Source organism: Falco rusticolus, chromosome 6 (genome assembly GCF_015220075.1).
Source record: "Falco rusticolus isolate bFalRus1 chromosome 6, bFalRus1.pri, whole genome shotgun sequence".
NCBI lineage: Eukaryota > Metazoa > Chordata > Aves > Falconiformes > Falconidae > Falco > Falco rusticolus.
This window is the reverse complement of record NC_051192.1, coordinates 74837901-74909989: the sequence shown is the minus strand read 5'-3', so window position 1 is coordinate 74909989 and position 72089 is coordinate 74837901. Positions and strand designations below refer to the sequence as shown.

General features: G+C 38.3%; 1 protein-coding gene across 4 annotated transcripts; it reads left to right on the top strand.

Moving 5' to 3' along the window:
- Positions 1-22686: 22686 nt before the first annotated feature.
- On the top strand, positions 22687-45065 carry LGSN (lengsin, lens protein with glutamine synthetase domain). 4 transcript variants are annotated; one of them, XM_037391001.1, is made up of 5 exons: positions 22687-23809; positions 26976-27165; positions 27785-28781; positions 39130-39308; positions 41510-45065. In XM_037391001.1, exons 2-5 carry the CDS (start codon positions 27151-27153, stop codon positions 42707-42709), a joined length of 2391 nt encoding a protein of 796 aa, XP_037246898.1. In that variant the 5' UTR covers positions 22687-23809; positions 26976-27150; the 3' UTR covers positions 42710-45065. The 4 variants fall into 4 exon arrangements, with proteins under 4 accessions (XP_037246898.1, XP_037246899.1, XP_037246895.1 ...); XM_037391002.1 differs by lacking the exon at positions 26976-27165 and having other exon boundaries at positions 27841-28781; XM_037390998.1 differs by lacking the exon at positions 26976-27165.
- Positions 45066-72089: the final 27024 nt, after the last annotated feature.

The following is a 72089-nucleotide window of genomic DNA, read 5'->3' as shown; positions in this document are numbered from 1 at the left end:
AGAAGCTTTGTTTGCCATGAAAAGTTGTTTTAACAAAATTCCTCCTTCATACATATGCATAGGCTTCAGTCATGCCTGATCAAGGAGGCAGGAACATTCCTCCTGGGAGGACCCACAGCCCATGCTGGGGTGCTGCTGGTGTGCAGAGGGACCATATTCTGTTCCAGGTGCCTAAGCTGTCTTCAGGTGGAGGCTGAGGGGAGCTAAGGCATTGCCAGGTTTCAGCTGGGTCAGGATATAGGTAGGGTCAGCCTGTGCTTTCAAACCTGCTCACTGGAAAGTGTTCCACAGCTTAAACAGCCAGAAAGCACCCCTTGGTCACTTGGCCATGAATTGATGACTTGATAGGCAAATTACCTTTGCAAACCAGCAACATCATAAGACTTTCTAGCGAAGGTATGCTGGCCAGAGATAGGCTGAGAACATTAATTTACATGACAATAAAAATATTCAGAAACCGACATTTCAGTGCTCCAAAATTTTTACCTTTATGTAGAACTTGATAGGTTGTTTTGGTTTTTTTTCCCATGATTTTTTTTTTTTTATTCAGAACACATCAGTAATTTTAACTTCTATGCTTCAAAACTGTCAGGCAAAATTGTTAGGCAGGTGAATTTCAGAGGGTTTATAGTAGTAGTAGGTTTATAGCTTATAGTTTGTAGTAGGTTTATACAGAAAGGATTTTAGTTTTTCAAGCACATAGAAGCATTTTGGGGAGGAAAGAACTAATTACAAGATCCTGCTTGATACCTCTGGAACTAGACTGCAGACATAGAGTTTGGCAAGCTTTTGAGGGATTATTTGAAAAGTCCAAAAGATACTTTAAATCATGTGGAAATCCTTCTTCAAATGGAAATTGTGCCTTAGTAAAGAAAAAGGAAAGAGCATGGATGGTGAAATATTTGCTTTATATGTAAGAGGATGTACTGAAAAATGTAAAGAAAACATTGCATAATCCATTTTTTCATGTGGATTTCCAGCACCAACGGTTATTTAAAGGTTTGGGTTTTTTTTCAGGTGATTAAACTATACCTGTGTTGAGTGATAGAAAACATCATAATGAGCACATATGATATGGCCTCTACTTCTGCTTGCATCCCTGGCAGCAGTTTATCTGTATTCATAAAAAGACTGGACTTGAAAATTAAGAGCTAGGTTCAAGATCTTCCTTATGAGAAAGTGAAGATTAGAAGGACAGTAGCTTTGATTACAGTACTATGCCTCTGTAAATTAAGTGTCTGAAGTTTCATTAGGTACAAAAGTGTCAAAGACGGAGGCATTTTCATAATGTTATTTTGTTTGCCAAAAACTAAAAATACATTTTATTACCATAGAACATTAATTTCTAATGATGCTTCTTTCTTTGTGGCAGTTTTGCAATGGCTATGCCAACTTGTGAAACAAAATAAGAACAAGTATGCTAGTAAAATAAAATTTATTGGTTTGAGTTTTTTTCTTTAGTATCTTCTACAAGCAGTATCCATATTCCTGTGTCCTGTTCCCTAGATTCACTTATACGTGACATTAAGACTCCAAAGCAGGACTGCAGGAATCAACAGTAGTCTGGAAACAGCAAAGGTTAGTAAGTTTTTGTGCTGTGCTGTTTTTTCCTCATTTTTTTAAGGAACAGTTGTTACTGTTGGCACTTATCTATCCCCCATGTAAAATTATCATGAACATGTGTGTGAAAATAGTATTTTTCATGACAGTCTACTGCAATGTCGCATATAACTTTATGATGTCAATGGAAAATAATTAATTTATGCTGTAGTATTGTGGTAGATAATGACTAGTTAGTAGTAACTAACAGGTGTTTTATTGCTCTTCAAAGGTGAAAATCAGCAAATGAATGCAAAAAAGTGGTGGTGTTATGAATAATCCTCAAAAAATAAAAATCCTGTTTTCATGCAAATGTTTATTTTCATAACAATAAAAATGTGAACCATAATTAAAAAAACAACCTTGTAGCTACACCATAAAAAGAGAATGCTTTTCTCAAGAAATGTTTCCACAAAGCAACAGAGATTCTCTGAAAGTCATATTCAGTGCATAGCAGTGGATTTGATTCAGATAAGCAAAAACAATTACTAATTGTCATTTCTTGAACAGATTAGTTAGAGGTGCCCTTGTGTGCACTAGGTTGCCTGTCCCATAAACTAGTACAGCAATGAGATAGTATAGGCTATCTGCATCAAGCCACTTCTGAAAAAATTCCTGATCTTAGTGGGGTAAAGGCATTGCAGTAGCATGAAGGGCTTTTGGAAAGGAGGACTCCCATAGGAATCCACAGTAATGTCTTTTAAATGTTGATATTGCAGCTATTTATTAGCTCCAGGCACAGGATGTCTGGTGCAAGCCATAACAAAGTCTCAGGGTTGTACAGTGAAAAATCTGTTTTCCTAAATATTCATAAAAGAATTTAATACAAAAGCCTATCAGCCAAAAGATTGTACCATAATAAAACTTTATAAATCTCAAATATTTCCCATGTTCCATGGTAGCGTTGAATCTCCTTGACTGTTTAAATAGGTTCACAGGTTAATGACCTCTAAGAAACCTTTGTTTTTCATCACAATCCTGTAGTATTTGGTTTCTTTTATGTTCTCACTTTAGGCTTAGTTATAAGACTGAAGAAAGAAGTCAAAATGAAGAACATCTGCCTGAAGGCATCCAAACACACACCACAGGCAAACCCAGAAAAACAGGCTGAAGATATGAACAGTCTCGCATAGAAGTAGCCATGACAGATGAGTCACCTCCTTCAATAAATAACAAACCTGAGATCAGGACTGTATTATCTATCCATAGATTAAAACAGAATTAATAAACCCCTTCAGAACAACGCAAAAAGCTTTCAGGTCTGGACAGTGGTGTGTTGGAAAAGATGCTTTTAAATAGGCATTAAACATAAACAGCAAATAGCAAAGCTTCTTAAACTGCCAAGAAAGAAACCCATAATGTTGTGTTTTCAGTCCTTGGAGCGATTGACTGGCAGGGACAGAAACACAGTGTTCTTCAGAGGGTTCATCCTGCCCCTGGAACTTCATCGTAACTATAAACAAAGGAGCTGAAACAGGCTAAGCAAACAAAACTAGAAACAATTTCTTCTCTTAAAATTCGTATGCAAGTTAAAGCAAATTGAAGAAAGAATTTTCATTTGTTCTCTGCTCTCCTGCCATTGCCTAGTAACATTTTCAAACAGTACTGGCTACCACTTGGAAGCAGGATTAGTAGGAGGACTGACTTTCTTCCCTCAAAGAAAATGCTGGCTTTTCAGTGAAGAATTGAATGCTGAAGGTCTGAGCCAGACCTCATCAATTTTCAACCTCAAACTTTTATGTTTAAAACTTTTTTTTTTTCTTTTAATGTGGAATGCTGCTTCTGTGCCTTGTGGGAATTGCAGCTCAGGTGCTTGTATCCCATTTACTTTCATGATTTTTAGTGAAAATGCAACATCTCACATGAAAAATGATTGCATTTTAGTGTTTAGTTAAACCAATTTTCTTTTGGAAACAAACCAACCAAACATCAAAACTTTTCACATGGCAATGTGTGTTGGAGTTCAAGTTTGCGATACATGAAACATGTAGCCTCTGTTAGCCACTTGCAAAGCTGTGGTAAAAGACACTCAAAATTCACCTGACTTGGATGTTATCAGTTCATATAACCTCATACATATAAAACAAACACTGTACCAAAAATATAATTTAGGGTTAAGCTGCACAGAACCTAGGGATCACTACACCTATAGTTGCCTCCAAAACCTACCATGGGAATCCATTTCTACATTAAATGTAAGAGGCAAAAAGGGGAACAATAGGATGTGATTACATAATTAAAGACTGTATTGAAATGTAATTGCATGAAGGAACAGAATAAAAGTTGCCAGGAAATCATTTATCTGACGTTTCCTAACTTCCAGTGTCAGTCTACATTCCCCGACAGATGGTCACACACCAGCTGTGGTGCCACAGATTTATGGCTAAAATAGTAAATGACAGCAAAAGAACTTGCAACCTAAGTAATATTTTCGCCTATTGGTTTTGAAGTTGATTCCATAGTTGTTGGCTTGAAAAGGTGACTGCAAACTTTTGTTACATGACGCTGTAAGAACCTCCATCATCAGATTTGAACCTTCAGTTGTTTTTCACAGCACTAATGTCAAAGCTTGAAAGAGCTGATATTTGGACAATAGGAGTCGGTTACTCCTTGTGGGAATATCAGTCCATGTGCTAGTGCTCAGATGCCCTCGCGAAGGAGAAAGAGTAACAAACACAGTGATTCCTCTGTGAATTTTTGCTCTGTGTGGGACTTTGTGATTGAGGATGGATAGCTGTGGCCTCCTTTCAAGGCATGGGTGAAGGGATCTTACTCATCTTATCACGTTTTCCATTCCAACCCCTCACTCAGAGTTGGAAGTCCTTGACCTTGCTGTGTGGTTGTGCAAGGAAGCGTGGGGTTGGTCACATGCTGAAGGAGGGCTGTTCACTGGGTGAAGTGAGATCCGCTTCTCATTCTTAGGCACAAAAAACGCTCAAGCCTGTAGGATGTGGCTCACCTCCCTCTCATCAGAATTCAATGACAACTCCTACCTTACAATATTTGTGTATTTAGTTATTTTAGTATTGCCAAATAGCAAAGATTTGGTGGAGAAGATGGTGTAGTAAGAACTTCTCAGAGGAGATGCAATACTGTTTTGTAAGAGTTGTGGAGCCACAACCAGCCCCATGTGGCAGTATCTTGTTGAAACAATCATATGATGATTACTGCAATAGCTAAAAAAAATATAAGGAGAAAAGACCTTGAAAACTACAGTTATTTCTCCTGAATTCTTTCAAAGATGCTGCAGTGCAGCTGGGCAAAGGACTCCTCAACTCTCCATGTGGACACTGAGTCATTCTGATGTCAAATGTCCAAAGCCTGCAGGAAATTGCAGGTTTGTTGTTGCAGAGTCATAGTACATGTACCTCTTGCTAACTTCAGCTGGCATACAGGAAGGACTGACATGCATCTTTCACTTCTCTAATGTCTCCTTGTTTCTCATGGGTTGGGAGGACTGTGGTCTGCTTTGGACATATCCTGGAGAATATTACTAGGAATACCCTCAGATTATGTTTATTTCCTGGTTGCTTCCTGAGCTCCTAATTAAAATGGAATGCTAAGTGGAGAATAAATTAATATTACATAGAATGGGTCATTAATAGCCTTTTAAACTTCTCTGGTATTTCTATTAAAAGATCCTTTTCCTTGCTGCAATAATGGAAAGAGAAGAAGCAGGGTTAGAACTCTGTCTGTTATGTGTGGTGCGAGCAGCACCACTTATTATGCACCACTGAAGACAGCCTCAATTTCCATTACACAATACTGGGTTTAGTTGTTTATACCTTTCTGAAGCACTGAGTTTAAGCCAAAACTTTTCATACCCTGCCTGTGCCCCTGGCTGAATTCCGTAATATTTCAGCCAAATAATTCATCTCCTTCAGTGAATGAACCTAGAAACAAAGCGCCACTTTGGTCATGCTAATAGTTCGAGGTCTTTTCTGTAAAATTCTGCAGCACCACCCTGCTTTGAAGCAGGGATTTTAAGTTTGGTAGAGAGATGGCTCTCGTCAAAAAGAAGCCTTCCATCACGCCTGCGAAAATCCTTCCAGAGTTTTTCAAAGTCTTTGTAATAATGTCAGTTGCAATGCATACAGGTTCAGGAAAATTGCGAGAAAGCTGTGACTTCAGGCTTTTTAGATACCTCCTACAAAACTAAGGATCATTGCAAACTTCATTGTTACTTTAAGCTGTTCCTTTACCCTTAGCTGACCAGATGTGTTATGTATGCTTTCCCCAGAGAGTGAATGTTTCAATCAATGACTCTGGGTGAACTCGTAAAAGCCACTTCTAACCTATGCTGGCTTTCTGTACACAGAAGGAGAAGCAACACAGAATAGTGCTCAGCTGAGAAAAGAAAGAATTGCGGAAAAGGAGATTGGTGAGGTGGGGTCTGTGAGGAAGAAAAAGAATAAGACACAGTTGCATAATGGAGCCACGGAGCTTAAGATTTCCTGGAGGCTGACTGTGGAAAGGGTGCAACCCTATGTTTTAGGGTCAGAAATGAGCCTGGGAGAAGAGAACAGGGATGACCAGGTGAAAAGACCAGAACAAACATGCTGGAAACATAGGCTGTGACTAGGAGAATAAGGAAAGAAGTAGTGCCTTGAATTTTGGAAGGAGAGACAGATGAGGGAAAGAAAGAGGTTACAGGAGGGAAAGTAGAGCAATTCTTAAAGAAGAAATAGTAGTAAAGTTGTTGTATAATATTTTTCTCTGGAGGCTGGAACTCAAGACACTGGAGATTCTCCTTTTTCTCGGTACAAATATCTATGGAAACCTAGAGGGAAAAGTTAGGATGTTTATCTGCAGTTACAAAGACTGTTATATCTACATACACACCACAATACTGAATTAAGTCTACATAGAAAACTTTCATTCTAGCGTTATTTAACTTCTGATTTTCTAATGCTGAAAATTTTAAAACTGTTGTTCTGTATTTTTACAGTGTTTGTGTTTTCTGTGTAGCTCAATAAGATTTTCTTCTATTACCCCAACGCTGCAATAAGTATCACAGGGTCAAGAAATGCAATCAGTGTGCTTACATCCCTTGCAAGTAGTTAATTCTTCTTTTATCTTCTTGTCAAGGAGGGATTTGTATATTTTTACTGGTATATTGTTTTGGCAGGTCTTCCTTCCTCTCTTGTATGTGTACACTGTACACTCATCTTGTATAGTGAAGTTGGCAATAATTCTTAGTTTCTGTGGGATATATCTAACAAAATGACTATTTTTTGGGTTTTTGGTTTTTTTTTTTTTTTTTTATGAATAAAGATTGATGTACACTGCATGAAGTTTAATTGTACTTGTATTGTGTTATTCTGGGGCTTTACCTGGTATATGTGCATCATTCCATGTACAATATCCAACTATTACCTTATTGTGAAAAACATCAGGAAAATATATTTTTACTGATCAGTATTATTTGTATATTGGTATGTCTTAGAAGAGAGTCAAAGTGGAAGATTTAATTAGCATGGAGAATAGATAGTGAGATGAGTTTTCTACCTGAAATTCATAGTTATAAATCCAACCCACATAGGTAGAGACCAGTGATTTTTATGACTAGTAATAATGTTTTTACCTAGCTGTTAAGAAACAATTTATAAAAACTTACCTAATTTATAAAAGAAGTTGCTGCCCTGATATAAAGCATTGCTGGCACTCATTTTACCCTGTTCTTCATCTCCTAGAACAAGTAAGGAGGGAATATTTACTCTCCATAGCACCATAGCTCTCCCAACAAGTATCTGTCTGAATGTGCAGATCCTGGGGCAGTGTGGTGCAAGGAGTATTAGATTCCGGTGCTCCTCTGAGGCCAGTTGTCCCTGTTGAGCAGAAGTTTCTTCCCTCTTTCCTACATCTCAGAGAACCAGAATGGTCACACTGCAAACTCTCACCACACTAATGAGGTGCTTAAGCACCTGTTCCACTGTTTGTGTTAATCCTTTTTCTTTGCAGGTGTAGCCTGGCAGCAGCACTGTCTCATTATTACAAGGTCGAGTTCTCTTTGCTGTTTTTGTAATGGCTTTTACCTTGGACTCCTACACCCAACATCTTTATGGTTGGCTAAATCAACCTGTTGTACGGATCACTGAAAAACAATAATCTTCTGAATTGCACTGAATCAGTAGCAAGGAAGTGGGGATTTGGCACTAATCAGCTTGGAGATGTCAGCAGCATGGTAAGTGTGAACTGGCCTGATAAGGCAGTGAGGAAGGTAGGTCAGAAATTACGTCTACACAATGCCTTTATTTACCAATCTATGCCAATGTTGGTCAACTTAAGAAAACTTACAGCGGTTCAAGATTCACTAAAAGATGACCTCTGGACTATGGCACAGAAGGGTGAGTCCCTCACTGTTCTTATCAGAGTTGTAGGAAACAATCTGGCACCTGAATTCTTTCAAAAGCTCATGGCACATACCGTGGAAGCCACATCTTTCATAGCCTCCTATGTGCTACACCATCTGCCTCCTTTTCCTATATTGGATGGTCAGCATAAATGTAAACCAGTACATAAGTATGGCCAAGAACAGCTCTTGGGTCCTGAGGTTAACTGGAACTGCATGACTCATGCCCTTATGTCTGATCGCTTCTACCTTCCAAGATGGCTTTGGCACACCTAAGCCACTTATTAGGAATGATCCTTGGCCTGTGCTAATGCCCAGGCATTGCTCAGCGGAATGCCACCTGGCATATGAACATGTACGAAACAGTGTACTATGGTCAAGGAAGGGTGATGGACCATGAGTGCACGCACCATTGGAGGGCCTCTGAAACTGATTTCATGATATGCCTTCAGTCCATTCATCTGTTGTGCACATGGATGTTTCCATACCATTGTCTGGAGACCTGTCATAGTTTGAATCATCCTCACAGATTAAAAGATCAGTAATGACAATATATAAATCTATGTATATAGCCTTGACCCAGTGGTATTTCAATGGATAGGGTAGAAACGATGTGTGTATTATAAGGCATCAGAGGCAGCGCACTCCACTCTGTACAGTTTCTTTCCTATTATAGGTAATGAGTATTGAATTCAGTGGCTCAGCCTCGAGGATGTTTACTTGAAGTATGACAAATGATAAATTGCATTTGCGGAATCCACTGCTGTTACTGGACTCAAGTAAATGTGCAAAATTGCAGTAAGATGTTAATAAACATTCGCTATATTCTTTTCTGCAGTATGTGCTGCTGTACGTAGTAACTACTTTTAACTCATATCGTTGTTTTTTATAGCCATGCCACTTTTCTACAGCTGCAGATACAGTCCCAGTAACAGTATAATACAGAAAAAGACTGATTCATTCCTCCTTCTTCTAGGTATGGACAGTATTATTACCTCAGTAAGTGTCTAAGATATACACAGGTGTGTGGCAGTAAATCTGCTTTCCACTGCTACTGTGGTTTGCTCTATTGAAAACATATCCAGATCACTTATAAGTGTTATAAATGCTATATATTAGGCAGCTATGTATTTCTAGTCTCCAACTGACTTACTACATGCTGAAAATCCCGCTACATCTGCTCTGTAAAGACCCTTACAAACAGTAGGAAGGAGCACAGAAAGGCACTTTAGAGGACTTGGTAACCCTCGCTGTCTTGAAGTATTTTCAACAAGATTTTTCTGCAGTTCTTGGAAAACTCTTTAACATTGATACCAATGCAGTTTCCTTGAGAGCAACAGAAAAAGTATACTCTGTTTCTTTACAATATTTTCTAACTTTTGTTACTGTTATATGAGACAAGCTTTTTCAATAAATACACTGATCATCCTTAATTCAGCTCTGAAGTAGCCATATGAACAAGAAAACAGAGTGAGTGTGTCTTGTAATCAGTCTGATCTTACCTGGGACTGAAATACTATGATGCATTTAATGATAATTGCATGGCCATTGCATAATGTCACCCCAAGACACAGTTAAGTCTAGGTCTTTCGGGCCTTCCATACCTTATGATGCTCTTCACCTAAATCACCTACTCTGAACATTAACTTCAAATTATCATAGCTTTTTTATCTGGACATAAACTGAGTGGAAGGATATTTACCATTACTGGGCCAAATCTTAAAGCTTATGAAAAGCTCTCCCACTAGCACCAGTTGTAATAGGATTCAGAGGCTGTTTTTACTTGGTATCTACAATTGCATATTGGGTCCTCAGGAGATTAAAAAAAAAAACTTTGATATTTAACTCTCATTTAAGTCACAGGCTGTTTGGGTCACCTGTCTCTGTGAGCACTGGTAAATGGCATGAGCTTGTATTGAGGCAAAATTTGGTATCAGAGGATCATCAGCAATAAGACGCATGGATGAAAATTTCAAATAGCATCTATTTGCCTTTACAAATTTGACCCTAACTTCTTAGGCCATGAAAAAGAGGTTACTTAAACTGATTGCATGAGCTCCTAGGTTGTTAAACTGGAGATGAAGCAATGAACTAGAAAGTCACGCCTCTTCTGAGTTCCTGAAATATTTAGACAGTTCCCATCCATCTGTTCCTATTTGACTGTATTTATTTTAACAAGTTTGGCAAAACTAAGGCCTGAGCTTTCAAGTACAGCCCTTCCAAGAGTTCTCCTTGAGACCAGGAACACTAGTGTCATGAGTCTTGTGTGAATTTCTTTCTCATGAGATTTTCAACTCTGATGGCAAACTAATGGCATGGAAATAGGACTATGGCCAGCTGCAACACTGTTACCGAATTATTGAGTTACACAGTGAAATTATTTTGCAGAAATGTGTTTAAGAATATAAAAATGTTCTTTTTCTCTTCAGAGGCAGGGAACCTTGTCACATATTACCATTTGTTTTGGAGTAGCACATAGAGACACTGGATATCCATGCCTAAGTCCATGACTTGCCTGACATGTAGGTGTTTTGAGAAGAAACTGATCTTAATTGAATTTGATGTTGGTTGTCGTTGCCACTTACTTCCCTTCCTCCTTAATTCCTTTTCTGAAAGTGTTTAAAAAGTTCCGACTTCATTTTAATGTGAGGAGAGCCACATTGTGAAATAACGATGAATGTTACAAAATAGAATTGCCAATCTCAGTCAACTTTTTTTGAGAAATTCCTCCATTAATTGAAGAATGTAAGGGTCCTGGCAGATTATCATAACCCAGCTAAATAAGTTGAATCATAAGTGGGTTTTAGCTACCATTTTTCTGGGAACAGAACCTGTGTAGAGATGGAGAGTGCACTGCAGGTTTCATAATAAGCCTATTACAGAGCAAGGTTTACTACAAGTAAATCCCTTGGCATTTCTACTTTCCTGCCAGCTATTCCTCGCAGCTTTTCTTCAGAAATGGAAGTCTCTTTTACGGTGAAACTAAGTACTTCTTCTTGTCTAAGTAACGTAAGATGTTCTTATTGGTACATCTGTGTCAAGTACATACTGTATCAAGGTATTTCATACTCGATTTCAGGATTAGTGTTTTACAGGTTTTGACGTAAACCATAAACCTGTGAGGATGGTGCCACCTAATGCAAATAGAGAACATGACAACCGGTTTCTGTTCCATGTTACATGACCAGTCGGGATTGAAAGGTTAGAAATTTAGTATTCTTTTATCCCTTCTGTCTAATTATTTGGAAGGCTGTTCTGCCAGAGATTTCCATGGAATGACTGAAAATGTTTAATTCCTACAAGATCCACTTCTATTCTGGTCTTATTTCATCAATATGTTTTGAACTATTTCAAGTTTTTAAAACTTATAAAATACATAAAGTGTTTTACTAAAAATCTCTTAGGTTTAGCTGCTCCTGGCTTCAGTTGGATTCATCTGTCACCTGAGAACATTTCCAAACACTACTGGAGGAGGAGACAGCAAAATTTAGTAGATACTCTGCCTGCTGAGAAGAAACAAGGGGCAGTGATTCAGAGAAAGCCTGACAGAGTAGCAGCTCTCTCATATCCTCCTGAACTATGTTTTTTCACTTGCACTGCTGCAGACTTAGTCATGATCATGCCCAATTACTGGTGTAAACCTTTGTGCTTAGTGCCACTGTCATTGACAACGGTGGAGCCGACTCAGATTTTGAGAGTGTGTATTGTGGTCTGCAGCAATTTACCTCTTCTGCATTGCTGTAACTTCAGGTATTAAGTCTCAGCTCTGGCTGAACATGGTCAGAAATGTATTTAAAGAATTTTTTCTCTAAGAGGAAAATGGATTTTAAAGTTGCATAAAGGTACCTATGATAAAAGATAAACTACCTATGTTGAAGAAAGACATTATGGAGACGTACTTTCAGATGCTCTATGTCTTAGGCCATTTTTTGATAATCAGTATGGAAACTGTGGATCTAATATAAGCCAAGCTGTATGATACAGTGCTTTGCAAGACACAGTCAGTGCCCTTGTCTTCTAACTTGTGTAAATGGGATACGTACCTTTTCCCATGTAATCGATTACATTACTCAGTGAGGCTGAGTGTCTATATAACTTAGGGTGTTTTTTGGAACCTGTTTCTAAAATTCTCGTGAGAATTCATGATTAAAAACATCCCAAGCATAGTTATGAATAAATAAAGTGTAAACATTGTGACTGTGGATGCACATTTTAATGAACTAGACAGTTACATCTTCTTTTCATTGATCCTCTTGCTCTTTTCCTAGGCTCATGTGTGGTGACTGTAGAGAGCTGAATAATGTTTTAGTCACCAACTTTAATTAAAGCTATCAAAACCATGCAGTTAATTCCCTGAGCTCAACCTGGAAAATATAAAGGTTGCTGTTTATCCCTGTATCTAAGAGCATAAGCACTTGTAACTAGCTTAGGAGCAACAATTGCTTCATGGGGTAAAAATCCCCTATATATGAGTAGAATTACATGAATTGTTCAACATTACTCTCATATTCTTTGGATGTTTTGAGACCCTCTTTATAGAAACATGAAGGTGGATGAAAAATCACAATGTTCAGATGACCGGGGACAGGCCATAAAGAGGACAATGAATTTTTCCCATCTTTCTGCTAGGCAGAATGTGAAAAGGCTCTTGAAGACTGAATGGGTATGGAAAACAAAAAGCTGTAGAGGGTGGTGGCAAGAGGTAACAAGAATCAAATCATGATGCACTGGTCATGGTCCATGCTGACAGCCTGTGGTTGATGACAGCCATCTAACCTTCTTCCAGCAGGGGTTCATGGCCTCCTGAATTAGCGTGGTTCTGCAATGAATTATGAAGACTTCATGCAGATTGAAAGATCAGTAGTTACAGCAGCTCAGCCAGTGACACCGCTGTGCTGATGAGACAAGCAAGATCTGTTACATCTGCCAGAAATTTGCATGGTAAATTGGTACAGAAAATCCCAGCTGCCACAGAAAATGGTGCTGGTGCTTCTGTTGTGCAGTTTCTGTCATGCAGCTTCTTCCAGTTCACCCCAGAGAGTGTGTCATAGCTAGACAGCATTACAGGGACAGCTGTAAAACTAGACTAATGGCACTAATGTTGTCTAAACTCCCAAATTACCAAACTCTGATTTAGTTAAACAAGAATGTGCACAAAGTTTAGGTCAAGCTGACCTACTCTCTCAAGTTGTTAAATGACTCACCCTCCCGAGTACTCACCCTCCCGAGTACTCACCCTCCTGAGTCCTCAAAACTGATGAATGGAAGGACTTCTAATCAAGGGAGTCAGTCTTGGGAAGCAAAGAACAGATAATGCTAAGAACACTGTTACGGAAATTATGCAGAAAGAAGTCTCCAAGTGAGAAAGTTCTGGCCGCAAGAGGAGACAAGCTGTTCAGGTGTTACAATCCTCAGAAAATTAGTTGAAAGTAGGACGAAGGTAATTGTAGTAATGGGAGATCATGACCTCTAACTCAAATAACCCCCACCCTGAAAGAGGGCAAACCCCTGCTTCGGGAGCATGCGGAGTTGGTAAAAAAATTGTGCTACCTGAGGATGCATATTAATTTGCATTAGAAGCAAGAAACTTGTAACCATTTCTGTGTGTGAATGAAAATTAATATGTAATGTACTATGAATATGCAAGTGCTGTACTGTATATAAGGTGTACCTTCGATTAGCCTGGGGTGCCTGTTGGGAAGAAAGATCCCCCCGGGCACCCAGCGCTGCAATAAACCGGTGTCGGCTTTCTGAACTATCATTTGGTTTGGAGAGTTTTCCTGGCTACTGTTTTTGGTAACACTAATGCTCGTATGACATATTTTGCAGGATTAGAAATTCAAGAATTACCTGGATTTAATTTAATCCATATTAATTGCTAATTTTAGTCTGCAGGGCCAGGTGCAGCCATAAGGTTCAGAGGAGGAGTGCCCTGCACCTTGCTTGCTGGTCTCCCTCTCCAGACCTTGCCACAGGTTACATGCCTCAGTGTGGGGTAGGTGGGAAGAGGTGCGCGCAGGGACACGCTGAAGGCAGCCTTGCCATGTGGTGCCTTGCTGGAAAAGGCACGGGAAGCCAGGGACAGAATTTTACAGCTGCTGCACAGCTCGGTGGCTGTTCACCCGCTGCAGCATCTGTCTTGTGGCAGTGTGTGGCTGCCAAGGGGACTGAGCATATATTGCCACCATGGTGGCAAAGGGGGAAGATGTACTGGGCAGAGCTAAGGGCACAGGAATTATTGTTCTAGCTATGGTCTTAATTTAGTTCCAATTTAATATTCTTCATCGCCTGTCTAAAATCCTTAACATTATTCTGTAACCTTTTTTTTTTTTTAAATTCTATTACAGTGACAACTGTATGCGGGAGCAAGTAAAGTACCATATGCTTTGCAAGTAAAAGCTGGCCTGTGAGGAAAGACTTTTGGCACAAAGCTCTATCTAATATATGAAGAACAGACTGGAAGACAAATTCTATTTTTGGCAAAGAATGAAAGCAAAAAATAAATCAACAGATAAACAGAACCATTTCCATTCACTTAATAAGACAGAGGAAGCAATGGAAAGGATGAAAAAATATTTGATTCCTCTTATTAGGAATGATACAAACTCACAAGGGCTTGGCTGTTTGTGTAAGAGTATCACTTTGACTCATAGAGTGACACTCTTTGTGTTCTAATCAGTGGTTCTTTATAATCTGAAAAGTAATTTTAAACTTTCAATACGGAAAATGAATCAAATTTGTTATTGAGATTAAAATAAATAAAAAGGTCAATGCTTTTTCTTTGTATATTGATATATAAAAGACCAAGACCTGGGAAAGGTGTAATAAGGTCTGGCAATTCACTTTAATGCTAAAATCATGGAGAGCATATATTAAAGCATCATTTGAAGCACAAATAGTGCTACAGTTTCAAATAATCAACCTTTTTGAAAACTGTATATAGTAGTATAAAACAATTGCTTATTACCTTTTGATAAGTTTTCTTATACAGGCCATTGATATAAAAGTTAATTTCATTAACTTCTAACACATCTTAGGCCAAGTTTTTAGTCCTGTCCTTGTCTGTGAGTACCATTTGTGCCTACCTTTTGGCACCTGCAAACAGGAGTGAGCAGTGCTTCACTGTGGCGTGTCTAGCTATCTAACAGGAGTACAAATCACTGTGCAACAAACGGGGGATATCGGATAAATGCAGTCACACATAGTAAAGGTATTCTCCTAAGAAATTGGGAAGAGAAAACCATATGAATAAAATCTTAAAAGAGGACCTAGCAGAAAGATAGCTATTAATATGCAGTAATTGAGTAAGGATCAGTGCAAATCCAAGCTCTAATAATTTTTCTAATTTTATATTTTATTTGGTGGCAATATGAGTTTAACTAGCTGAAGTATTTCGCAAATCTTTATATTGAATATTTTTTTTATGTCAGCTGTGAAGAAGTGGTGAAGAAAAAGACACTTTGTGGAAGGCAAGCTACAATGTTCAATAATGATGGCAAGGTGCAGGATTAGAGGTAAAACCAGAAATAGATCCGGTTGGTGAAGGAACACATTAGATTAGATTTTCCTGAAGGGATTTTGATGTTCCAATTTCTCCTTTGGCTTTGTGATGCCAGCCTTTAGGTATTAGTACAGAATTTTATAGGTTTATGGTGGTGAGGGAGAGACTTAGTGAATATCTCCTTTTCCTGGCCATGTAATTGCCAGTCTTAGAACTGGGAGCTCAAGAGTCTTAGTTTGCAGAAGCTTGTGGGACAGGTTGGTGTGAAAATCGTCTTAGCTTGTCTATCCATACAGTACTGTGTAGTGTAAATGTTAGTTGGCACTAGCCAGCTGGCACCACTTCGAAAATCTCCATGTGTTTTAAGATTACTTCAAAGCTTTTAAAGGCCTTTTATTTTGAAGGTTTCTGAAACTGGAGGAAACTTTTCAATTTGAACTGTTTTCTCTGTTAACTTTTAGTTATTTATTTTAGCTGCCTTTAAGGAGAGGACTACTTTTGATCCAGTCAGGGTGGATATGTGTATTTTGGCATGACTAACAGGATTAGAAATGGGAGTGGCCACATCCCATAAAATTTAGATGATAAAACATGTGATAAAATTATTCTGAGAAATTATCCATGCCTATGAGCAGATGACAGGATGTAATCCTTCCTTCCTCCAACCTGACAAGCATCAGGCATCATCCAAAACCTATTCTGGATGCAAAATCTGTATCCTCTAAAGTTTCTTTTGAACAATTTAGGCATTTCAGGGGACCCACAGAAATTAGCAGCTGAAGGTAACCTATACTAGTGGGGAGAAAAGAAAGTTTCCTGGTGGATGCTCTGAGGGTGATTCTTTGCTGCTTAAAACATTGTTGACTCAGAATATATAGAAATTTCTCCTTCTGGAAAACCAATTTGAATGGGAGGAGAGTACAAGCAGTGATAATTTTAACCTCTTTTTTTTTTTTTTTTTTAAATACATGACAAAACCCTTGACATTAGTTGCTGGAATCAGGAGTGGTTCTAAACCATGTGGTGGTGATGGTGGTGTGTGTGAAGGCTGCTGGCAGCCCGCCAGCAGAGAGCTCCCCTGAACTATCAGTTATTTGCTGCAGTAGCTGTTGTCAGAGGAGCTGTATCTCTTTTTTAGCTGCTCAAGAGCTGCCAATGGGATAATGAGCAGTTCCCACTTAATTCATCATACAAAGTGCATACAAAGTACCGGTAGTTCAAGTACAAAGTGATCAGTTTTGTCATATTTGGTCTGTGTTATGTTTCCAAAGTGTCTAGGTTTTTAGATTGGTATTTGATAGACCACGGTTGCAGCCCAGCATATTTAAATTAAATAATCACATAAACTCATGATATCAGTTCTGTATTCTAAAAGAAAGGGATCATTTTGTGTAAATCTCTGCTTCTTTTCCAGAGAACAGCCTTATGGGCTGTTCTTCTGAAGCTCCCTTTCCAGGATGCTGCAAAGAATATATAGCTATTAAAATATTAGACCACATGATACACACCCTTGAGGAGCTGGGTTCACTAATAAGATGTTAAATATGAATTTGTAGTCGCCAAATTGATTTGAAGAATCAGTCAGCAATATGCAGGTGAGCGGAGGTTATCTTTATTCAGCAGCGCTGGGTGCATGAGGGATCGCTCCACCAGTCATGCACACCGAGGGGACTTTTCAGTCCCCCCTTTATACAAGTTACTCATGTCTATCCATTAGTTTTCCAGGAAATCGTTTACATATTCATTATAATTCTGAGAATTCATTTATATATCTCGTGCCTGCGCAATGTCCTTGAGGAGTTATCTCTGTGTAGACTTTATTCCTTAGCAGCCATGTTTAAAGTCTCATCTTCACCACGTTGCATGTACAACAGGAATCTAAGACCAAACGTCCCTTTTAAAGATAACCAACCAAGGACTTAGCAGTCTGTGCATCCGTCATGTTGCAATAAGGGTCCTTGGACATTTCCTGACTTTAACTAAACATAGGTGCGTCATCCTTTAGATCAGTGGTACAGCATTCACTATTCAGTATAAGCTGGAAAAAACATTCTTAACACAGAGTTATGCTAAAGTTAATATTGAAACCATTTCAAGGCTTCTTAGCAAGGAGGATTAACTATATTTTTCTACATCTACCTGAAGTGATTAAAGACTGGACAAGATGCATCTCTAAATCAAATGAAAAAGGAGGAATGGAGGGAAGATGGGACAAGCAGCAGAAAGGGGAAGAACCTGAGAGGCAGGTCTGTTCCACCCCATCCATATGTCAGGCACCAAAGTAAATGGTATGGAAGTGGTACAAGATGTTTCTCCCAGCTGTGTCCCTGATGAAGCAGCAGTCATTACTGCATACTCTTTGACCCCTTCTTTGGTGGCCAATGCAGGTGCTACACTGTGTTTCCAGGGATTTGGATTTCATCACTTATAATGCCTCTCATGGATAATTCGATGATAAATGTAAAACAAGCATGGTGTCTTTCATTTTATGTTCCCTTCTTTCTGTTGGATACTAACAGAATACATGTCCCTCTTAGGATGCCTTTCTCCAGAGTTTTTTTGGGGAAAATACTGTAAAGAGGTTTGTTTTTATGAAGCAATACTCGCATATCTATGTGAAAGCAGATTTTTGCAAAAGCCTAGTGACAGAAAATCTCTTTCTGAATGCATGTAGAAAAGGCAGTTTATTTACACAAACCTGGGTGTTCCTTATGCAGATACAGTAGATTTGGCCTGATTTATCTTATTTGCCAAAGGTGGGGTGATGATGAGTATTGCTGAACAAATGGTGCTCTTTGCAGTAGTCCGGATATTGCGGTAGATGTGAAATGGGCTTCCATCAGTTTCTGGATCAGATTGTCAACTTCTCTGATCAGCACAGTTCTACTGAAAACAGCAGCTTCTCACAGGCACATATTGGCAGGGAACCCTCTTCCTTTCCTATTTCACTCATTCCAGAAAAGAAAACGAAACAAACAACACTGTGTTTATGAGGATCTAAGAGGCACTTGAGATGGAAATAGTTGATCCTTCCAGGGCTGATAAGAAAGATTATTCATTACTAATGGTGTTTGCAAGACTGGTGCCTCAAAACTACACTTTTTAAGACACAAGTTGTTCTTTCTTTGTGTTCTGTTCTGAGTAGAACAGAACACAGAGTATGGTAGAGATGTCTTGTACTTGCAAAAATGCAACAAAGTTAATAAAAAATATGTATAAATGAATCAGATGTACAATCATAGAATAATTTAGTATGGATAGCATCTGTTTTTATCCACCACTTAAATCAGGGCCAACTCTGAAGTTGCATCAGGTTATTCAGGGACTTGTACAGTCAAGTTCTGAATACCTCCAAGGAAGGAGATCCAACAGCCTCTCTGAGCAACCTGTTCCAGTGTTTGGCCACTCTTGTGAAGAATATTTTTCTTACTCTTATTAATGAGATTTCTAACCTGAAGTGTCCTTTCCAAACTATGAGCTGGGGTTGTTCATGCTTGCACGCAAAATGCAAAAATCACAGCGTAGACTCACAAGCAACTCTGCCATGGCAAGTTATAGGTTTATGACACCTGTATGTTTGCCTAAAAGAGGGATCTGTGCAATTGTGCTAACTGTTGTGTGATTACAGTCTAAGGGCAATTTTTTGGAAAAAGTATTCTGCAAGCAAAATGCTGCCTTCCACCATATCTGTCTTGCAGAAGCCCAGTCTTATGTAGTATACCAAGTGTTGTTTTTTTTAATGTCTGCTTGACAAAATGTCAAGTCTTATAAGTAAGCCTATTTCTTGACTACCAATAAAATTTCAGTTATTGCCTGCTCTGCTCTGTGATAAGTGGGGCAGTTCAGAACAGGGGTAGTTACAGAAACTGAGCAGACAGTCACAGTTAGGAGCTGTAGCCATTCAGTGCCCCCAAGACAAGGAAGGATTTTCAGGATTACAGTCTGGGACTTCAGCACCTGTATTTATGCATTTCACTGGCAATGCCTAAGGTTTTTGTGGACTGTAGCTCCTAATCCATAGTCATTATTTTGATGGGATAATTTTAACAAACTAGATTATTATTTTTTTTAAGTATAAAAAAATGCCAAATGTGAGTTTTTACAAGGTTAAATGCCAATTTTAGCATCATGCTTACTTGTGTTTATTGAGTGATCGGTTGTCTGGAAGGACTGGTGCAAGCATATGTGATATGTTCATCCTGTAATGTTGTGTCAGCTAAAGGAACTTGAATGAATGGAATGTGTTGACAGTCAAACACAGTCCTTTCAATTCATGATAAACCTGATAAATAGAAAAGCACAAGAAATACAAGCTTGACTACCTAATCTTTGAATTCGTTTTAGAGGTCTAATGCAAAGAAGACCCCTCCCCCAATACTAATGCAACCAGATCCATCAGTATTAATTAACAACACGTAAGCACCTAGAATAACAGGCTAGTACTGCGTGTTGCTCTTGCAGCTCGCTGTGCCTTTCAAAGCCCTGTCCATGTGCCTCAATAACATACTGTTATAATGCCCAATATAGGTTTTACCTCTAAGGAGCCTAACAATAGCTTCTGTTCCAGAACAGAAATGGCTTGTTACAGGACAAAAGCCTTTTGTGAGGAGAAAAGTTGAGCAAAACAGTTTTATACTCAGTTGTCTTTGTTTCCAGGCAGGCAGGCAGCTAATAATGTGTGTTTGTCAGTTTACTACTTTAACGCTGTTCCAGAAAGCAGTGCGCTTGGCCATGACATGTTTGGGTTGCTCTTTATGGTTCGTCATCTGTGTGGCCTTCTGGGAAAAGAACTTTACAGCAATTCTGTTTTAAGTAACCTTTGTTGTATCTGTGCCTATAAATACAGGATGTCTTTCTACTAGATTTTTGCTAGGCCATTTCTAATGGTGACCTGAACTAGAATGAAGTGGACATGAGCAAAGAGGAAGATCTTACTCAGCAGGTAAGAGGCGGCCTGTGGATGATTTCTGAGCAGATACACTGATATAAAATACTTTTGCATCCACTTCAAGATTTCAAGTGAGTGAACACTTCATTGTGGATCATGTGCATGTATGTTAGGCATGGTCTAATTCTGAAGCAAATGAAGGTCCAAGAAAAGCTTCTTGTTTTAGCTAAAAAAAATCCCATTTGCTTTAGGAAGCAACTCTAACACATTTAAACTTCCTGTTTCTTTCATTTATAACATTATCAAAAGTAATAGAAATAAAGGTCTAAAATCTGATCCCATTAATATTTGTGGGAAAACAGATTAGCTTTGGCTTCATTAAGGTAGATGAAAGCACTATAATTTGTGGACCAGAGTCTGACCTGGATTAGAAAGTGGCACACTTGAATCAGCTACCAATCTAAGTGGAGCTACTCAGTTTCTATATGAGTGCATTTTAAAACAAATTCTGGTTCTGAATTTGTAATAGATATTTTCAACAAAGTAAAAAAAAAAAAAAAGAAAAAAAGAAAAAGTACCAGTTGTTTTGAGTAGTGTCCAGAAGATCTTATTGTGAAAACATTAAATAATAATTTTTCATTAAAATTTTTGAGAAAGATGTAATGTGGCTTTTAAGTAACAGTGCGGGCAGACTTGCTGAAGCTACTAGACATTCTTATCAAGGTGAACAAATGGATACTTTATATGCCAGAGGTGCACCTACTCTGAGTCACTGACTGCCCCCTAGACCATCTTTGTATATGAAATGAGTCATAGAAATTAGAGATAAAATTATTGTAGATCATGAAGTTCATTCTCTCACAAATGTCTTCCTGAGGATTAGTCAACTGTTAAATGGATCCTGCTTTTAGCTCTCATTTACATTGCTGCAAATTGGAGGTGACACCAGCAGTGTACTTTTGTGGTCCCAAATCACTGTGAGAGCAGGATCAGCCTCTTCATTTTGAGACTCTATTTTACTTTAGGGATTTTTTTTTTCATGGTGCAGGTGGCATAGTCCAAGGGAAAGCATTTACAAATAACCTTGCCACAAAGACAACTCTGTTGCTTTGAGGCAGCAAGGGAACCAATGATCTTGAGAAGCTCATCTAGTAATTGCATATATAGTATGAAGGCTCTGGATGGGAGTAGCAGATAAAGGCAGATGTCAGATGTGAAAAAAAGTGGCACAATATTGTGAGCTAAACTCATTCCATGAAGGACGTTAATAATCTTGAGTATATTTGAAAGTTTCGAAGCTGAAGGAGACTTTGCTTCCACTCCTAATATTACCGCACATCTTCCTGTGACCTATGGCAAGTTTGTGCTTCAGCTTCTCTAACTGTAAAATAGTCACACGTACCTAATATTTACGCCACTTGCAGGTCCTTCCCTAGGAGGTTTTTGCAGCAGTATATTACTCTCAAAGAGCCACTTCATCAAACAAGGTCACTGAGGGAGAAATTAGTCACAGCAATATCTTGACAATGTGCTGTGATCTTCGTGTCTCTACCTTACAAGCCACCAGTGTCTGTAACACACATTTTTTAGCACTGTGCACAAGAGCCAAAACCTCCCTCAGTGCCTGGAGCTACTCCCTGGAAATGTCTGTGTTGTCCTGCGTATGACTCCATGGCCAGATTCGCTCCTGGTACAAATCTGTGTGGCTCCAGTGACTGCAATGAAGCTGCATTAATTCCCAGCAGTAGATAATTTGTTCCTGTGCCCTCTCTCTGCTCCTTCGCTGCCTGGTTACTTGGGGAGCAGGTGGGTAATGCTTTCCATCTATCAGGGGCAGGGGCAGGGAAAGCACTTGGACATGGGTATACTTGCTTTATGGTTACTGTTGTGTGAAGTCTTAAGAAGCATCTCCTGTTGATTTACTTCTAGTTTTTGAAATTCATTACTACACAAAAAGATTAATTAAACTTGACTGTACCAACCTGGGGCTGTAAAGGGTAACCTGGTAACCGCCAGAGTGGGCCAGAAGAGTTCTTCTGCACTTACTGTTTCGTAGCAATTGAAATACTTTTAAAACTGTGTTGATTTTTAAATAGAACTGGAAAGAAGTCTGAACAATGTGAATAATGTCACATGTCAACATCACTTGAACAATATTCTTAGCGTTTTTTTAGATTGGAAACCTTTTATTTCAGTTTTTAAACATTGTTTTACATGATAGAAAAAAAATTCAAACCTAAGTGAAGGAGTTTAACTCTTCATAAATAAAAAATTCAGCCAATCAAACCTTATGTAATTTTGACTTTTCTGTTTCACAAGTTTTTCTAATTCTTAGTTATACAGGATTTTGACATTTTGATGTTCTTTGCAAAATTAATCTTTTGTTCTTGAAAATTCTTTAGCAACAACTCAGAAGATCATCACAATTTGATTTCTTAACCATAACTTAAAATAGTGGCTAAAATAGGTTAATGATCTGAAACAAAAGAGAAAATGAGAATGTGACTGAGACCCCAGTACTGAAATTTGCTAAGTGTTTGCATCACTTTTTTGGGTAGCCAGTAATAGGAACGTTGGGGTTTCTTGTTGATTAGATATACAAAAGCTCCTGCTACAGTTGCATCTTGCCTCTTTCACCTTCCTCTCTGATAGAAATCCTTCTGCAGCTATTCATCTACGGTTACTCAGAGCATCTTTTAAACTAACTCCCTCTCTTCCTTTTTTCCCCTTTCAAGTGCTATACTGTGCATTTCTTTTTCTCATTTCCCTGTTTCTTTTTATCAATGTGTTTTTGAGAGAGGTTTATAAACCCATTAGTGTTTGCAGTCTTGCCTGAGGTCATGACACAAACAAAAAGTATGAGAAAAATAGAAGGTTCCCTCCTCAGCCTCTGAGTTTGCCTCGTAGAACATTACAGATATATTTTCACTTATAAAATCCTTCTAAGGCAAAAGTTCAAGAACCGCCTTGGATTTTCACCTGTGTTTCACACACCAGGAACCTCAGTGCTTATTATTCCTCCCAAAGGCAACACTTTGCATTTCCAAATGCTCTCAGCTTGCAGATTGGCATATTTACAGATGAACTGCCTTTTGGCAGTGCTGTATTTCATGGTATAGCTAATGTTCCACTTCAGAGCTTATATGAAGCCTAAAAGTAAACACAAACTGATGAAGAAAAATTGCTTTAGATGCATATACATTTTCTGTGTTACCACAAGATAGAAAATGTCTATGAGCTGTAGAAGCCTGATGGGATGCCAGAAGTGGCAGGTAATTGGGTTAAGTGGAGCAAGCAGTTTCATCTGCACAGTGCTGAAATACTCGCTTGCTGATACTGTCCTCTGTTCTCTCCTCTTCCTACATGCACGGTGCCCTAATATGTTGCTGTAATGCACGAGTGGAGCCCTTACGCTCTTGTGGATTGTCACAGACATCCAGACTCTTGTGCACCTGAAGTGATGCGGCGGGTAACTAGTGAATACAAGCAAAGCTGTTATTTGTATGAGTTGAGATTATCCATAATGGGAAACGAAGTTTGATCCACTCCTACTCTTCCTGCCTATTGTAGGACTGGTGCTGGTCCACCCCTACTGAAACCTTACCAGGCACAGACCCCCAGTGCAGGGGGGGCTGGTGTACCAGCACAAGTTGCAGCACTGGGGCAAGAAGTCCTGATGGAAATCAGAACTTGGGGGAGTACCAATACCTATCAGCGACAATTAACATCAGATACATCTTTAGAAAGAAAAATCTGAATCTCAGATTTGTGACATAATGTGGCCCACAGTGCTTAGATTTTGAAGCTAATCCTTCTGGCAGAAACATTTGGATCAACACCCAAATGTTCACTTACTAAGAAAGAGAAGCAAATTTCAGAACTTTCAAGACCTCTGACTTAGACTGCCAGTAACTGTATTTGAAAACAAGCAAAGAAAAAATGATGCTGAAACAGATGTTGGCCAGAAGAACTTTCTAGTAGTTTCAGTATCTCCTGTTACTGTTGCCACACAACACCAAAAATATAGGAACATTCAGCAATGAAATAAAATATTATCAGAACTTTTGCCATATTAGTGCCGTGCCTGTTTTGCTTTCCTTTCAGCACAGCAGGACACAGAGTTCCATGAAATTAAGTCATGATCTGTGCCCAGCTCACTTGCACTGGAACTCTTTCAAGCTGCTGTTTTACTTAATCATGCCTGTCTTCTGTAGAAAAAAAACTTACTAAAAATAAGAAGTTAAACAGATGATTTGTAAGTCCTATTTCCTGGATGCTTTCCCCTCTGCCCAGGTACTGGGCCCTTCCTGATGGTAGACACTACGTAAACAACTAGACAAGTAAAGCTGTGTCATAACTCGTGCATATAACTGCTTGAATATGAAGGGATGCTGTATTTGTACCTTGCAACAAATCTGTTAAGTCCGTTTAATTCACTGCAAAAAATACTGTGAACGATTTATAAATGAAAGTCCATAAATATCTGAGTTTATTTAGAAAAAAGACTCACTCTTCTGCACAAAATCACAGTGCGCCTCATGCTAAGGACCTTGAGTAATGCATAGGTTGACCTCTGTATAAATGTAACAGTTTCATTTATCTGAAGGTATAAACAACCAATGTGTGTGTTTGTGAGCAATGGGTGCAGTATTTCTTTCAGGTCGATGATCAAAATGCATAGTCTCAATTTCTTCATGGAAAATAAATCCTTTGTAGATGACTATAGACACACTAGTTATTAGAGTTCTAATGCAAATTAATGTTTCCATTAATAAATTTACAAGTGATGAATCCTTACCCTGCTCATGTCTATTCAAAGGAATTTGTTTTGGTAAGCATTATAATGTGGAGATGGTACCTTGTGTTCATGAAATCATTTAGAATGGTTAATTACATGAATAGGCAGTTTTCTGATGTATTGCTTTTGATACATGAACTGCTCTTTGACTTCAGTATACAGGTGTTATAAAAAAGGATGTGCTCACCTTTCCTTCAGTTATTTTACTGAATAGTTTTCAGAGATATACAATAGGGACAATGGGCAAAAACTGGGTCAAACATTAAAATTTTCAATAGTTATTTTTGAACACAGAGAGTAGGAATACGTTATAAAGCAGAAATGCAAATGGTGTTATGATTATGTTACCAGTTTCAAGTTTTTGAAAGGGAGCAAAAGAACTCTGAAAACTTCATAAAACAGAAATCAGGATATTTTAATGAAGGCAACCCCTGCCACAAAAGATATTTAAGAAAATATTTTTCATAAATTCATTAAACAATACATTTTTTAATGACTATGGCTTTTGTAGCTGGAACTCTTCTCTCCTTTCTCTCAAAAAATTAATTTTATACGTCTAGAAATTAAATGTATTGCCATTTTTATTTAAAAATTATTTGGGTTTTTTCCATTTGGCAGACACTGGTTCCTCTACCCCTACTGTTTCTCCCACAGCTTCATTCATTTTCTTGTATTACTAATGGAGGTGTTAAAATTCTCCATTTAATTGTCCATTATAAGCAGGTTTTGTTTCCTTCATTATTCAGGGAAGTTCCTCCATTACATTTATATTCCAGAATGATGTAGGAATCAGGTCTATTCTGCATGGGGGAGTATCAGCAATACACCCAGAATTATTTTATGGGGTATTATAGGGTGTGTTATGGTAATAAACCAAAGCCTTTAGATGAAGAAACAGGTTCATTAAAAACTGAGTGCTAAAACTGGGGTAAGCAAGGATTTCTGTTGTAAATGAGCCAGTCAGACTGTGTTTGACTGCAAGTGGGCATCACAAGCATGTCACTGTCAAGATACGTGCACGGGAGTTACAGGCACAGAGTGGATTATTCTGCCTATAGAGCTGGTGGCCAGCTGCCTTCCACACTGACAGCAATGCCCCAGCGGGCTCCCAAAGTAGCTGTAAATACAACATGTCACAGAAATTTAGAGCAAGAGGGAGAGAGGAAAGAAATACTTCTGTGCTAGGAGAAAATTTTTGGACTAAATAATGATAGAAAATAACATAATGAGAAAACAGGGAAAACAGTGAGGAATAATATAGAATAAGGGAGGTGTTAATGACCTTAAAGGAAGTCACACAACCGTTCCTTTCCATATGCACATGAGACGCTTCTGCCTTTTCTTCTACGTGCTTTTGTCTGTCAGCAGGAACCTCTTTTGCCTTATCTAGACAGGCATTCACTTTGCTTTTGTGCAGATCCCTACTTCTTCTGGAAGTTCAGAAATTGGAGGGAGTACAGATTATTGCTTTGTGGAAAAGGTAAAGAATGGTCTCATGCAGAGGATATCTTTTGATTTCCCAGTCTTTTTACAGGTGTTAATTCCAGCCCAACCCAAGAAAATCAAGGACTGCTGGTTAAGTTAGAAAGTCTTAAATATGTGCTTGAGAAGATAATCATAAGCAATGTAACAGTCTGTGATTGGCTACGGAGTGATTTATATTTTGGTTAAACCATATGGTGGGGCCTGTTTTAAGACATTGTGAGATGGAGAATTCAATGCCTACCTTGATAATTTGTGAAATAATTAATCACACACAACATTAAAATCTCTGCTTTTTTTTTAAATTTGCATGTATTTGATTTTGATTTTCTGTCCTTTTCCCTGTCACCATCAGATTAATCACACTTGTGGTAGGTTCAGGATACTCAGGAGGGACGATGATCCAGACACTTCTTGACATTCTTTGGGACCATGGAAGCAGATTAATTTTTGTAGCTTCTTTTTACACCTTCTCCATGTTTTCATCTGTTTAAAAATCTGCTCCCAGCACTACAATATAAATCACACCAATGCCATATATAAAGGTAAACATCATCTTCTGGTTCTTTCCTGTTTACACATTCAAATATGGGGTTTTTTTGGTCCTTTTGACCACTGCCCTGGAAGTTCAGTTATTTGGCCACATTAGATCCACAAATTCCTTTAAAAGCTGTTTATTTTCAGGTTTCAGTCCCCATACTTACTAAGAGTTACCAGTGTTCTGTGTTTCAGGGCAGTTAGTTTCTTTTATATATACAAATGTTTTTAATATGAGCAAGAATATACTTAAATGTAGCCATTAAAATAATTTTTTTCATATTTAAAGGGCATGTGCTTGACAAATGATGTCACACAGTGTACGTCTTATATTTTTATCTACTAAATCTAAGATATTATGAAGAAATATCTACTAAATACTAAATATATTATGAAGGCATATTCACCAATTTTGTTCTAAAACATAAGAAAAAGAATCCTGTGAGAGCTTTTTAAATCAAAATACTGACCCCCAATTTGAGGATCAGTAAGTGTCCACAGAGACCTCCATCAGCAAGAAGTAATGGAAGTGCTACAAGGTAAAAACAGCTGGTGGTTGTACTCCATTGCCATGTTCTGTTTCATTCATGCATGTTATTTGGTTGTATATTTTATTGCTGGTTACAGAACACATCTGAAAGTGACAATGATGAAGTTGATGGCAACAATATATGTGGTTTCAGAAAGAAAAAGGGAGTCAAAGGTCCTACAAAGTACATTCCTCCTTTAGAAAATGAGAAGATGGAGCTGTCCCACACCTCAAAAATCCCAGATCCTTGTCCACTTCAAGGAACCACCAGTTCCTCAGAACCACCATCAGACCAGTCTCTTCAAAACCCAACTGGTTTCCCTCCAGTACAAAAGGACAGAAGAGGTCTTGACGGTTCCCACACTGGCAGTGACATGGAAGAAGACATGTCTGCAGAAACACGAGAAGTCCAGGAATATGCTGACACTGGGAAAAGAAAAGCAGGAAAAATACACAAGGAAATAAATACACCAGCTAAAACAGAGCAGCCCACAGGCGTGCAACCTGTGAGGAGCACAGGGAAAGCTGGGTGTGCGGAGGCAGTGCGCAGGGGAGAGGGCAGCAAGAAGGCAGAGAGTAAGCAAGAAGAACAGGGTGCGATGCAAGAAAAAGATGTCAAGTTTCATGTGGCCAAGATGGGTGCCCTGGGCAGTACTGTGACCGCACAAGGGAGCGGTACTGCAGAGTCCTTCACGGGGGCCCCTGACATTTCTAAACGAAGTCTGCAAGAGCTGAAAAATCTGCTGAGTGAAGGTCCTCTGCCTGCTTATGGGCCCCATTACAGTGGCAAGACAGGTGGCACTTTTTCTCAGAAAAATCTGAAGCCCCGGGAGAAAACAGCTGACAAGCAGGGCCGGCCCTTTGAGGCTTTTAGTCCCCATTTTGGAGAGGAGAATCAAAAATACCACAGCTTCCACAAGGAGGGAGTGGGGCAGCAGAACAAACCTCTCTTGGTCCTCAGCTCTGCCGGGTCGGATCAGCAGCAACCAGCGGGAAGTGATGTGGATCAACTGATTCTGGGACTACCAGCAGCTTCTACACGTGCAGAAAACACAGCTCCTGATATTCCGTTCGAGCCCTCTGCAGGCCATGCCGGTAAGGATATTTAAACATCACCTGATGTCCTGTTAAAAAAAATATTTCTGTTGTTTTGTGGGGTTTTGTTAAGCTGCAAACTTTAGTCAGAGCTAGCACATGAGAGAATTGATACCTGCATTTTCTGTGTGATTGGGATGGATCAGATGTTGTACTTTACATCTATGCGACCTTTTTTTTTTTTAAAAATAAGGCATTTATGAATCCCAGCTGCCTGCCCAAAACTGCCACACACAAGTGGTCATGTCTTTTTCACTGAAACTGAAATATTTTGTCATTTAAAGTGAGCACAGGCAACAGTTCCCAAAAGTCAGGTAGACACTGCAAAGCTCTGATGGCATCTGGGCTCCTTAAAATTTCCTTTTTGTTAACATTTCCAGCAGCGGAAATTGCTGCCTTGTAGGGATGATGTTTTCAATTATCTGTCCTATGAGATGACTGGAATGTACAACCATCTCATATAAACTGTAGGGGAAGAAAAGCAAATGAGGCAGAGAACTTCCATTTACCTTCATGCTGTTCAGTAAGTCCATTTTGGAAGTGTTTACAGAGCCAATTAATTGCTACTAATAGGCTGAGATTTCTTTGAAACTGTAAAAGCTATACTTCTGGGCTAGCTGGATCAGCAAACTGAAAGCTACTATTAGCTATGATAATGTAATGGGCTTTAGCAGTTTGTTGTTTTGTGCCTATTCCAGGAAAATCAACAATTTGCTGGTGGAATAGTTATCAGATTAATAGATTTCCAGGAACATCAGGCTAAGATCATACTATCAGCTTTTCAGGATCTACATTTTACCCTTACATCAGACCCTCTGTATCTCACTGGTACAAGATATATGAATCTCTTGATAAAATACCTTGTCCATCATTAACTATGTAATAAAATATAATAATAGCAATTAAATTTTTACAACAGTATTAAGTTATCCTGCTTTTTTAAATGTCTCCTTTCAGGTGGGTAGAAATATTGCTTTGCATACTCTGGAAACAGACAATTTGAATATATCAGGTGTTGTTAGCTACAGCAGGATTTCTTAGTATGGTGTTACCCGATTTGAACAAGTCCAAACAAGAAAATCCATGAACATTATCTGTGCTAACTCATGGCACTGCATGAGAAATATAAAGCTTTGAAAAGATACTTCATGCTCAAACGACTCTCTATTCATGTCTATCAGAATAAAGAGGTTAGAGGATTATTTCTTAGCCTAAATTTGATGCTGTTCCCTGTCCAGATTACATTGGTTTTCCACATTGCTTAAAGGCTGGTGAAATGCATTGACAAATTTAGATTACTACTGTTTTCTTTTTGTCTGCAAACCCAGCAAATGTATTTTAAAATACAGGAATAATTATTCTTTGTCATAATACCATTTACACGGTACAGGGAACTGATAAGATTAATTGCAGATCCCACAGGGAGGTTTCAAACCACTTTTAGTCACTTAAAGTGAAGTGCCTAATCCAAGTTTATAACCTGTTCGGTAGGAAAAGGTAGACATTTTGGCTCTGAAGAGATATTAGGCGTTGATGAAAATTGACCTCTGAAAGTGGGCATTTCTTTCCACTCAGTAGGGACGAATTCCCATGATGATTAGTTTAGGTTATTTGCCTAACTCTGACATGCCTAAAGCTACCTTGGGTTAGTCCTACTCTGCATCACTGGCAGTAACGAGACCGTAAGAGAACTGTGGATGAGAACTGTGAAGGAAGGTGGGGGAAAGCTGTTTTAGCTCATCAGAAACATATCAAAACCCAAAAGTTTAGGAATCTCATGAGGTTTGGATTCTATTTTGTGCTGACCAAACAAATTGTAAGGCTCAGTCTGTGTTACTACACAAGTAAAGGGAATGCACAGAAATATTTCTACTTATTTAGAAATACATGTGTTTGAAATTTAATTTTTTGAATACCTTCAGTAACTTAAGAGCAGAAAGTTTTAAATGAAATTCTGCACTCTTTAGTGAGCTGTTGAATAAACAGTATTTCCTTGCTGCCAGTGACAATTAAGGCTGATAAGATAAAAGCATAAATATTTAATTTTTATAACTAAAATATTATCTTAAATATTTTAAATATTTAAATATTAAATATTTACTTACCAAAGTGCCTGAAGTCTTGGATCTAAACATATTTCAATACTGAGTAGATCTGAAATGCAGCCTCTTGTAGTTCACAGGTTTTCAAATATTTGAACTTTCTCAAATCAGAAATCTTGTTCCAAAATGTTTGGGAAAATTACAAGAGGTTGTATTTCAGATCTACTCTGTGTTGAGATATGGCCAAAGCAGGAAGGCACCTTATTGTTCTAAAAGTACACAGTTAGGGGATAATCTCTAGAGGTCAGCAGCAGAAAGGCTAAACATACAGCTGAACTTTAATGATTCAGTGTAATGCAGAGGACTGAAATCCAGTCATGGTAGTTATGTGGTTAACATCTCTCTAAAATAATAACTCCATATATTTTTTCCAAAATTCTGATTGGAAATTGTGGAAATATTACTGTATGTGCATTCTGTCCATTGCTTGTCAGCTCTTTTGTAAAAGAAGTGCTTGGACATGGGGAAAAAAAAAAAAGAAAAGAGGCAGACATGCAAGATACTTGGTTCAGTATGAAAAGTATTACTTGGATAGTGCCAGTGAAACTGGAGCTGAACCTAAAGCTCTTTTAATCTAATTCATCCCCATGGAAAGATATAAACTGAAACATGTAGTTAATTAGGCAAATCTACTGACTGCACTAACATGAATTTAGGAATTTTATTTGCATAACTATATGTGATAATGATGTGCACTTCTGCAAATTGGTATGTAGTCGTTAATAATCTGGTGTTTCTTAAACTGTTCAGCACTTGCATTCTTGGGAGACCAAGAGGGATTATTCCAAACAGTAAAGATTCAGATGAAATTTCAGATAAAAATTCAGATGAAATAGCATTAGTAGTGTAGTGTAGTATAGTGTAGCGGCAAAGAAATAGAAATGTTCTTCTGGAGCTGTAAGTGGACAATCAGGAGACATAAGTGGACACTTCATATTCACTGCCTCTGCAGTCATTCCTGTGGAATAACCACATCTTACACTGGCGATTACTTAGGACTATGTTTTTCACTTGCTACTCTTCTCTGCTTTTATTTTATGTAATCTGTGCTGTTCTTGCACCTTTCCTAAAGTGAAAAAAACTGAAGCCATATTATTCCTTTGTATTCCTTCCTCATCTCCTATCTGTAGTTCAAGAATTTTTTTCTAATATTTCTTTTTCAACATTTTGAACTCAACTTGAACATATCAGGGCTGAAGCTCAGCTACTTTCTAAACCTTCTTGATTACCCTTATGTTCTGTTGCAAAACCCATCATATTTTCTGCCTATTTCTTTCCTTTTCCCTCTGAACTGAGCTGTATACAACTTACTACTTTTTTTTTACCTCACAAGCTGTAAGAGCAGCTATTTTTCTTTAAAGCAAATCAAAACTCTTGAGTCCTTTATCTTCCATACCAACAGCTGAAATCTTCCTGCTCTGTGACTCTGTATGATTTTCCATTTTTCCCTTCAATCTATACAAAATAAAAATGCTAAGACAACACTTCCATCCTATCTTTCTGGTCTATTTTGTCCCCTTTTGGGTGAGATCCAACTTATCTGTTTCTGGTTCCTGTATTCACACAGTAATTCTTCCTACCCATTGGAGACGCATACTTTCTTTCTATTAATAGTGAAAGGTTGCCAGAATAATTAGTTTAGACATATGTAAGTGAAATGCATTCCGTTTGATGTCTCTGCCAGCTGCTTCACTTTCTACAGCATATTCAAGAAGAGTTTAGTCTTTACCTTCAATACTGTGCAAAATCTTCCTTTCCCTAGATAACCTTGCTTCCCATTTAATGAGGCACTCTCACTCATTCTCACTTGAACTTTTTTTAATTAGATGAAACATTTCAGACCAGAAGGGGCTACCTAGCTTGCAATAGTGTATACCTCTGTTCATGCAACTATGCTCGGTGATTCCTTCCTTAAATCCAGATTTTCTGTTTGCGTTTGAAGGTAGGCATGCCACATATGATCCATCATATTTAGGATTACTAGTTAGATAGTTCCAGTGGGTATTACTCACCTTAATTTTTTTTCAGACACCTGCATATTTTGATTTCAAATCCTCTTGCCTAGGTGGAATATTTTCTAACCTTCCTACAAAATTATGGTAATTTTCTCATTCAATAAAGAAAAGCCATTTTTATAAAACACCGTGGAAGATTGAAAAATATGGATGATTTATTTTATCTTTCATCTATTGAGAAATAAAGTCTTATTTTCTATTTGATTCTTAATGATGTAGCTCCTCTGAGAAGCTGTGTCATGTTGTTGTCATACAGTTTGGAAAGAATAATTCATGGATAATTGAAGCTGTTCATTGGTCTCTGAATTAGATATAAAAGTTAACAAAAAAGCGCTGAACTTCTCCATGACCATATCAGTAAAAAAGCCTTCTTCACAGTTAAGATCAAGAAAGCAGACTATCAAGAGACAAAGAAATGGATGGAAAAAAGTTTGAAAGTATCAGTATCGAACAGATCAGGAAAATATTTTTACTGTCTCCTATGCTTTGATAAGTTTCTGGTATGCTTACATATTTATTCCCATAAGGGGTTAGTGGTCTTGTAGAGAGGCAAAAATATGAGGTAGGAAATAACTTTTTATTTACTTTACTGCAGAAATCAAATACTTTACTGACCTATCAGTAATAATTTTTGGCAAAACTGTTTTTGGGTGAAACAGAAATGTAAATTATATAATGTTTTCAAATGAAAATGCCTCTGATCACTATTCATATCAATAGTACTATTCAAATGTAACCCAGTACTTATGTCCATGTTCATGTTAAAAAACAGATGGGAATAGAAAAGAGAGGTTTCTAATATTACCACTAAAAATTATATCTGGCATAGGAAAAGCTGTCATAGAAGGGCTGAGAAATAGAGGCTCTTAATGTTTGCAGAGAAATGGGAGAGCACTAATTAACATGCTGTACAAACAAAGTAGACTGGCTGTTCTTAAATACACAAATAAAAGTCCTGTAAGGAAGAGCAGATGTATTTAAATTAGCACTGACAGGAATTTCCATAGGACTCAGAAGAGTGTAGGTGTTGATTACCCTGTAGGACTCACTGCTAATGGATATCAGCAGCACCATGTATTCGTTTTCATAAAGGGAGTCAATATTCATATAGATCATCAGAGCCCTCATGTGGTGGGTTGACCTTGGCTGGGTGCCAGGTGCCCACCAAACCGCTCTGTCACCGCCCTCCTCAGCAGAACAGGGTTGGAAGAAAATAAGATGGAAAAAACCCCCTTGTGGGTCAAGGTAAAGGCAGTTTAATGAAACAACAGCAAAATTTGTGCATGTGGAAGTGAAGGAAAAACAAAAGACGTTATTCTCTGCTTCCCATCAGCAGGTGATGTTCGGCCACTTCCCAGGAAGCAGGGCTTCAGTGCATGTAGCAGTTGCTCTGGAAAACAAATGTTGTAAATAACAAATGCCCCCCTCCCTGCTCCTTTCTCTTAGCTTTTATTACTGAGTAGGCGTCGTATGGTATGGAATATCCCGTTGGTCACTTTGGGCCAGCTGTCCTGTCTATGTCCCCTCCCAAGATCTTGCCAACCCCCAGCCTAGTGGTGAGAGGGGGGAGGCTGGAGAGGCAGAGACAGCCTTGGTGCTGTGCGAGCACAGCGCTGTGGGGGCTGCTATGGGGCTCAGCCAGACCCAATACACCTCAGTATTAGATTTCCAAGGATGAAGAAGAAATTAAGACAACTTTGGATATTAACCCTTCTAGTCCTAGCAACAAGACCACCTTTTCAGTAAAGAACTGCAAAACCCATCGTTCTCTTTAGACAGATTCTTTTGCAGGGAACACCTCGCCTTTCCTGTTAATAGCCAGTGCCCAAGAGAGCTCTAGAGTGACGAAATGATGCCTTGACTGGCATACCAATTGCTATGCTCGCAAGGGTTTTTATTTCCCTACCACACTGAGACAGTACCAGGTGCCACAGCGTGCCTCAGAGCAGAGGGATGTGTGGTCCGGTGTGGGACAGGCGTGCCCAGACTTCATCTCACGGGACAGGAGGGTGAGCAGCAGCGGCGTGGCTGCAGCAGGGTCGTGTCAGGAGGGAGCATGGCTGGTACAGCTGGTGCTGCTGGAGAGGCAGTGGGAGGAAGATGCTGGGGAAGAACTGATGGAAACATGTCTCTTTTTCCAGGGCATGATTTGTACCTGGAGTCTACCTGCTGGTGTCTGTTGTTACTGCCTTATGTTACATTGGTGGTCATGTTTCTCGGTGAAGAGTTTCAATATTGCTACATTTTTCAGGTCAGCCTGTTCGTGTTATTGTCAACTCCCTGGAAACAGGTAGCACGTTCTTTTCATTTCATCAGTTTGACACAGCCACCTCTTATAGAGCTGAGAAATTGTTTGCTTTAGATGCGGTGTGATCTAATAAGGGACCATGGGAAAGGATTTCTTTGAACAAGCAGATAAAGACAGATTGATCTGGGACATGCACTTTCTTCTATTGTTGCACTTTTCTATTGCTGAGAAGATAAAGCTGATGTTAACCATTTGTTGTAGCCTTATGTAAGCTGCCTTCAGCAATTTGAATGATTTCAATATTAATAACCCAAGAGTGGTGCCACTCTTCTGCTAGAAATAATAATAAACCCTATAAAATTTGTAGATTTTTTGGTAATATATTTAGTTCTGTGTTATTAATAATTTTTAAATATGTAAAATAATTTCTTTAAATTTGCAGATAATTTATACTGCTTACAGAAGAAAAATGAGTAATACTAATTGTTTCTCAGTGGTAACTTAAATGGGAAATACACATCGAACCATAGAAACACAAACATAATGTGCTTTTCTGTTTACTACTGATTTGATATAGATATCTAAGGATCTGTATGTACCATTCTGCTTTAAGAAAGATGGCCAGTCTGGATTTATATTTGATTTTAAACTGAAAATCTGAAACAAAATCTGAGAAAGTTGTGAAACTTACGTTCATGTTTCCACAAGTAGATTTTCTGAAATGAAAATAACAATGCCAGTATTTCTAGAGGCCCAGAGAGCTAGGGAAACAGTTACACTCATGAACACAGTCCTCCCTCATAAGCATGTAAGAACTTTAGACTGTGTATCTAAGTCAGCTAGACCTGTCTAATACTTACTTATTAGCTACCTTATCTCTAGTAACTAATGCTCTGGATAATGACCGTAAGGACTGGGAAAGGACAGAGTACTCAGTTCCTTAGTATACCTTTCCAAACTTTAGCCATCACTGGTTTCACAGACTTAGTTTGCCCATGATTTATGTAGCGGCTATCAAGAAAATACATTTTGGGACTTGTGCTGGAGAAAAGTAAGTACTGTCAGTAGTTATTTCACTAAAGATTATTTAAGAAGCAGATCCCTTTTTATATTTCCAAAATCAGAGGTATTAAGTTATGATATTTCTTATCTACCATACAATTTACAGAAATTTATTTCAATGGGAAAGATAAGCTGCAAATGATTTAAAAGATGAACTTCCTCTAAAAAGTGTGTGAAAGCTGCAGGAGTGTTTTTATTGATCCTAACAGATTTTGGATAAAGGCTATGGTAAATGAATAAGTATCTGTCTTTTGACTAGTGGGCTGTCTAGACTGGTATATAACCTAATTTTACACTAATACTAGATCAATATATAAATTTTATTCTCATCATTTAAAAGTATCTGTCATTAATCATAACAAGTCCAAGTGGAGAAGACAAATTCTTGCTTCTTCAATTTCATTTGTGCTTGCTTAGTGTTCTTCAAAAACATTACTTTAGAGGAATATTCTGTTACTTGATGTTATTTCAAATAATCTAGTCCTGTATTAATGCATTTATACAAATATCTTTAGCTTGAAGATAATAGATATATACAAAATTCGGAAAACTACCTACCACTGGTAGATTTTTAAATTAAGTGTATTTGTAGCTGTACTTTTTAAATAAATCCATGCATCATTAATATGAATGCATATCACATTTGTGTTTTTCTAAGATATTGATTTTATATCACTTATGTCTCTTAGGAATACCAATCTAAAGAATTACTTAGGTCAGAGTCGAAGTTGTTGTTTTCATGTATTATATGTTTTTATCTGGAAAATATTTGTTCAGTAGATGCAAATTTAACAGGTAACATTTTGGGGAGTTATAAGAAATACTTGCAAAATGTACATCAAAAGTACAATGTTCTGATGTCAAGGGTTGCCAGTCAAACTTTACTTTGAGTAATATGAAGACATAAAAATCTCTGTGTGATAGGTAGACAGGAAACATCTACCGTCTTTGCACAGGACATTAAACACGTGTAGAATAAGAGGTGGACCACTGCTTTTACAAAGGCAAAAAGGCTTTTTACTTTTTTACTCAAGCTTCTGTCCCTGGAGTTGAAGAAAATGCTACTCACTGTAATCTGTAGGAAGTTTTTCAGAATAATTTAAAATTCTATTAATCTAATATATAGCCACAGTTTATTATCTGTTAATAAACTTCTAATTGATGGTCAAGTTCATAAAGAGGTCGTATCTGCTAAATGGAAGTAAACATTTGCGTTGTAAAACAACGTTATGGGATGACTGAAGTGGTATTCGAATAGCTGTTACTGGGATGACATACACAAGACAAGGCCAGTTTACATATCTCCCCTGCTTGCTATTGTGTTTTGGCAGCATCTCTAGCAGAGTGAGTGTCACACAAAATATTTAAACAGGACTTCCTCATGTAATGTATATCTTGTCAAGGACATAGTGCCCTAATGTTCATAGAAGACACTGGAAAAAAGCTGTTTCCATAAGCAGCTTACAGCTGAAGCAGACCAAGGGGAAATATGTCATGAGAAGAAGTGGATGTGACAAAATTATTCTTTTCTTGCTTCTACCTTTTTGATTTTTGCTGTATTTTCCTATAGACTCTTACATTTACTTAAAATTTTGTCCTGTGCTTTCACCTGTCATTCCTCAGGGAACACTGTTGTTACTTAACCTCTTCTACTTTACTGACCTAAAGCACCCTTGTCACCTCCTTGCCATCTGAAGCTGGAAGATGCAAAGGTTTTGAGGAATCTGTGACTGTGGATAGATTTGCTGTCTTCTCAGGGAATAACCAGACAGCCTTGTGCTGGGTGAGCTGGAAAGCCTCCTTACAGCCTCGCAGCTGGCGGTCCTACTAGCCCCAAAGGAGAGGTCAAAAAGATGTGTGTGTGCCTGCTGGCTACTGCTAAAGGAGGTCTGCTCTAGTTTGGGTAGTTTGGTTCTGGAGAGATTGGGAGTGCTCCCACCACCCTTTGCTGTGCCTCAGCATGAAGCTTTTAACTTCCACTTGAAGGGTGGTGGTGAATGGTTGCTGTTGGTGATCTTCCATTGTAGATCTGAATGTTCTGCAAAATTTCATCTGATCATATTCTCAGGAAGAACGGAGGAATTTCCTCCTAGAAATGCAGAAAGAAATATTTTTTCACATTTTTTCCGTATCTTAATATAAAATTTTACCCTTGGTCTATTTAGTTTATTGTGCTAAATGGAAATTAATCTCTTATGTAGTCTAACTTGAATAATAACAATACATAGTAAAAAGAAAAGCAAGCTGAAAGATAGGGAGGTTTGTGAGATGAAGTCACTATGCCCAGCTCTTTGCTCCATGCCAGAAGTTATACTCAGATGTTACTGCTTTCATGCCAAGAAGTTTATACAGTCCCACAGCTGCTGTAATACAGTTAAGAAGACAACACTTTAACAGAAAATGAATAAATGTATAAACTTCTCTTAAAAGTCTGCTGCCTGTGGTGGAGGAGACTGCAGTCCTCCTCAGGAGGTCTTGAGAAAGGTTTAGTAGAAGATAAATGCCCTTTTTGTCGTGTTTCTGTATCCATGCACTTTTCAAAGGCATTGAAGAAATATATCATCTGAATTCTATCAGCTTTCAGTGGGAAATAGGTATCCAGCTGCCATTTGTCCTCCTAAAAGCACCCAATGAAGCAGCTGAGGTATCCCTCAGAAATTCCTGACTTTACTACATGATTCCCCTGTGTTCTCTTGAAAAAAAGTTTATCAATCATTCAAAAATCCAAGGGATTTTGTACAGGTCCTCAGGGGGAAAAAAAGTGTGTTTATTTACAAAAATGTTTCATGATCCATATCTTTTCCTTATTTTTGTTTTTACACTCCATGTCACAGTTTCCCACTATTGCACTTTTTAGGAGAACAGCCTGTATTCCAGCACTCATTATTTTGTTTGACGTGAGCATTCCTCTTCACTTATAGCATCCAGCAGAGAGTCTGATGTAAACAGCCTCGGAGGTCCAACTCTCCTTCACCTGTTCTCTCATATTGAATTTATTAAGCAGCAGATGGCCAGGGACAACGTACAGTTTGTCAGATTTGAATCGATAGACCTCCATGGTGTGTCAAGATCAAAGAATGTTCCTTCTCGCTTTTTTCACGTAAGTTTTCTGGTTTCTAGCTGTACCTTTATGTTTTCATGGCCCTGTCCTTAACCTATATTTTTTCCATAGTGCAGGGAGAAACCCAAACTTAGAACAAATTATCTGTTCCCTCCACTTGTTCCCAAGGGATCTGGACTTTTTTTCATTACTGCTATCAGCTATTTCTCTGTTCCCTCAAACAGTAACCTAGTTAAATAAGGCCAGTAATTTCAGTTTTTTGTACTTCTAATAATCTCTTCCCTCAGAATTATCTTTTCAGATTTAATCTATTATAAGGATTTTGTTCTACTGAACATCAGTAAATTGCAAAAAGAAAAGAATAAACACTGAAAGAAAGAAAATGACTGAATGAAAATCACTTTAGTTATGAGAAATTTTATAGTCATCAATCACAATAGAAAATACCGTTGGGTTTCATGATGACTGAATAGTAATATTTGCCATATTAATGATTCAGGAAATAAGAATCAAATTAGGAAGCAGTCCTCACCATGTGTATCCTTGATGAATCAGCCTTTCCAGTATATTGCTTGTGTGATACTTCATGTGCGTAACTACAACATACTTTCACTTCACATATCACTACGAATATTTTTAAGCTTTACTGAGTGATCACAAAAAAAAATGTTGAGCACTTTTGTTTCAAATTCCTTTTGAAGTCTAAGCTGTATTTTGTTATTTCTCTTTTAGATGTTGCTAAACTGCAACTCTGTCATCTAGATAAAATTTTCTCTCTCTGTTGTCATTTGGATTTTATCACAATGGACTTTCAGTAATTTAGGTTTTTGTGAGGGGCTGTAGGTTAATTGTAACTTCACTTTCAGCTGCTATATCAAATTGCAAATGTCTAGATTAACTTGTTCAAAGACAGCTTTTGTGTTTACCTTACCATCTAAACAAATTGGAACTTTGCATGGCAGTCTATATTTCTGGACACTAAAAAGATGTGTATGCATGTACACACACACACGTATGCATACAGAGCAACTGAGAGTAATTTCCTTTTTTTTGGGGGGGGGGAGCATAAGGGTTTGGGGGAGGGAGAGGTAGTACTATAGGGTAATCATCTTCAACACCTTTTCAGTATCAAAGGGACATCTTAGACATCTTGGAGCAGTATTCACCATATTGTGCGGTTTTGGTTATGTGTCACACAAGCAGAATCACTACCACTAAACTACCACCTACTTAAGAGAAGGTGGACTTGATTTATGTATTTATTTTACGAGAAGCTACCATATGCAATTTGAGGTATTTCAACAATTTTCCATCTGGATAGGCGAAATTTTGTTTTTTTCTACTCTGAGCTTGCCCCTTCCTAGGTTTGTTCTGTCTCCCCTGCTCACTCCGATGGTGATCCTTTCCCTTAGAAGAATAAAGGTAAGATGTAAACATAAGCCAAATTTCACTTGGTAGAACTTGGCATAATTGCAGTTTTCATCAGCTAAAGGTTTGAATATATGGTAAGTTGTAAAGGTGCCTGTTTGAAGGTAGACGGTCCTCCCCTGGGGTTCTACCTACATTTCATTTGTGTAAGCTGAACCTCTGTCTTCAAATGGGGAAGGACAACTATGGGTTTATCCTGTTTACTATACAGGGGAGCACCGGAACATTAGAATAATTTCTCATGTGGAAGTGCTTCCCTGCCATTTTACCCCCAGAGTTATTAAGTCCAGAAAGTGAGACTTTTCAGTTAAACTGTGCATCTGAAAAGCAGTGAGGTATGTGTTAATGGCATTTAAAGAGAAGACACAACCTGAATTCATATTGCCATGAGTCTTGTGTGGCCACTTGGATATATGTTAAGGAAATACTCAGAGGATATGGAAGCCTAGTAGAGTATAGATATGTTTGACTAGCAACTTTTGTACCTAACTGGTGATGTCCATAATTGTATAAAGACCATGCAAGAATAAGTGTTGAACATTTGCTTATTTTTTTATGGCAACTTAAAAATCGGTCATTTGGGATACTTGATGCCAGGGTTTTCATACCAATCTTGTAGAAGGTTGTTCTGCTTCATAACGACACAGAACTGGCTGTTGCTCTCCACTTCGGTGATCACTGCATTTTAGTGTTCTTTCAGGAAAAATACTATGATTCTTACTAAGAATCTGAGTTTTATATATTTTACATACATAAAAATACCATTCAGTTCTTTTCTCATTTGGTAATCTGTGATTCTGCTCTGTGTTTAGGAGAAAGCAATTCACGGTGTTGCCATGCCCAGAAGTTATCTTGAGCTGACATTGAATCCTAAAGATAATGAATTAGATTACATAAATGCAACCAATTTTAATTGTGACATAATCCTGAACCCTGATTTATCAACGTTTCGAATATTACCCTGGACTGAGCAGACGGCAAGAGTGATATGTGATTCCTTCACCGTGCTGGGCAACCCGCTAATGACCTCGCCGAGGCACATTGCCAAGAAACAGCTGAGCCAGCTTCAGGACAATGGTTTTTCTCTGCACTCTGCCTTCACTTATGAATTTTGTATTTATGGCATTACTGAGGTTGTAAATTCGAAGACAATATCCTTTCCTGCAGCCACGATACTAAATAACCATGACCAGACTTTCATTCAGGAGCTCATTGAAGGAATGTATTATGCTGGTGCCAACATTGAAAGCTTTTCTTCTTCCAGTGGGCCTGGGCAAATGGAGATCACTTTTCATCCAGCATTTGGCATAGATGCTGCTGACAGTGCCTTCACATTTAGAACAGGCATTAAAGAGGTAGCTAAGAAGTATAACTATGTGGCTAGCTTTTTCTCAGAATCAGGTTTCTACAATTCAGGGGCTCTTTCACATAGCCTGTGGGATTTGAATGGCCAGAAGAATTTGTTTTCTGCTGGTTATGGAGTTGGGGAGCTCTCAGATATTGGAAAAAATTGGTTATCGGGTCTCTTGGCACACACAGCAGCTATCAGCTGCTTGATGGCTCCTACCACCAGCTGCCGTAAGCCTTATTCTAAATACAGTAAAGAATCAAAAGAGACTGTAAATGCAAAATGGGCATATAATGATAACAGCTGTGCCTTTAATGTCAAATGCCATGGTGGAAAAGGCACTCAGATCGAGAATAAATTAAGTTCTGCTACAGCAAATCCCTACCTGGTGCTTGCTGCCACTATTGCTGCGGGTCTAGATGGAGTGAAGAGAGGTCTTAGGTATGATGATATGCTCCAAGAAGAAAATCACACTGCTGACCTGAAACATTCCTCAGTCCCTCTGAAACTGGAAGATGCTCTTGTTGCACTTGAGAAAGATTCATGCATTAAGGAAGCATTAGGCGAAACTTTTATCCGATACTTTGTTGCCATGAAACATTATGAGTTAGAAACTGAAGAAATGGATAGTGAAAGGAATAAATGCCTGGGTTATTTTATTTAGAAGGAGCACTCTTCTGTAGTGATGCCGTGTAAATGCATACAGTGAATGGCTAAGAATCTTGAAATTAGTAAATATATTTTAAAATGTTTTTAATGCTTTGGGAATTTCCCTCTCTCCTTTGTATAGTACATGGTGACTTGACTGCATTTTATTGTCCATGTACATTCAGGACAGTGCAAAGCTGATACTCATAAAATAACTTCAACAGGCTTTTAAAAAACATTTTTTTTTTTCAATTTAAGTGAACAGACTTGCTGGTGAAAAGAAGGAAAGAGGTGAAACGAGCATCTGTACATCTGTAATGGGACTGTGCAAAGTGCAGAGAAGTAGGAATAATGGGGGTAGGGCAACGGGACAGGAGAACTGGTGAAGGAGGAAAATTTCTTGTTCAGCATGGTTATGGGATTTCTCCCAGACTATCCAGTAGCTGAAGGGTGGCTAAACCAGAAGAATCTGATAAACCAGGCTAGAATGATGAACACTGCAGAAAGAGGGGCAAAGGATTGTGGCTGTAGAACCTGAGGTCCAGGAGAGGGATTATAAAATAATCCATACATCAGGAATTCTGCTGCTGAATGAGGTTTGCAAGAATTATGGTGAATAACGATACTACAAGAAATCAAATGGTGGCTTTAAGAGGGAATTGTTCATAGAAAGCCAGGAGTATAAGGCCACTGTGCAATAAAAAAGGAGCTGGTATTATGTCTGTTTTGATAATTAATGGGTTAGTGCAGAGTTGTACTGCAAATGAGGAAAAAAAGGGCAAAGAAGCCAGAGAACTAAGAGCTCCAACTGAACTTTATTGGGAAACCTAATGTTATCAAGGATGAGGAAGATGACAGTGAAGAGAGGAACAGAAACATAAAACCAAAAAGAACAAGTGAAGATGTGAATTCAGAGACTGGCAAACAGTGGCTAAAGCAGAGGAAGAGAAGACTCATCATAAAATTAGAAATGGCAGCTGGTGTAAAGAAAAATAAAGGTTTTGGAATGGCAAGAGGTGGGTTTTAGATGTGTTCTCTGTTTTCATTACTGTTGCCACTGTCATCCTTTGCTATTAAAGATAACCCTCGTTTCATACCCCACCTCCCCATGAATTGTGATTTCTGATGTTCTTTATCTTGTCACAATATTTTGATCTATGTGTAGGAAAGTGTGAGTGAAAGTGTTTAGTCATCATTGCAGTAAAAATAAGATTCAGCCAATGCCTCTGTCAACTTGCAGAACTAGGAGGTGTGAACAGAAATGTGCTAGTTGCCTACTGATGGATCTTCCACTCTTCCCCTATGGAGTATTGTACTTGAAATGTATTTGCCTGGTACACAAACACTTTCTGTGGAATTCCAAAGAAGAACTCACTTTATACTCAGGTAGCAAGAGGGAATAAATAATCTAAGAAAATATGATAAATGCATTCCCTTGTTTCAGTCTGTGCTTGGTGGGTGGATTTGCTTCCCTCCTTTACTCATCTGACCCATTTTTTTTTGGGTGCCTCACCTCATGAGACTGTTTTTCTTTGTTCCAGGCTGATTTACATTGGTCAGTTCTAGCCTTGCATTTAAGCTGAACTTCCCATTCTGAAAATATGCCTCTCTTTTGCTGCCCTACAACTTTTTCAGGGGCTCTGGGAATCTGTGTGTCTTCTGACCTGTCTCCTGTCTTCTTCTGGTTGTTTCCCACTCTCATCCTCACAAGCTCCTGGCAGAAGACACCCATAAAAATTCTTTCCTTGCTCAGACAGCTTACTTATTATACTCATTATTTAGTCCCAACAGTCACATGGGTTAAGAGCTATTCCTTGGTTCTTCATCTGGCAAGGATGTACTAAAGCACAACACTGCATGTATGACGTGTGTTAATGTGGTTGATAGGATTTTTTTATGGTAGTAAATACTTTGGCTAAGTAAAGCTATACCAGAAAAGGCTATGGAACATGTCTTAAGCTTCTGCGGTCATAATGATTTTAATTTCAAAGTTTATCTAGAAGTTGATCTCAAAATAGAAACACATTCCCACACCAGAGTTTCCAAAATCCAGTTTTAGATCTGTATCTGCTTTTCACAAATTATTCTTTAAAAATAAAGCATATTCAACAAAACATGAGTGAACTCAGTCTTCTCAATGAAATACCTTATAAAATTGAGTTACATGGCTCTTTCAGTTCTTTTGGGACTTGGATAAGCCTACCCTGTCATAACACTGACCACATTTTGAAGTTGAAAACAGAGAAGATATTTAAGTTCACTTTCTACATTGTACTTCTGGACCTGATTATAAGGATGGCAAAATGAATGAAAGAATCAGATAACAAAATGTATTTTTCTCTTAATTTTGTATATGTTAGTAGGATGCCATGCTACTTACTTATGACAATTTTCAAACAATTATTTTTGTGTGGGTTTATAAGGCACTTTGTGGTTTGTCTTGGATTTATATTTATCTGTCACTCTGTACAGTCACTTTTAAACAGAAAATATATAATGGACTTCCGTAACTGAGTTTAATGAACATGAAGTTCATTATTTATACTGTATGTATTATCCATATTGCTTTTGTATCACAGCATTGAAGAAATAACAACAGATCTAACCCTTGTGTTGTATATGTCCAACTATCTGATTAAATTCAGTTAAAAAAAACATTATTTAGAAATAAAAAATGTCTGGAGCTGTTGTTCTACAGGTTATCTTATAGCAAGGTAAGATAAATCTACATGTATTTTTAACTGGTCCTCAATGACATAGGTTCTGAAAAGGCAGTGACTAGACTATATGATTAAATAAAAAAATGTCATGTTTCTGGCAAATCAATGCCCCCATCAATGCCCCATTCCTCCCCCCCCCCACCCCCCCCACCCCCTTCTTTTTTTAATAGAAGTTTCACAAATGCAGCTTGAAGCTAGTGTGTCCTAAATTTTGGTCGATATTTTGTGCGATACTGGTTCAATACTGGTTCCTAAATATGTTCTATATAATAAAAAATAAAATAACTCCAATTCTGTGGCAAAATCTAAAAAATATATCATAGTAAGCAGTTACGAACTTTTGAAGTCGAGTGCATCCCCAAACAAATTTTCTTGCATATTCTTCAGAAATGCAATGAGAAAAGAAAACTACTTCACACTGCTCAGTTGAATTTAATTCCTATTGAGTGCCATATGGCTGACATTTCATCTTGACGTGTTGTCTGAAAATACTCTTCACTGTTCTACAGGTCCAAGATCAAAGTCTTGAGCATGACTAGTTTTGATAAGCTAACTTAACTTGTGCAGTGTTATAAATTAAAAAAAAAAAGATAAAAGAAAAAAGGCATTTGAATCTGTAGTTTTACATTAGCTCCTGCTGACTTTCTAGGATGCTGTGTGTCAGATGTTAGAAACCTTATATAAGAATTTTTCTGATATTAATAAAGCATCTTTTAATCCTTTCAGCTTTAAGCAGACTATAAATTTATATCTTTGTTGAGAAGATAGTACTACTTTTGACATTGTGCTATGATGTGATTGCTTTTTCTACATGTTTGTCCTTGCTGGGCCTTGGTTCCACAACATACAGAAGAATTACAAGGAACATCGCTATAAATCCAATCCTAACTTACAAGAGGTGGCTTTTGCAATGCCAGCATGGTAAAGGCATTATGGTAGTTTGCAATTTTGATTGCAGATATGCAGATAAATAAAGTTGCTAGGCCTAGCTAAGCTTTTTGATCAATACCATTAATAATCATTAAATAAACATTCCCTCAAAATAGTGAAAGGATTTTATTCTTTTTTTAACAGGGAAAAGTTAGAAAACATTTTTGTAATTAACAACTAGGGTATATAGACTTTTATGGAAGGCTATTCCATATTGCATAAGCTGTATAACCTATGTAGCATTTGCATCATTACTGTAAGTCAGCAAATCTTTTCACTGAAAAGGAAACTTAGTCTTGTTTACAATGTGCAGTGGGAGTTTTTCCACAGAAAGTGTATCCCAGAGAAGGAGATGGTAAATTTAGGTGATATTTTTCAAAGTTATTTATTAATTAAAACATTTGATCCAAAACTAGTAGCAAATAAAGATAACGCAGTGTATAATTTCAGTGGAGCAGCAAATTAGTTAAATTTTATAGAATAATCTGAAAAGAGAAATAGATAATTATAAAAGATTTTCCTGTCAAAAATGGAATTAGGTATAGAATAGGATTTGACAGGGATCTGTCCTGGAGTCCAGTGTTCATTGTTTTCCCTGATCATCTGGCTAATGAAACAGAACAGGCTTACTGTTTTCTAAAATACCAAACTTGTGATATTTTCTCCACTAATGTCAAAGGACAAGGTAAAAAGAAAAAGTGATTTCAACACATTGGAAAATATTCTGGAGAAAAAAAAAAGTGTACTTGAATAAGGGTAAGTGCAAGATACTAATTAAGACGGGGGTGTGAATTGCCCAAGTATGGTTTGTTGAGAGAGAAGCCTGGGCAGTCATTTCACTGGCTCAGCAATTTCCAAGCAGCAGCAGATCAGGAAATATAAACAAGGGTAGAGCTTGCAAGAACCAGAAACTGATCCTTTTGCTCAATTAAACTCTTCTCAGAATTTTATTATAAAGTGGCACACTTTAAACACATGTAGATTAATTAGAGAAAATCCAGTGAGAACAAAAGCAGATGGTTCTAAGTCCAGGTAGGACCTATTTACTAGGAAGAACAGAATGACTTTGTTTAGCTTAGAAAGAGGAGACAATGTATAGGTGTTAATCATGGTTTTCAGGTATGTAAAAGATGTAGCTAAGTAGCAGAGTATTATCTTTCCTTCCTGTCCATTCCTGTTAGAACAGAGTATTAGATTTATATCAAAGAATATTTAGACTAGACAGTCTGGAAAACTTCATAGTGTTAAGAAGAATGAAACTGGTACCAGGTAGGTATCTGTGGAAAGCGGCAGGGTATTAATAAGGGACACACTGAAGTGTAATTTATGATGTACTAAGGTAGTACACCATTAGATACATAATGTTTGCTGATACAATAAGCTGGCCCATTTTTCTTGTTTGCTGGGATCACGTTGCTGTGTGACTGTGGAACAGACAGACTGTGCTCGTTGAGTTTATAGGAAAGAAAAATACTTAATCTATTTTAGAAGATCAAAAAATAGTTAAATCACATTTTTTTTTAGTGGGGAATTCTGTTAATAATGTGTGTATGCAGGGAGTAAGGTAGACCAGAAGATATGTACTAGCAAAGCAGTCGGAACATCTGGCTTACCTACAATTAGACACACCATGTAATGAAATAATAGGAACACAGTGAAAAGACAGTGCAACACTATACTGCCATTGCTCAGGTAAATTTTATGTTGCGCAACGAACAATGAAAATATCTCACACCCCTTTTTACACATCATATCTGGTTATATTTTGTGATACAGTGTCAGAAAATAGCACAACATCTACGGAACCCTCGATACAGTAACTTATTTTGAATTTGGAAATGCCATGCTTCTAACTAGGCTTCAGATTTTGTGATATATGAAAAGAGAATTTGATTTATTGACTAACATTTCTCCAGCATGTCAAGCTGCCGACACTGTGCACACGGGGAATGTTCAGGCTTCCTTCTCTCAGGCTCCAGCCAGAGGGCAGCAGTGGACTGCGCAACTTTCCTCGGGGCTCTCAAGCTCTCATTTTGAGCTGAAAAATGCTGCATTAAAATATATCTGTATTTTATATATATATATATATTATATTTTTTTAAAAAAAGTAGTATGGCAGCTGAAAGCTAATGCATACCTGTCACTTGTTTAATTAAGCTTGGTTAATTGTTGAATTTACATAGCCTTTTCAGTAAAGGATGTGCTATCAGACTCAAAATATGATTTTATTTCTTCATAACACTGTATAAATGATCTAGTAAAAGGTGTATGACTATATTCATGTGGGTGGGTATGTGTATCATCTTTATGTATTCTTTAACAGCATTGCAACAGAAGTACAAATTTAATGGCAGTATTCAGTATTTGTAGCTTAACGAAGGCCCTTGCTGGAAGTTTGTTCATACTTGCATCTTATTAAAATACTTTGGGAAGTCTACTTGCTTACAAGGACTGCCATTTTATGTATACTGATTCCCTTCATTTCCAAACAATTTTTTCCTGTCTGTTAGAGGAAAATAATGAATACATAGCGAATGAATGCACCCTAGACATGCCTATTCCAGCCACATTTCTATTTCTGAACAGAAACCTAACTCTACCTAGACTCTAAATTATTGGAATTTAGCTACACATTCTGAATATCAGTCAGTACGTGGCATAGGCATTTTTAAGTGATTCTGACTCCATACGTGTATACACGGCTTTGCTCTGCAAGTTTGCTTCTACAACTCACGTTTTCCACATTTTAAATCTCTTTGCTAAGTTACAGTATTGAAGCCTTAACAATACTTCTTCTCCAACACTTTCTTTGCAACATCTTCATGATTTTTTTTTAGTTGAAGAACTCAACTATGTTGAAAATTCTTCAAGTGCTTGGAATAAAAACTGATCCTGTTAAGGTTGTTGCAGAGCATTAACTTAGCTGCTCTGAAACTCTGCTGTTTTAAAGCATTTTAATACACCTGTGGAAAACAGACAAACGTGGTGCCAGGGTATGGCAGGAAGGAAGTAAAGAAGAGAGGAGCTATTTACAAGCAATTCCACTAAACATGTATATTAGTCTTGAGCAGAGGGAGAAAGAGGCGATAGGGCTGAGCAGGTGAGAGTCCTTTCTGCAAGCTCTTATTCATCACCTGAGAAAAAACCCAGAAAAACAGTGGTCAGGAGACCAGCCTCTGGATGAAGAATGAGTGAGTCTGTAACTACAGAGCAATTTTCTTTGATTGAACATATGCAACAACAGTAGTTCAACTTAATCTGTATTTTAACAATGCTTTTGATTTCTTTGCTGACACTAAGCTCCTGTCGTAACAACATCCACAAATTAGTGCTTTCTGCTGTCTCGACTGGTTATGATATTCCACCCTGGTAAATGTGATGTCCTTGGTTTTTCATTCCTTTTGGTTTGTTTGACTTGTAAGGCTACAGTATACCTGAGGTGAAACCCGCCACCACCACTTGCCACCACAGACCTGCAGTTAATACACGACATTGTTTTTTAACGTACACACTCTGCATCGTCTTTCTGTAGAATACTAAGTTACATTCAAAGCTATTTGGCACAGACTCACCCTACTGAATTTTAGGCACTTAACTGGTGTACCTTATTTAGGATCTTAGCTCCCATAGGGCCCCTGCCTGCTCAGTGGCAAGAGATAGGTGTCTCCAAAGGGCAAATAAAATATTATATCCTTTTCTGTGCGGTATTGTTTAAGTTCTGTTCTTCATAGCAGCCCATTTGGTGCTGTGTTTTGGATTTGTGACTAAACCGGTGTTGGTAACACACCTATGTTTTTCTTACACAGCATCAGGGGATTTATCTGTTTCTAACCCTACCTCACCAGCAAGTGAGTTGGGCTGGACAAGAAGCTGGGAGAGGACAGAGCTGGGACAGCTGACCCTAAGTGACCAAAGGGATATCATGTACAATATGACGCTGTGCTCAGCAATAAATCTGAGAGGTAGTCTTTCTCAAGTAGCCACTGCTGGGAGACTGGCTGCACATTGATCTGCTTGTGTGAGGCAGTGAGAAATTGCCTTTACATTACTTGGGGCTTTTTTCCTCTTTCCTTCGCTTGTTAAACTGTCTTTATCTTGACTCACAAGTTTTTCTCATGTTTGCTCTTCCAGTTCTCTCCCTCATCTGATGGAAGGGTGGGTGAGCGAGCAACCGCGTGGGTGCTCAGTTGCTGGCCACAGCCAACCCACCACAAACAGCTATTGGAATACTTGTGCCCTTGGCCCAAGACAACCGCAGGGGAAAGACAGTGCATTAACTAAAAATCTTGGAATTTTTGGAGAGGACATAATGATGTGTAGTGTTAGTAATACTACAATTCTTGTGGGAAATGTGGAAAAGCCTGAAGGCCTTGAAAACTGGGAGATACGAGGCGCACACAGTATACTGTCTATGCCTGGGCATTAGATGTCTTAGAGAAAATGATCTTTTCTGTATGACACCTTATTAGTGGCCAGATTAGCAGCAAATGTGTTTTAATCAAAATTCTGTGTTCCGGAGCCTGCTTTTTGTATTTAGATATTTCATTGGTTGCAGGTATTCTTTACCACATAGCAGCATCCATGGGTTGTTAAAGTTCAGCCTATTCTCCAGCAGGACTCAGTGAGCACATCATTAGAGGGTCACAGCAGAGCTGCACAGTGAAATCTTCTGTGCCCCATAGTAAATCAGCGTTTCATGCTGAAGTTACAGTTACAGCTGCATGACACTGGAAGTGAGTAAGAAGAGTCTCACAATGAAGCTACCCTATAAGAATCTGTATATTGTACAGCAAATCAATATAAATTTACAACAGAATTACATGCTAAGCTTCTCTGTATTATGCGATAAATCATGGAGATCCACAATAGAGTTCACCATTAAGCTCCCATGTAATGTATGATAAAGCACTAAGATACAGCAAGGCCCATCAAGCACCTTGCTTTATTTGGGCTATTATCATTACTGCTGTAATGGTATGGGGGAAAATAGCAAATCACTTTGCCTTTGAGGATGTACATGGGATGTGGCCACTTTTTGCTGATTCAAATTTGTGCCACCTTTGGGATGCTTACAATGCTGCTTGGAAACGTGGCTGTGCAACACACAGATATATTAACAGAAGAATTTTAAACATTGAAGGACAGTGAGATGTTCTCTTTAGTGTAGGTATTCTGCACGATGCTCCATCACTCCTGACTTGCTGACCTCACTTGATGGTAAGGATGAACTAATCCTGGGGCTCTGTAGGTTGCCTTAGCAGCATATGCATTCATTAAGTAAAAAGCTGAAAGTTTCAGTTCTCTTTTGGGAATGCTTTGTCATTCAGTGAAATCTTTAGGAGACACTGCCAAAACTGTATTTGCAAGAAACTCTGTGAACACATCAGTTTAAAATTTACTTTAGTTTTGTTCTGATGAGAAGCTTCAGATCATAGTCACTAACATTTTCTTTTCCTAATATTTTCACTGAAAGCTTAAGAGAGTGCTCTTAAGGATATATGCTTACAGAAGTGTTTGCACTATAAGTCCGGTGTGCTGGGTGTTGGAAGGGGAAACGGAAAATTTGTGCAGATGAACAGGCATCCATAAAAACAGCAGAATGAGAAAGAAAAGCTGATGTTGATCATAGGAAAGCAAAAGAAAACAAAGAGAGATCTTATGGCTGCTTCAGGCAAATGAGTTCATCCTTTACCCAACTGAATACCTGGCATGTGGCCAACCAGTAAAGAAATGGGTGGGAAGGATGATATCTAGAGCCAGTTTCCAAGTGGAAGTTAGTTTGGAGACAGTTTACAAAGCTTTGGGAAGTTCAGTATCTTGATGGAGCTTCCCTACTCAGAGCATGTTTTTGACCTTGAAGTACACATGACCAGTACTGTCAAATAATGTCACTGCATTGAAACACAAATACTAGTTATAGAAGCCACACAGAGACCAACGGTTACTCAGTTTATTAATTGGCTTCTCTGGTGTTCCCTTAAATGTAAATGATGAATTAATCTGTCATTTTAAAAAGGGTCTGACTCTAAACCTTGGAAAAGACATTGCATGCTATAGGACCAGTGTGATCCACCAAACTCAAGGAAGAACCAATAAAGACAGGCATTACAATGGCTTCTGGCAGACAGCAGTTATCCATCTACTCAGCTGAATCCTGCTGGATCCGAGAAGCCCAAAGCTTCTTGCTCTGTCCCATGAGTGTTGCCTTGCGGCTGAAATGCTACTTTCATCCCCTTAACTCTCTGCTTGACCCTTGGAATGGTAGGGTAGCCTGTCATTTGGATCAGGGCCCAGTCTAAGTCACTTGTAGTATCAACTGTGATGCCAAAATGGCACAGAGTAACTGCTCAGAGATTAATTTTGTCCTTAAACAGCAAACATATTTATTTTGTGCAACATTGGGGAGACTAGCCGGTTCACTCCGGACAAACTAGCTCCAAAGTTTTCAGTGAAAAGTCAGGTAATTTATACAGTTTTCATGAGAGGTTACAACATCTTTACATACATATTCACTTAATTTTGACATCTAATAATCATATTCATAATAGGCAGTGTTTAGGTGGCGTGAGGTGGAGTCTTCTAGAATCATCTTCTGGGGAGACTTTTGGGTAGTCACTCAATCTTCAGCCTCACCTTTGAGGGCTGCTCAATCTTCTTCCTTGCTTGAATTTGTTTCCAGAGCTTGCAAAACCTTCTGACTCATGGCCTTCTCATCTCCTTCAAACGCCCACCTTATCTTCATTTATGACTGCTAGATTGCTCAGAGTACAATCCTCCTGTCTCTTACTTTAGTACCGTCAGCGGAACAGAACAGGCCATGTCATCTCTGTTATATCTCAACATAAACAGAGCATTACCCAGAGTATGGTACCAAACCCATCCTGACTAATCCTTTAAGACCTTGCTCTGTTTCAACCGATCTAACTGATCAAAGTGATTTCTTTCTTATGTAGGAGGAAAAGGGATTAATGTATTTTTAAAAACTAGAAACCATACAGGTAATTTCTTGGAACCTATGGGTAGCCACCGCTATGTCAAACATTTTGGATGCCAGCAACATCTCTGTGTTGGCATTGTTCTTGTTGCACCACTCAAGCCAAATGCTTAGTGCTGATTTCAGAAGCAGCTGTGTGGAATGGTCAGAAAAATGCTAATATCATTTTGAATCGTTTTCATTAAGCCTTGAGAATCCACAAAGTGTCAGCAGCTTGTTTTTGTGGATCTGGATTGCTCTCTCAGAGGGAAGTATATGGCTGAAAAGTCTGCACTACCCATTTGCTGCATTAATGAACAGAACTGTATGTTACCACCACCTTCTCCTGACAGCATGGGAAGAGGTCTTTCCATTGATCCTGTCAGAAGAAACCATGCAGCTCATATGGCTTGTACAAGATAAGTTATCCATTTATGTACTGTGTTGTGCATCTTTAAAAGCAGCAGCATGCAAAGCAAAAACTGTTTGGTTTTGTTGAAACTTGCTGGATTATCACACGGTACCTGTCTTACATTTTACCTGCTGTTTGAAGCCACAAATCTTGGGAAAAGACAGAGGTCATCTATTGTTCTTCTGTGATAGAAGAGGATGCTGTGTCTCTCTGGGTGCACATGAGTGCTCTTAGGATCGTGAAGTTGTAGAAATTACATTGAGAGAGGCATTGAAACATTGACTTGTTTATCCCAGGACTGCCGCTGGCAAACTCATGGCAGAAGTTTAGTTAACCTGTATCTAAAAACTCCTGGGAGCAAATATAATCCCAAAGGAAAACTTTTCTAAGATTTTCTGTCCTTCCACATGTCCTCAGTGTGGCACTTCCTGAGGTTGATTAGTCACAAAATTAGTTTGCGTGAGTACCAGCACCTGTATGTTATGTGACAAAAGCTCATCTGTATAACCACAAAGGAACACAGAGAAGCAATGGCACATGGAGCAGAGTCCAAATAATACCCTGTAATGGGTTCTCCCAGGACCATCCCAGAAGCCATCAGCTGATCACAAGCCCATCTTCACAATCCCAGAGGAGCACAGAGTCCCTAGGCAGGTGGGAACCCAAATTAATGACTGAGAGGAAGGGACGTTGTCCAGACTCCTTCCAGGGCTGTCCCAGGAGTCTATATGTGATCTATATGTGTGCTCTGCATGCATGTGCCTCCTGGTTATATGTGCTCAGCCTTGCTACTGTTGGATCTACAGCATGGAGCTGTGGTAGCCTTACCTCTCAGGCTGCTGGATTCATCACAATATAGTTTCCCCATACATCATACACATAATTTATTTTAAAAATTAGGTTAGACAGATTCTCCTTACAGAGCCACACACAGGATATATGCCCATAGACTGAGAACAAAATAAATAGAAGGAAGGTCCATATAGCTTGCTTCTGTCACAACATATCTTATTTTAAGGAAAAGAAATACTTTGATAATAACATTTAATAAATCTGACTAGGAAAGTCTAAACAACACACATCCAAGCTGACAGTCAAATTTGTTCACCAGCTTAATTTTGTCTCATTAAGTAGATGACTATCCCAGCAGTTCTGTGCAACCTGACAAAACATGAAGATGCTTGTCCAGCAAATATCAGAGTACTGCATACAATGTCTGCAGCAACAAAATTTTCCCCAAAGCTCCCATAAGAATAATTTCTTAGGTGTGAGATCTAATGGAATGATGATGCAGTTTGGTATTTTGGTATTTTTACTGGTATCATTTCAGAGATTAAAGGAGAAGACTCACACATCTGATGGCGTTCACATTTGTATCCATCTTAGTTTATCTGGTGGCTACAAGTGCGCCTCCAAGAGTCTCGAAAACAGGAAAGGTTTTTATTGTAAAGATTCTTGAGTAATAGAAGAAATTAGTCTGAGATTTAACTTCACAGTGCCTCTTGCTGACTTGTAAAACTTAAAGTACTACTAATAACTGTATAGCTTTTTTTTTTTTTTTTTTTTAGTAAGGTCAAATTGTTCAAGTGAGCCTGTTTGGAACAGAATCATAAGAATATTTTTTTCCTACAGCAATGTTACAAGTGGAAATGGGAACATGAAGAAATGGATTATTAAGCAGCACAGTATCAAGTCTAAAAAAATCATAAAATGTAATTGCCACCTACTAAGACAGAAAAGAATTTCAAGATTGCTTTCTTTCTCATTGATTTCCTACTGTTTTGTTGGGTCTTCGTCTTGGAAAGTAGAAAAATGAAAACAGTATTTTCTTAGTCTTCTGTCTGTGGATCACTGTGTCTTAAGCATGCATTTTTTTCTCCCATGCAAGAATATTACTTTTTATTATTTATGTATTCTCTTACACCAACCAAAATCAGAGACACTAATTATCATATTTAGCATTAATTATACAGTTAAAAGTTATGTAAAGTTAAGAGGTTTTAAAATATCCTTTTGTCATAATACTTCCTTGTAGTTTCTTCTTTTAAGAGCTGTTGTGCCAACTGAGTGACCATTAACTGCGTTTTTTGTTATATTTTTTATGTTTGGATGAGTTACTGTGTAGCCATTCCTTTCTAAAGCATGCAGGCAGAGATATCATAAGAGTTCTGTGTGACACAAAAGCTGTTTTCTTTTTTAAAAAATGTTTCCTTCACCTGTTATAGTGTAGACACCAACTGTGTATTTAATTCTAAAAGCAATTTGAATATTCACTATGATTAAGAATTGAAATGTGGAGACTTCAGAAAAAAAAAAAAAAGTACTATTCTTGCAGAAAGCAAATCTCACCTCCAGTGACATATACAGAATCTTCTTTATTTTGGTGTAATGACCCCAGATAATCACAGCATTTAGTTTCTTGATATTTTTTAAGCTGTTTAGGCTATTGCCTTTCAGGATTTTACATTTTTAAAGATGTAAGTGGAAAAAAAACCCCACCCTTCTGTTTTTCAAAATCAATACATCATTTTGCTGAGTAAATAGTAACATTGAAAGCAATTATTAGCTTTAAGATTTACGCTAGCTCATCTGATGCTTTAAACATGATTCCTGACATAGCAGGCTATGACCCAGCTTTTTGCATATCAGACCTTATACTGTAAAAATCCTCTCTGATCTGTGCAAGGGTACTCTTTTCTTTCAGACCTTTTCATTTCAAAATCCTCTCCTGAATGCCTTAATTTTACATAATGCTACCCAGCAGTAGGAACCTTCCTTAATATTTGGAGGCTTTCCCCTTGTTTTCTTATCAGTTTACATCAGTTTACACCCACCTACTTGAGTAGAGCTGCTCTGTACCTACACCACGGTGATAACAGAATTTAATTCAACAATTCAGCCCTTACTGTCATCTGCTTGGATGGTCTGCTTAGTTTTTTCCTTCTACAGCAAACTGAAGATACACAATCAGATCTTCAGATGAATCTACTGCAAGGATGCTCTCAGGAAGGATGAACTTTGGCACACTTCACCCTTTGTGGTCCACTCTTATCTTTTACGCTGTTGCACCATTGAGGGGTAGCTCTGGTCTCCAGAAACAGCACTGAACAAACACTGGCTGTAGCCTTACAAAGTGTTACTGACAGAGTAATGTCAGAGGTGTGATGAGGAGTCATTTTTTGTCCTTACTGACAGAGTAGATTACATTTTACCCATTAAAAGTTAAGTGAATATGAGTCATAACTCATACATATTTTTGTGTTTACAAGAACTAACAGGACAAGAGTCCTTGTTCTATGATCACCAAGAATGGGAAAAGGTTAAAAAATGCTTTGGTGGCTTTCTGGCAGGGAATGCCCAGGTTTCCATCGCACAGAAACTGAGATGAAGCAGAGTGAGAGGAAGTTAACATACATCAACATACATCCCAGTAAAGGATAACAGAGGATGTGGCCTAGAAACTGGTGGCTGGAAGTTCTCTTGTAATTACCAGTTTAGACATAGCCCTGAAGACCATGTCTGGGGCACATCGCTAGCTGTTCCTTCACTAGCATAACCATCTCTCTTAGAGAGAGGATGGAATTGCATATGCTAGTTTTTCCCGTATAGATTGCAAGTCAGAACTGTGCCAATACGTCACCTTCCACGTGTATACCGAGCCTTAAAAAGAGAGCCTCTTTCCTTCCCCCCCTTCTCTCTGCTGAACTGTTCCCTGTTCAGTGCAAGAGGTCCATTCCCTGCCATGTGCTGGCTCCCCTCTTTCAGCACATTGTAGAGACTGGGACCCCTTGCCCGATATCCCTATGGCAGGCTGGTTTTGCTGATTCATTGTTACTGCCCTCTTTGGCGTGGCCTGGGATCCCATAGTGAACTGCATCTTCCCCACCTGTGGTCTGACTAGGTGAGGGAGAAAGGGTTCATATCTTCTGCTATACCTTAGATATATGGCCACTGTCTGAAGTCGACATATTGCCTCACTGACTGCAGCACTCCTGAGCACGTAACTTATTTCACCTGTTTGCCTAGGCACTTTATACTGCTCTGCATGAGTCATTATTTGTATTGCCAGACTGCCTACAGCAGTAGTCTGCAAACCAGGAATTACAACGGGAAGCAGAGTGATAGTAGGAGATATAAGAGAGTGTTATAAAAAATGCAGTTGTTTTTTACTGTATTTGCAGGTGCGTGTCTGGAGGCCAGCAAGAGGAGAAGCTGCAAGCATAAACAATTTGGGAATGAAGGCCATGGTCTCCAGTAATGACTAAATCCTAATAGGCAACGTACAATAGAGAGCACACTTGGAGGCAGGAATATATGGCTTACAGTCTGTGTAGCTATTTATATAATTTAAAAAGATGGGGGTGAAATGGTATCCCTTCACCATTTTAATGAATAATCATATAAAGGTCTGAGAAATAAATGTCAAAACCAGAAGCATTTCACTTGTCTGGGAGTTGCCTTGTGTGGGTTTTCACAACGGTGAAGATAAAATTTGTCTATACAGACACACCATAGTTTGAGCCTCCATTCAAGAGGCTGATGCATTGCAAACTGTTGAGTAGCAGTGCTTCCATAAATCAAATGTCTAATCATTACCCATGCATTAGGCACAGCGACTTCATGTTGTCAACAAAAGCATTCAGGATTTGTAGAGGCTTTTATGCTCTTTTTTTTTTTTTTTTCCCTAATCAAGAAGAAATAATCTGACAGGTTCATTCCTTATTTTCAAAGGGTCTTCAAGGTGTAGCCACAACTATGCTAGTTTCAATTCAATTAAGTGGCAGTTTATGCAGAATGAATTATTGTTATCTGATCATATTTAGAGTTTTCAAATTATCTGTAAAACCTCACCAAAGGACAAAAAAATCTTAGAAATTTTGAAGTTTTTTGTCAAAGCAGGTTTCTAACATTTCCAGCTTTACACTCCTTCCCCATGTTGTGGAGTTTTGGCTATGACATCATTGAATTGCACAACCATGATAATATTTCTATTTTCATTCCAGCTTTAATATTAACTTGTTGCTTATATAATCTCAAGTGTATGGATAGGTCTATATTCTTAGGCTTAGGAAACAAGATAAATCACCAAGATCTAAACACACGTAGAATATTAACAGTGCAGATCAATATTAGTACTATTTATTAACAATATTACCATATGTTTGAATTGATACGATGCTGATGCGTCGCCGTCTTGCACCATACAGAACAGAGATGTTCCCATAGCCAGCATAATAGCATCTTCATTGTAGTCATTTTTTTTTCCGAGCATCCCTTCCCAAGATAGTGCTGTGTTCTCGCCAGACTTCCTCTAACATTCGCTGCAGCTTCAGGCAAAAGCAATAATTAATGATAAGACTTGAGTGGTGTACAGCTAAGTACTAAACCAGACTGCCTCTCCTCATCCCTGCCAGTTGCTTGCTCTCTGATCTTCAGCCATACCTCAAACTGATTGTAAGTAAAATTACATATTATGAAAACTATGATGTGTATGTCTACTGTTTCAAAATAGATTAATTTAATTAAAATCTCTGATTCCATGGGATTCGCAAGATCTTTGGTCTAAACAAAGGTCTGCTAAAGCTAATTAAGGACACTAAGGTAAAATTTGCTCTGCAGGAATCATTCTGTGTTTTAGAAAACCTTTCAAAGTGTCTATACTTTGAAACATGATGGAAAATAATGATAAAAAATACTGATTTAAGGTTTGGTCCATGCTAGAATGTTTTCATGATATAGTGATATATGATTGCAGGTGTTAGTGTTGTGGCTATAAGAGTATGAAGTCTGGGAGGAAAAGGAGTATCTTTGTTAAATAAACTTTTATACTAAAAATACTGATGCATTTTTGAAGATAAAACTTACCTATTTTTTGTAAGTTATGTCAGTTCGTCTAAAGAAATCACCATATCACCTCAAAACCCCCACAATACTTAGCAGTGCAGTTTTCTATAATATTTGTGGTTGTAAATCTTAACGTAAACACAAATATATCAAGGAAGAAAATATTTTTGCTAGAGCGTTTTGTTTGTTGGAGTGAAGTCGGATGCATTACACTGACAAAAGGTGTATCTAATTTAGAAACATCTCTTCTTATAGCTGTACAATAAATCTTTTTCTAATACCACCCAAGCCTATGATCTTTCATTTCCCCTCACTTCTCCTTTCCTTTCCCGAGACTGTCCTGGTTTATTTAGATTTGAGTGGTTCTCATTGCAGTTACACTTCCCAGAATTTTACAGCACCAGTCCTTTGCCGAAATCGCAATACATCAAGAAGTTGATGGTTTCTGAAACAAACTTTTTCTAGATTGAAAACCTTTCCGTGGGAATGTTAAAGGAAGTTAGTTAAAATGTTTCAGCAGATCAATGCTGTGGCAGTGCACGAAGTTTCAACTATAGAGGGATTTACAGATCAAAAGAAAAAGCCAAACATTGTGCAGAGTTAAACAAGAGTCCTCAGAAGAGAAAGACTTATTTCCCACTCCAGTAAACAAGTTGGCAGCTACGTTCAGTACAAGTATAAATTTCTTGCAGGCCTTCAAAAACAGCTCATGTGGCAAACATCTCATTAGTTCATCTGGGAGACCCCAAATATGCATAAACTTGTGCGATGCATGACAATAACAAAGAAACAGTGCAACAACTTCAGCCATACTCTAGCTCCCATGTCCTTTAGTCTGACAAGTATCTTGTTAAGAAATGAGTGAGTATAATTGCTCAGGGGGGTACAGAGACATCCCATGTGAAATCTTATGGGACTTTTCTTGCTTTTGTGAGGGGATGTGACAATTAGTTTCAACTGCTTTCTAAAATTTAATGAGAAAGGTGATTTTTTTCCCTTGGGGCATTAAGGATTCCCCTACTTTCACCAAAGTCTCTCCCTCTCACTCCATGTCAGGCCTTTGGCCACCCCTTGAGCCCACAGTGAAGGCTGCACCGTGCTGCTGGACCTCACTGGGCTCTGGGCTTGGGGACCCATATACAGGTCTTCGTCCTTGCACAAGGTTTTATAGGAGTAGGTGGAAGCCTGGTCTGGATATACAGCCAAGTTTCAAGAGGGAACACTTAGCAGCTAGTAGACATGTCTAATCATTTTCCTCTCCTATTGTCTTTTATTTTGTCTGTGTAGGTATAATAGATCAAAATGATGAACAAGGATGCCATACTAAATTGCCTTAAGAGAAAAATTTTCTTACTTGTTATATTGAAATTATTGGCAAAGTCATGATATTTATGCAAGACACTGTCTGGGGGAGACAAGCAGTATCTTTGTAAACAGAAGATTCATGACCATATACTAGTAATGCAAGAAAAGATGTGGAAAAAAGAGGAAACTCATACTTTTGGAGTGAAGATTTAATTTGGTCTGAAACATAAAGAAGTCTGGTTTACCTCCAATGAAGAGCTTATGTGACTAAAAATAGTGTCATGGTTTTGTCTTGTGATATCAGTTGCTTAATAAAAGACTATTTCTCTCTACAGACCCACGTCACTATTATTTGTTAAGCCCTGTCTTTTGCTCCGGGCTAGAAGAGGAAACCAGAAGTATTCTAAAATAATACAGCCAATTGTGCTATTGCTTGAATCCATTTATAGACAGTATAACTGTATTCAAAGTGAAAAGAGAAGGTCTTTATATTACACTCAAATATGCAAGAAAAAGCACTAAGCAGCTCTTACATGGAAAACAGTATGCTCCTTTCCATCCACTAGATAGAGCTAGGGGACTTTAGGTATTGGTGCAAAGTTCTTGGCATAGCACGTGTTTTTTTTGCCAGGAGACCTGGTGCTCTTCTGTACTAGTCTGGAAATGTAAACAAACCCGTTTCCAGAACTGGGTAGGTTTCTGTGTTTGAAAGCTCATTTTATATCATACGTTGAATCTCATGTTGAGGTAAAATAAAAAATAGTATTTTCCTTCCTCTACCCTTTTTAATTTGTGTATCTGTAGGTTATGGCCTTGAATCCTCTTATTATGCATTTATTATTGTGCGTTAGCTTTCTTCATATTAATAGGGGTATTCCAGCTTCAGATCTTACATCAGGCAAACCTTTTTGCCTTACCTGACAAAATGACTAGGAAAACCGGCAATTTAACCATTGAAAAACATAGCTTTTGAAATGTAGTTTCTCATTATGAGAGTTTATTGCCTTGAAAGCAACCTAATATTTTATAAAAAAGTGAAACTCAACATCATGTTCTGAGATTTTGTATTTTTGTAAAATATGGATTTCGGACCTTATAACACTGTTGGTTTTTGGTTTTTTTTTTCCCCTTGTCAATTTTCTTAAGGAAGAACACTGTAAGATTGAATTGGGATCAAACTAATAAAATCCCATAGATATGAATTCAAAAAGTATAGCTTTTCTAATGATGCAACTGAGCTAGGGAAATGGATTTTTATTGATTTTTTTTTATAATGTCTTATGAAGTTCTTAAAAAAATACCATTTGCCATTACATTTTATTGAATTAAATAGAATGCTTCAAACAGCTCTATTTTGAAATTGTGATTGTGCCTTATATTTGGCAGTGTTTTCCCTAAAGTTCCTACACTTGCAAGGGAAAAGGCTGGTATGATATAGTTGTGATGAAGCAATCCACCCCACCCCCCCCCACCCCCCCACCCCCCCCCGAGGCAGGGCTGGGCCTGCAGGAGGCAGATGGAGGTGAGGCTCTGCCTGCAGCCAGCTGGCCTGAGCTTTGGCTTTTACCTACAAAGCTTGCAACAAGGCCATGAGAGCAACTAGGGACGGGCAGAACAAAGTGTAGACGTTTGAGGGAAAATGGTCACTGGAATGTTTGGGAAAACTGAATATTTCTGTTTAACTATATTTTTTTCTTTCTTTTCCCCTCCTTCGAATTTATTGTTTGTGTTTTATAGAAGAACTACATTCAGGTGCCTGAGTGGAGGAGGATGGAAAGGGTAGGCATGAGAAGGCAGGAGGGCTAAACCCTTTTTCTGTGGGTAAGAAGAGAGGGAAAAAAGGAATAGATGAGAAACTTTCCCCCCTGAGAACAGTACTGAGTGATTAAGCAATCAAAGTCCACTCTGCAGAACTGTATCATCCGACATTTCAGATTTTTTCTGTTCCCTGACTTCTGAACTGGTTAGCTCTGGTTTTCTTGCTTGCTCTAGGGATGATGCTTCTGTAAACAAGCTTGACAGGCTTTAAAGCAAGAGTTGCAGCACACAGAGTGTAAAATATTGAGGAAGACAAAAGCAGATTCTAAATTAGGATAGATTTCCATCTCTTTCCATTCTCTGAAGTGAAGACTGGGAATGAACATTTTGTGTTTCCCATGGTAAGTTCTGCACATTGTACACTATTTCTGATGATCATAAAAGGAAAGTTATATGCAGCTGGGTCTCTTGCTGATAAAAGGAGAGAGCTTATTTCTCTTGTTCCATGGTAAGACAGATGTTTTCAAAATGTATTCAAGTACAGTCAGACTCCTTGCATGTGATAAGCTGGGAGATAGAGCAAAGATTAGAGGACATAGCCACTCAAGTTTGAATTCTCAGGTGAGAGCCTCATATTCAAATATTTGCAAGAACCACACTAAGGAGTTGTCAGAAAAGTTGTCTCTAATATGGTTCTGGTCCTGGTGATATCACATTATGCTTTCAATCCAGGACAGCATGTACCACGTTATCAGTGACTTTATACACCTAGGAACACCAAGGCAGGAATGGAACTTATTGCAGTTCATGTTAGTGTCATACAAATGCTTTTTTCCCATTTCTCCAGAGTGTCTGCCAATGCAAAATTCCCTTTACAATTTTCTTAGCAAAATCCTTTGCTTGAAAGAACCACATGTACAAACATGCATGCACACAAACATCAACTTCTGACATATAAAAAGCATAGTATTCAGCATAGTGCTAAGTATTTCAGTCACTAACCTTTAGATTGGGCAGGCAGAACAGTGACTCAGGGTTTCTGCCTAAGGAAGTTTACATCAGGTCTTCTCTGTCCTGCTAGAGGCCCATCTTTCTCATATGAGTTGAGCAATTGTTTCCTGTGTTGATTTACTGATGTAACGTACCCTTCTAGGAGCCAATGTGTATTTATCTGTGTTTTGGTTCTGAATGATATTTCATGAATGTCCAAACTGCAGACTGAATTGCTACTGTCAAGATTAGAGACATTCATTCCCCTGCTTGGAGGCTGAGATGGAGATGCTACTTTCAGTGAATGAGTTCAGTATTTATTTGTATCGTTTCCATCCAGCTTTTTCACAGACTTAGCCCAGAACTTGATGCTACCAATCCTAGCAAGCCTCAGTGAGCCTACTCTTTCTGCCAGTCCTAATTTCTCCACGTCTGGCCAAACTTAAAAGACTGATCATTAGTTTTGAACGAGAAAAGTGGTGCTTATGCCCTATCAGGCTTACCATTGCACAGACCGACGCGAAATCTGACTTTTATTTTCTTTCACAAAAGTTCAAATATGCCTTCAGACATTTTCCCATGTTTTTCCAATTCTTTAATTTGTGGATCAGTATAAAGCCCCTGTTTATTAAACTGTGTAACTCAGAAGACATTCTTGTGCATCTGTGGAAGAAAGCAGCAGTGAAAAGAATGTTAGTTCAACATAGAGCGTATTTCATTTTGCAAAGCTGTTTTCTCCAGCTGAGGAATGTTTTTTTCATCCCTTTGTCTCTTCAGTTCTACTTTCCTTTAGATCTAAATTAATTTTGAATTCTGTTAAAAAAATTGCGAACAGTATGGGAATTAATAGCTCCCAGAATTCAGCTGGAACTCTTTTGAGTAGTATCTTTTCTCCATTGAAATAATTATGCTGGGAATCAGCTTCAGTGGAGCTGAGGCATGTGGCTGGACTATGCCAGTCCTTCCTGTATGAAGTGGACATCAGTCATATCATCTTACCTAAGATGTACATGGTGTGGGTGTCTGCCTCTAACAGTCATCCTGGTTTGTAGTCCTTGATTTTGATGAATCTGACCTGTTACAGACTTCAGTACCCTAGTGTACTTATTTTCTTTCCATTCACTATAAAGTCTGGGGCTCAAATTCAGACATTAGTATTACAGGCATCTTCATTGGGACAGATTAATCCTGCTCAACTAATCTACCTGTATATTTCATGTGGATGCGATAAGAATAAGGCCATTACACTCATTTGTTAAAAGCAATATGTAAAAACTCTTCCAGTAGTATTTCAGCTCCGTGAAACTCTATTTAGCACTTGTTCATGACTGAATTATCCAGTACACATGTAAGATACCATAACTTCTCTTATAAAGTCAAATATATTCAGACTGGAGATCTGATATTTGGATCAATAATGACAATCCAAATAAGAAGTGTGTTTCTTTTTAAATTATACATGTCCTGTTAAATTATACTCTTCTGCGCATTGCTGGAAAAATGTCAGAGAAGGCATTAACAAGACATAAGGCTCGAAATCACCCTATTTTTCAAATATTCAAGTATACAGCTGGGAAAGGCACTTCAGGGCACTTTTCTTCATTAAGCTACAGCCAACAAATTATCCTTAATATTTATAATGATTTGCAGCACCATACAACTGATTGATCTTCAGGAAAGAGTGCTTTGGTTTGCTTATGTGTATCTTTTCTGTGGTAGTTCATGAAAGATAAATATGTCTTGGCTTTTGCAGAAAGTGAAAATGTTAATGTGTAGAAACATGCCAGAAAAAGGTGTTTTTTATCTTCCACCGCATCTACTTCCAGGTTTTTTTGGTACTTTACATACTGATAAACACAGATTTAAAAATCTCTATTTATGTTAAATGTCTAGAACATGAAAGAAACTGCCAAAATCTAATGTAGAATTCATCTTTCTTTAAAACAAAAACTGAGGAAGGGATCCACATAACCATGCAATATGCAAGTTGCTGTTAACACTTACCTAATTAAAGTCACGGTGTTCCGAACATCACTGTAGCATAGGTATTGAATTCCTTGTTTAAAATGATCACAACTTGTGCTGACCGTGTTTCAGCTCTTTTTTCTTATGTGCTTGGGAAAAAATAGTCCGTTTACCTCTGTCACTCCAGAATGCTTGAGTATGGCTCAATGAATCATTATAAATATGCAATGTTTCACCCATGAAGCATGAGTATGTTTCTCTCACAAGTATGAAAGATGCATTACAGGTTTTGAAGGTCTTTTTATTTAAGGTGACTGAAATGTACACTTCATAGCAATGACCTGTTTAATTTGTTCTGTCAGGATTCTCTGCAATTATTAAATTCAAACAAGTGAACTTTCAGTTCTTGGCATTTTGTTGTGCCTGGGTAAACCAAAGATGAGATAGGTAGATGATGCAGAAGGTGAGCTGAGGGCAACCGGTGTTAGGATTTATGCTTTCCAAGTGTTCAAACATCGCTGTCATAAAATGGACAGTAAATTAACCATCCACATTTATTAAGAAAAAGAGAAAATGGTTTGACAATGACATCTTCCAAAGGTGCAATGCTCTACTCCTGAATATGTGAATACAGACCAGCTCAAGACTGTGGAATTCAAGCTGGAAATCCTTCCATGGCCTGTGTGTAAGAGGAAATTAAGTACAACTTACTATTTTAAAATTCCATGAAAATATTTTTTCTTTTTACTTTCTCTGTGGTTTTCTTTCCAAGAAGTTGGAAAGTGAGACGTAAGCTGAACTGTGTTGTGGGTGAACCAACATTAGCCAGTGCTATAAATAATGAATCAAAAGCCTTAGAAGAACTCACTTCAGTGGCTGGCTTGGGTGCAAACAGAAGAGAGAGATGTAGGATGCAGGAAGATTAATGTCATCTTTTTCTTCTGAGCAAGGCTATTTCTCATTCAATGTGTATATTTTATATCTTCTATTCCTGAGTAATTCTGGGGCACCAGTTTCCAAATACAGACTTTACAGAGCAGTAAGGAGTATTACACACCAATGTAGTGGTATATAATGCCACTATTACATATTAAAGTAGCATTTGCTTTATAATTAATTTCTGTTATACTAAAATGATGCCAATACTTGTAATTTTGGTAATTATTTACTTCCTGATGTATGTTTTTTTTATTTGTTACATTGCTACTTCCAGGGAGGGGTGGAATATACTGACTTTTGTATAGATCAGGGTTTTTTTTCCAAATGTTTTCCAATTTCTGATTATTAAGGGCTTTTCAGCATGATTATAGTCAACTTTAAACATTTTTCATGCATATGGTGATGTGTAGCATATATGAATTTCCTTTTCCTCTTCATTGTTGTAACCATTTTTGTGCAGGTCTTACAAGCAGTTTAAATGTTTCAGAGAAGCAATTGATATGTTTGATTTAAATAATTGATTCATTGATTGATTACAAAATAGATTAAATTATTTAATATTATGTAATACTATTTATGTTGATATGGAAATATAATCAGTGAAAGGATAATCAAAATGATAATCAATTTTGATTAAGCCATACCTCCTGGTGGCTTCAGGAAAAGGCACTTGCACAATTCTCTACTTTTCTGATATTGATGTGCACATCTGGATTTGAGAAAGTTAAGAGGAGAAAACATTTCTTTGAAAAGTGCTTCTAAAACTCTCATTTGCAGAACCTTTGTTGAAATTTTCAACATCTTAACAAGGTCAGTCCTAGCATAAACTGTATTAGAATACTCTTCAACAACTGTTTCCAAAAGCAGTTCTTTATACAATGCAAAGAGAACCTCTGCCTTCCCAGCCGTATTTGTATACTGTACGCACTGTTCTGTTCTTATGCAGAGCGTGACAGAGCATAATACATTTATCAGACTTGTCCATAGTATTTATCACATTATCATAGGAGTTATGTGATATGGATAACGTGATGGTCCACACAGTTCAGAAAAGAGCTGATTGAAAAAACAGGGTTGGGTCTAGTTGGTCTCAAGAAGGGATTTTGCAATAGGCTTTTTGTAGAGGAATTGTAGAGGAATGAAGGTGGGTTAGTTAACGCTGGTAAAATACAGCTGGGCTGGCATCAGGGGTGGTGGGTTGGCTTATGTTGATAATGTGCAGCTGTGGCTGGTTCCTGCTAAGTAGTTAAATAGCTCTATGGGATATGGAAATGGAGGACTGGATAAGCAGGATCACTGGATGAAGAGAGACCTGAAAGAAGCAGAGGGAGGAGAGAGAGCACCCCAGATGTAGGAGAGACAAGAAGAGGCCCTGGGACAGAGGTCCTCAAACTATGGCCTGTGAGCCAGATACGGTCCCCCAGGGTCCTCAATCTGGCCCCCAGTATTTACAGAACCCCCCTATCCCACCCCACCCCCCTTCCCCCCTGGCTGGAGGTTGTGGGGGGGAAACCAAGAAGCCACAGATGACCTCCTGCCACTTCATCTGCGTGCAGGCCCCCTGTTTAAAAAGTTTGAGGACCTCTGCCCTGGGAGAAGGAGGGGGCCTGAATGAGAAGAGGCTGGCTGGAAGAGGGGCCTGGAGAAGAAAGACTCTGGATGCAGCAGAGGCAAGAAGCAGGGTGGACTGGCCTGAAGAGGATGAAGAAACAGCATGGACAGTAGATGAACTTTTGAAACCTTGTGGGGGACTGGTGGCTGTGTTGGGGCAAGGCGTGGGAGCTACTTATTGAAGTTAATCTGGTATGTGATTGTAAAAGCCTTGTTGCAGCTGGCTAGTTTGGATAGTGCTGTGACAGCTTTTTTCAGCCTGTTCTACGCGGTGCGCTCCTGCCATGCGCTTCCAGCAGCACCACTTGGGTGGTTTTGCGGTCAGCCAGTTCGGACAGTTCATTCCGCTAAAAACTAATGCAGGAAAAAAATATCTTTTCAGGAGGATCAATAGGATGTAGCCACATGTCTGATTGCATAAGGACTTGTGCTGACACAAGAAAAAGATTGGGAAGTTGCAGCCAAGAGCAAGGTGAGATTCAGTTGGCTTAAAGTAGCTTAAGCTTTCCGCAGGATAGCCAACCAACCTTAAAGGGACAATTTTTTTAGACATAGTACTTAATTATTATTCTGATGCTTTATTCTTACCTTTATCTAAGTACAAAGATGCTGAATGAGTTTGCAGCGTTTTTGTATTGGATTTACCAGCGTCCCTGCTGATATGCCACAGAGGATACTGCCCACTGTGCTAATAAAAATGGAAGTTATTCAGATTTCTTTCCATGGGAGCGATGTTCAGATTCATCAACAGTTGTGATGCATTTAAATAATAATAAATTTGGCCTTGAAATGCCATTTCTTCTTTCTGCTTTCCACTTTATTTTAAATATAAATCTCAGATGGAGAGGTGAAAGTATAAATATGTCATATGTATGAATATTAGTAATTCTACAATTCTCATTCTGTAGGATATAGTATTGTAGAATTCAGATGTCAAAACCCAACAAAACTGGTTATTTAGCTCAGATATTGGCCAGAAGTATTAAAATTGCACGCAGAAGACTCTTTACAGGAGATTTTTTGTCCAGTTGTGCATTTTCCAGTTATTTGGATTTTTAAGTTGAAGTATAATTAAACAACTAACTCTTTTTCTCATCTGAATATAACCAGAATACCAAACCTTTTGATCTTGCTTTTTCACTAATTATAATATTTTTAGATTCTAAAGAAGGATGTAATTTATAACTGAGACTTTCAGCACATCAGGCAACAAACAGGTTTTTTATCTATGGATGAAAAGCAACAGAACTAAACGGGCAAGAAAAAAATATCTTAATTACAGACAATTTGTTTTCCCTATGACTGTCAAAACCAGATTGTGTCCAAAATAAAAGCAATTATTTCTATTAATTACTAAGTAGAAAGGTTGGATGTTAATGCTTAAAAAAAAATTCAGCTTTGAATGTTTCTCTTCTACATTTATTAAATATCAACTTTATGAAATTAAATGATTTCTAAATTAAAATTCCATATATTAATGTAGAGCACTGGGTTACAATTACTAGCATATATATACAGAAGAAGCAAAACTAATTCATGTTTGTTTTCAGTCTCTCTAGATTTAAAATGTTATTTGGGTTGCAAAGACAGTCTAATTTCTGTTTTCATTTTTTTGTATGACAAAGTAATCATGGAAAATGTTTTGTTATTTCTTCAAGTGCTCCCCTTAAAGCCTACTGCAGAATAGAAGATGTTTTAAGAGATGATGTCTAATTACCTATTAACTACCAAATTGCCTCTATCTATTTAGGATCTGGGATGTCAGTAGGGATCTCTCTGTGTTTTGGAAGCACTGGAAAATTTTGTCTTTTTACATGAAGCTTTGCTCTACTAGGAATGATTCAGGGCAGAAGTTTTCCATATAATTTTGATCCTTTTTAGTATTTATCTAGAATTTATTTACCTCTCCTGACTTTTTCGTTCTTCTGCCTGAGAAGCATTTGGACAATTTTTCATACACATTCGATTTCTGAGTGAGAAGCATGGTGCAGACTTTCTAACTAATGTCTCTGTGGGGCTTACACCATGCCCTGCTGTATGAGTGCTTTGGCCCTAGAAAAAGCTGAAGACTTGGCTGTGATACCCTCTCTTCAGTTTAACCTGTCTGTTCTACGTAGTGCTTGCCGTTGCATAACCACAGTGCATTGGATAACTAAATTTGTCAGTCTGAAATCATACTCTGCAGCAAAGCACTGACATTCAAAACTAGTAACTGAAATACATTTTGACCTTACAGAAGCCATAATAGTTACAAATCTTTTAGCTTCTTTATAAATCAACAGCGAATAGCAGGTGGAGAATGTTGTATTTCAATAAATAGAAAAAATACTAACTACTAAGCATATGGAGACTTGCTGTTTGCAAAACATACTGTATAATTTTCTCAGATTGCTCTACCTAGCAATGGTGGTGTAACAAGAAGTTCTGTTTTCTAGAGCTTTATACCCTCCATACTCCAGTATTTTTAACCATGCCGCTGCTGAACCATTTGAGCTAAGGGCCTTTATTTATGGATGTAAGTGTCATCCTGTATCCTCCTCTGTGGGACTCGGGCATCTGAATCAGTGTAGCAGTAGATCATACATGTCATGAGTTAAGCAGTTTTTAATGTGGTTTAAATCAATTCAGGATCAAAGTGGCTTATTGATTTATTAATGACACAGTTAACTGGCAATCAGTGAACTATACATTCAGGATCAATACAGGCAGCACAACAGATAAACCACAGTCCCAGATGGCTGAAAAATATTAATATAGCCCTACAGATTTCCCAAAAGTCTTCTGTAGGTAATGCCTTCCCCCCCTTCCTCCCCCCCCCCCCCCCCCCGAATACTTACATATACCCTTACACCCTCTGGCAGTCCAGGTGCAACAACTGCCCCCCCCCCCCCCCCCCCCCCCCCCCCGTGTGGATACAGGTCCCCCAGGTGGTCCCCTGCTTGGGGCCATAGACAGGTGCCCCACATAGCCCTGTGTGCATGCTGAGGAGGGGTGCCCCCACTTTGCTTCTGTGCTGGGGGTCACTGACTGGGTACAGGGTGCTTCTGCACCCCACAGAGAGCTGTTGAGCTTGGCCCAGGCAGGGATAGGATACCATAGGGTGATGCCTGTCAGTGCCTAGCCAGGTTTCTTATCTAGCTCTGAGGTCTCTCCCAACACCTTCTAAAAATTTAGATTTATCTTATGCTGCTTTTCAGCCAGTTTCAATAGCCTTTTTCCAATTTTATGGTTAGTGTTTTATCTAATTAATGGTTGTCCTGGAGTTCCTCCTTGGCACTGTCAGTGTGGGGCAAAGGTGTGCTCAGATCGGTGTGGTTGTCCCATCACACACCTGTTACACACTCATATACTTGTACTGGGTGTAGGCATCAAGGTGTGGGTACTGGGGTGGGGGAGAGGGGGGAATGGTTAGTCATCTCCCTGTCTTTACATGCCACAGGAGTTTTTTCCACCTTACTTCCTCCCCCACCCTGTTGAGGAGGGGGAGTGTATTGGTCATATGTATGTCCAGTAACATATTGGACACATTTATTTCTGACATGCATGGTCACTTATACCTTCTCTGAGTTTCTTGGCTATTTTAAAAAATATGATTCTTTTGCATTTTGAAAAGCAAATGCATCTGTGATTCACATTGTGGGGAAAAAATGCTATCTGCTGGTGTCTACTTCCCTGGACTATGACCATGATAATTGACTCATCATTCATAAAGGCTAGACAAATTATATGACACTATGAAGGTACTGTACATGAATATCACACACACACACAGAGAACATATTTTTAAATAGGTGTTCTATAAAATTTTGCATTTAGGAGGTGAAGCCTGAATACTCTTCCCTTATGCCTTTGAGTCTGTAACTTGGCAAGTATTTAATTTTCTAGTGTGCAATGTGTTTTGTGGATACTGATCCTGAGAAGCAATTTATAGACGTGACGCTCCTATGAA

Bases quoted from the DNA above. Each gene is read 5' to 3' on its own strand.
- LGSN (XM_037390998.1), top strand. From the start codon at position 23,732: ATGCACGAGTGGAGCCCTTACGCTCTTGTGGATTGTCACAGACATCCA. The intron at 23,810-27,784 runs GTAACTAGTGAA...TGCTGGTTACAG, and splicing joins CACCTGAAGTGATGCGGCGG to AACACATCTGAAAGTGACAA. The intron at 39,309-41,509 runs GTAAGTTTTCTG...CTCTGTGTTTAG, and splicing joins TTCCTTCTCGCTTTTTTCAC to GAGAAAGCAATTCACGGTGT.